The sequence below is a fragment of the Pelobates fuscus genome, chromosome 9 (assembly GCF_036172605.1).
Source record: "Pelobates fuscus isolate aPelFus1 chromosome 9, aPelFus1.pri, whole genome shotgun sequence".
Lineage (NCBI taxonomy): Eukaryota > Metazoa > Chordata > Amphibia > Anura > Pelobatidae > Pelobates > Pelobates fuscus.
This window is the reverse complement of record NC_086325.1, coordinates 99,727,912-99,788,859: the sequence shown is the minus strand read 5'-3', so window position 1 is coordinate 99,788,859 and position 60,948 is coordinate 99,727,912. Positions and strand designations below refer to the sequence as shown.

General features: G+C 42.9%; 3 protein-coding genes across 3 annotated transcripts in view; all 3 read right to left on the bottom strand.

Annotated features, from left to right (window-relative positions):
• Positions 1-4,620: 4,620 nt before the first annotated feature.
• On the bottom strand, positions 4,621-8,367 carry TMEM35A (transmembrane protein 35A). Its single transcript, XM_063431019.1, has 2 exons — positions 8,143-8,367; positions 4,621-5,489 (listed from the first exon to the last, which is right to left on the bottom strand). The coding sequence occupies exons 1-2, from the start codon at positions 8,260-8,262 to the stop codon at positions 5,121-5,123; spliced, it is 489 nt and encodes a 162-aa protein (XP_063287089.1). The 5' UTR covers positions 8,263-8,367; the 3' UTR covers positions 4,621-5,120.
• Positions 8,368-17,041: 8,674 nt separating this feature from the next.
• Positions 17,042-41,546, bottom strand: TRMT2B (tRNA methyltransferase 2 homolog B). The gene is made up of 13 exons (XM_063432207.1): positions 41,452-41,546; positions 37,681-37,842; positions 37,389-37,443; positions 37,159-37,278; positions 30,748-30,847; positions 22,910-22,980; positions 22,648-22,794; positions 21,215-21,309; positions 20,259-20,467; positions 19,445-19,546; positions 17,769-17,888; positions 17,464-17,563; positions 17,042-17,372 (listed from the first exon to the last, which is right to left on the bottom strand). The coding sequence occupies exons 2-13, from the start codon at positions 37,839-37,841 to the stop codon at positions 17,246-17,248; spliced, it is 1,407 nt and encodes a 468-aa protein (XP_063288277.1). The 5' UTR covers position 37,842; positions 41,452-41,546; the 3' UTR covers positions 17,042-17,245.
• An 18,497-nt stretch (positions 41,547-60,043) lies between these two features.
• Positions 60,044-60,948, bottom strand: part of GLA (galactosidase alpha) — a 16,768-nt gene continuing 15,863 nt past the window's right edge. The window contains exon 7 of the mRNA XM_063431018.1: positions 60,044-60,948. This exon is cut by the window's right edge and continues 144 nt beyond it. Within this exon, the coding sequence (XP_063287088.1) occupies positions 60,835-60,948 (114 nt within the window). The 3' untranslated portion in view covers positions 60,044-60,834.

Genomic DNA, 60,948 nt, shown 5'->3' with positions numbered 1-60,948 from the left:
GTGCCTCAAAAGGCTTTGCTGGAGAATCCTGGATGATATCTCCCAGAGATAGAAGGAACAGCAGCAGAGTGATGGTAAAAAAGTGTAGATTTATTGTAAATGGAAATTAAAATAGTAACTGTGCAGGTCCCATATGGTGACTCACAGATTCACAGTCATGCAGACGCGTTTCAACTCAGTCCGAGTTTTCATCAGTGCATAAAATCATCCAGTTGCAGAATTTAAACCGGAACAGCAACTGGATGATTTTATGCACCCTTGGGCACCCTTGGGCACTAAATACAGAGCCTGGTACGGCTCTGAAATCCGTGAGTGTATCCAATTACCTCCATATTTCTCTCTTTGTATGTACAGTCTATACTATGTAAGATTTCTCTATGACTGCACTGTTCCTGTGGAACTCCCTTTCCTCCTCCGTTAGATGCTCACCCAGTCTCCAGTCCTTAAAGAAAATCATTAAAATTCACTTTTTCACAAAAAGCATATCAATTAAACTGTTAATGGTTCCAAAGCCCCCCATACTAAGTCTTCATTGAATACTATTCTACCAATCTACTTCCCTAATACTTCCCTTACCTTTTGTGTAACTTTACCCCACTCCCTCTAGCATGTAAGCTTATTGAGCAGAGCCCAGACCCTCTGTTTCTGTGCGTCAAACTTGTCTGGTTATAATTACATGTAAAATATATATTTTTTATCTTTTCCCCCACGCTGCGCCGGTCTCAACACAGATAGCCCTGTCTGGCCCGCCTCCATGGCTGAGAGCATCAGTCTTGATGATCTCAGCCAATCCATGCTTTCCCATAGGAAACCATTGGCAGGCTATTGCGTATGCATGGTAAAACGCTTCGCTGGTCTATTCAGCATCCCCTCGTAGAGATGCATTAAAGCAATGCATTTCTATAGAGAAGTTCAGCACCTCCATGCGGAGCATGGAGCACCTCTAGTGGTCATCTGAGTGGCTGCACCTAGAGGTGTACTAGGCAGCAAAGTATAAAACAAACCTTTAAGCTATGATACTAAAACCACTACAGTAAACTGTGACTTTAGTGTCCCTTTAAAGTTTTCACGTTTTGTTTTATTTGGCTGGGCCAGATCAGAAATACCTGCCTTAAATATGCCTTTAACTGTAACTACCATGATTTTCATGAAGTCCACATGACGTCCTTATTTTTTATGTAATATTGCAAAGACAATGAAAACAGTAAGAGTGCAATTAACAATATCAACAGAAATGTACATCAATTAGGAAATTACACATAAGTCAAAAAATTATTATTATTACATTAGTAATACGACATTTCAATGTGTAGAGTACATTAGTCATGGATCTGAGACCTTTTATGGTATCACTACTCATAAAAAATCTAGAGCCTTTGAGCTTTTGAAAATCAGAAGCAGCTTTTATATCATGCCTTTGGAAGAGAGATCATGTGATGATAATCCAAACCCATATCCCAAAAAAATATCAGAGGCTCCAGTCTTGTTTAGATTATTATAGAAGGAATATTTTAATGTGAAGAGCAAGAGTAATGTGTCGGGGGCAGGCTGCTTTAATTAAGTACACAGTGGACTGTAAATCCTATAATGGGAATCACTGTCCATGACATACTTAAAGCAGGCATACCCTAAACCAAAGTCCTCTCTAATCTCTAACTATCTCTACATCTCCAAACTAAATCAAACTTAACCCTCACCCTCAACTGACCCTTTACAAACACTTCACCTAAAACTAACCCTGCACCAACCCAAAGTCAGAGGGATTCCCTTTGCTGAAATCAGTGCTGACACCAGCAGAGAGATTTCACAGCTTACACCGTACAGAGGTTTTTTTTGTACTTTATAATCACAGAATGAGAGGAGATCTCCCTTTCATTACTGTAATTGTGCTGTGATTTCACTAATAATATTAGAGCTCCACAGAGCTCATGGTGTAAGCACTGGGTAAACTCCCTGCACCTTATGGAAACGTCTGGGAAGTTGCAAAGTACTTCAAAAGGGGACATTGTGACTATCATGATATGATACGAAAGATTTTTATTAAAGGAATCTTTTTGACATGAGGTGAAGCCAGGGACGATACGTCAACAGGAATTGTCCCAGTGCCTTGTAAATAACGAACAAGTATCACATGTGCATATTTATTCAAATAGCCATTGAAAATAGACATGAATGTTCATATGATTTTCTTTTATTTATCCTGTTTTGTTATACTGAACCATATAGCTGTCAAATCCTGAATTCCCTTTATGGTTTTGGCTATGAGCGACATTTTGGTGGGAGCACAAAGAGTGAAGATTTTCAGTGATCTTTTTAGAATATACAGTCATAAACTATAAATTGATTTTGTTAATGAGAAATACACAAAACACCATGTTAATATTTATGATTCAACCATTTGCCAATATGTGATATTATTTTATGTAACGACTGCATTGATTTTCAGCAGAAGAAGCACCCTTTCAGTGACACACCATAGTTGGACTGGCAAGTAGGCGATAAAAGAGGCAGCGATGCCTGGAACTTCAACTCTGAGCAGGCCCTCCTCGAGCCACCAGGGAGATCAAAAGATTTGCCTGCAGCACCATGCACTCCCTCACTGAGTAAGGGTTGAGGTTTGGACCAATATCAAAAACAGAGCACTTTAGGCTGTCCCCCAGGCAATTCTCGATGACTCAGAATGCCAAAGCTGGCGCTATAGGTCATTGACCGAGGGGACTGCGAGGGCACTCGTACTGATATTGGTACAGACAATGGACCACCAGAAATCCATCTCACCATCCACTGTACCACAAGGGAACGTAAGCAAGGGGCAGGGCAAGACATACGCACACAAAATACTCAGACTCCCCAACATACACAAAATTCACCTCAACATACACATCACTCGACCAACACACACAAACACACTCAGCCCCCGTAATCAAATTTCAGCCTACTGCACACACATCACTCAGTTAACAGATACACACCACTCACACAAACTGCCACCCTGCCTAGGGCCCTAGGCCAGGGCCGGATTAAGAGCCCAGTGGGCCTGGTGCTGACAATTATAATGGGGCCTAATTACAGAATCTTATCGACGAAAAACACTAAAACAGTCATACCTCCCAAGCGTCATGTATCTGATGGAGTTGGTGTTGGAGGGAAACTCAAAGGATGCAGCTATAAGAAAACACATACTCTATGCTAATCTCTTTATCTAATTTATGCTTTCATCTATTAAGTAAATCCATACCAACAGCAGTGTCCAGTGAAGCAGGAAGCCAATGGGCAGGGTAAAAGAGTAGGCCACTGATGCGAATCACATGACCAGAACTGCCAGAAGGGGGCGAACATGCCCAAAAAGGGGGTATGTCTGTCCAAAGAATTGGAAGGCCAGCCTGGCATCAGTGTCCCTATGCATCACAGTGTCAGTGTCCCCATGTCACCCAGTCCCCTAGTCTCCCAGTGTCTGTGTCCCCATTTCTGCCAGTGTACCCATGTCACAGTGTGTCCCGTGTTACTAGGATACATGGGGACACAGAGACACGGGGACACTTGGAGACATGGGTGCACTGAGACACTTGGGGACACTGGGACACATGGGGGCACTTGTGGATACAGACATGGGGACACTGAGAGACATGGAGACATGGGGACACAGACATTTGGGGACACTGGGAGAAATGGGGTCACAGACACATGGGGACGCAGACACTGGGAGAAATGGGGACACAGAGATATGGGGACACAGACACTGGGAGACATGGGGACACTGAGACACTAGGGACACTGGCTGGGAGACATAGGGACACTGGGAGGCATGGGGACACAGACACTGGCTGGGAGACATGTGGACACAGACATATAGGGACACTGGGAGCCATGGGGACACTGGCTGGGAGGCATGGGGATACTGGGAGCCATGGGGACACTGAGACACTAGGGACACTGGCTGGGAGGCATGGGGACACTGGGAGATGTGTCCCAATGTGTCTACCTATGTCTCACAGCGTCCCCATGTGTCTGTGTCCCCATGTCTCACAGTGTCCCCATGTGTCTCAGTGTCCCCACGTCTCCCAGTGTCCCCTAGTGTCTCAGTGTCCCCATGTCTCCCTGATGCCTTTCCCCTCATCCCTCACTTCCCTGAGCTGTAGTCTGTCTGTGCAGGCTGGGAGCTGCTGTCTGAACTCTCTGACTGTGCTGTGTAGCTGCTCCCCTGTGTATCAGTGAGTAGAGAGAGGCAGGGAGGGATATGCTGTAACTTCCTATCCCTGCCTCTCTCTATACACAGTGACACCTACTGGCCGGTGCTGGTATTGCAGAGTAATCTCCGTTTATACTGAGAAACATATTTGCATTTGTATTGCCGCTAATACTGCAATACGAGCACGGTCAGGCAGCCTCAAATACAGGCTGTGCCTTAAAATACCAGTCAGGAGGAAAACCTAAGAGTAGTGTTTTTAAAAAAAAAAAAAAAAAAAACATTTTTTTTTTTAAATGGGCCTATTCCATGGGCCTGGGCCTGGGCCTGGGCCTGGAGCTGCAGCTCCATCAGCGCCTATGTTAATCCAGCCCTGCCCTAGGCAACCTTAATCCAGCTCTGCAACGCACACAAAACACACACTGCACCAGTAATTGTGACATGAGAGAGATCTCCATTTGTTTGGGGTTTACCCCGAATTAAAATAATTTTATTACTTAAGACTGATCCCCAAATGTTTGACCACCTCCCTTTCAAGCTCCTTTTTGACTGTCCTGAAATGTTTAAAAATGTAAAGCCTCTCATAAGAATGCAGATATGTCTGCCATGTCGACAACAGAAATTGATATGAGTTCCCTGAATGTCAAAAACTCCTATTACATATGGTAAGACTAGTAGGATTATTCACTAAAGTGAGAATTCAAAATGAATTTCAAATTTAAGGCCAGAGAAGATGAACTGAAAGCACGGGTGACTTAGACAATGTTTCTTGCTTGGTTATTTTGACCTTAACTTTGGATTCTCACTTTAGTGATTAACCTTGTATATTTATTGGATGTATTGTATTTCAGGGCAGATTGTGTTATCTTAAGGCTCATGGAGCAGCTGTAGGGGATTCCAAAAGCATCCAAAAGAGAAAAAGATAATTTGGAGTTTAGGACACCTTCATTTTGTTGGGTTCCCGTGAGTTTGCCCCAATGCCTCCTCGTATTACTTTCTTTTCATATGGTTCTTCTTCTGGTTGCCGGGATACAAGGAGGCGACAGGTAAGAAGAATCCCAAAGACAAGTGCATGGGCATAACGTTTTAAGGGATCTCCAACCAACTGGTGGAAAAACAGAACAATGAGAACAAGAATCAAGAGGATGAAGTTGGCAACATCCCTAGGCTTCCCAGGAACCAATGTTAGGACAATCCCACAGGCTAGCTCAAGTGAACCGATCGTCTTGCGAAGGAAAACAGAAGTAATGCCAAGCTTCTTCAGTGCTGGGAGTGCTTTCACATAACTTTTATATGCCCGCTTCTAAAACAAAAGATAAAAATATAGTTCAGCATGCAAGAAGGACGAGAGAGAGAGTGTGTGTGTATCCATAACCATATTTTCAAAACAAAACATGTAATATCAATTTATATGAAGCTGAAGTTTTTACTAAGGTAAAGTAGTAACACCTTTGGGTTCTATAGACATAGATTAATCACTCTTTATTTGGTTGTTTATGATGCTTTCAGAGGCGCTCTATGGCATTACTTAAAAGGAAATCATAGTGTTTTCCTTGCACTATAGCCCCCCCATGATGCAGAAGGGGTTACTCCTTCTGTAACTTATCCCAATCCAGCGCTGATGCCCCTTGGCGCTGGCTCATGTCTTCCTTCACTCATTTCCCACTGATGACAGCTGGCAGGGGAGACCTAATGCGCATGCACGGCAGCGATCACATTAGTGACCCCCATAGGAAATCATTGTATAATGCTTTCCTATGGGGTTTTGGGTGACGCTGGACTTTCTAATGCATAGCGTGAGAACTTCCACCATCAGTTAGGCATCTAATGGCCTGGAAGTCCCTCTAGTGGATATCTTGTAGACAGTTACTAGAGGTGGAGTTAAACCACCAAGCTAATTATTGCAGTTAATTAATAACTGCAATAATTAGCTTTCCTGGGTTGAGGAACCTGGGACATTGCACCCAGACCACTGCTATTTATATCTATATCTTTATCTATATACACACACACTGCCAATACCCTCCAGTAGCATGCAGATTTGATTGTCTAGTAGAGCAGCCAACAAGCCACTGCCAACTATGACATATATAATAGGCTGATTAAAGTAACACTATAGCATTAGGAATGCAAATACATATTCCTAAAATGCCCTATTTGCAGGTTTGTTTTGAAAAAATCTAAAATATATATATATATATAATTTTTTTTTTTACTTACCTTTACTTAAGATGTTCATCTTCTGTGACATCAACCAGCTCTTGAGCCAATGGCCAATTCAATACTCCTCATAGGGCAGTATTGTAAACTAATGTGCATGTGTGGCGAATGCTGAGCGCACATCCAAATGCTTTACATAGGAAACCATTGAATTCAATGCTTTCCAATGAGCTTTCGCATCACCTGACCAAGTTTAATCGGTCACTGCATCGGACATGCTTCAAGAAATCAGACAGTAGAGGTTTATTTAACTATGCAATGTAAAATAACTGCTATGTTTTACATTGGAGGATTAAAATGACAGGGCCACTGTAATTAGACCATTGGGATGAAGTGGTTGAGTGATTTTAGCGTTCCTTTAAGACCGTCTCAGCTACAGCTTGTGTCACCCGAAAAGAAAGGCCCTGCTGATAAACATGTATGACAATATATACCAATACAGGGTCTTTAACAATCAGATTGTAATGATGATATGGCTTGCTGGTGGGCCATAAAGGGTTAAAGCTAATAAGCAGCAGAGAGATGTAAATGTAGACAAGGAATGCCACTTTGAGGTTCCTTACCCAATTATATATAGAGAGCAGCTTTTTCTACATGCATTATTTCCTTTGTTTAATATTTTTTGTGCATGTACAGTAAAATAAAGACATTATCCTACAGTAGAATTTCCTCATTATCAGCTACTCTAGTAATTTTAACAGAATAATAACAGTACACAAATTAAGATATCTGCATTTTTTCTCGCAATATCAATTTAAAACATGAATCACAATTTCTATTCTCTCTGCCATCATTTGGCAATGAGGTTGGTGCAAACACCTCAATAAATGACATGTAGTACATATTAATATTTTTCTAAAAGAACAAGCCCAAATAAACATAAAAAAACATTTAGTGTATTCATGTATCCCTGTGCTGTATATTTCATTATAGAGTGTTGTATTTGTCTCTGTTCTGATTGCATACTATTGCATCAATATTTTGCAGTGCAAGGGGTACAGCTTTCTATCCCTCCCCCTATCTTAATAAGGAGACTAAATGGGACACATGCACAAAGAGATGGGGGTGGGGAGGGGGTGAAGATGATGGAAGCAGTGACAGTTAGGGATGAAGACAAGCACATCTACAAAGCAAATTGCAGAGGTTCCAAAATGTAAATACATAAATACATTGTACAGTGGAAAAGGGAAGTGCAAAAAATGATCCATCTAAGCAACAAGCAAACTGTTAATGCTGGTCTCCTGGGCAGTAAACAGTTAATAGAACGCCTGGGATTAGTCTTGCTGTCGCTAATAAAGCCACACTGAGAGATAGATTACCCTTATAATAAAGACATCCGCCCCATTGAAATGGTTTATGTAAAATGAGATCTCCTGTAAAGTGGGATGCTGCAGCGGGGATTCCTATGGCACACAGGGTACCGATTTTTTTCTGGAATGGGTGTAAAACAAATCAGATTGGAAATACAAGACAGGCCTATGTATAGTGCATGGAGGTAAGTGCGCGACCTGGGGGGGCATGGAGGGGTAGACTGATTGATTGAAAACTAGAAACACATAAATACATTATTGTATATATTATATATACACACACACACACACATATATAGCATGCAATTCATAACACATGTTGCTATGTTTCCCTCTCCCTTTGTTCTCCACCTGACCATCTCTTTTAAAGCATCCTTTACCCTCAGTTCCCCAGACTCTGTCCCCATCAGCCCTCCCCCCTCTCACCATCTCGCTGTATGCATCCTTGCTCAGTCTGGGAGTCAGTTTAATGGTTCCCATAAAGACGAAGAAAAGCCCCAGTGCCATAGAGAGGGCCACTATTGTCACAGTGCGTGGGGATGCCATGGGGGCAGCTGACCCTCTGACAGCCCCCTTTACAAGTAGAGAGCAGCTCTGTCCAGCTCCTTCTCTGTAATGACAGGATAGGCGCCTGCGTCTTGCAGATTAAGGCAGCGGTGCTCCCATGGTCCTAGTGCCTCCTCTCCTGCACCTATCCTGGTTTGTAATTCACCATTCAACCTTTTATGTATCATTAGAGAATAAATTGCACACACAACAGTAAAGAAAAATAATAATAAACTACACACTCATCAGTAAAGAAATAACAAGCTACACACTCATCGGTAAAAAAATAAATAAAAATAAACTACACATTCATCAGTAAAAAAAAAAAAAAACTATACAAAATCTTCAGTAACAAATATGATACATTTACACTTACCAAAAAATAAAATAAAAAAAGACTACTAGTCTAATAGCCTGCTGGGAGGGTGCCAGTAAACTTAGTATGTCGAGGGAGAAGGAAAGGCTCACTCCACATTTCTCCTGCTTTCTCAACACTGGACATTGGGATTAGGAGTCTTTTCCTCCCTTCTCAGGCAGCAGGTAAAAAACAAACAAAAAAATAGTTTGTGTGTAATGTGTACATTTATGTATCTTAATTTGTGTGTTTGTGTTAGTGTGAGTCAATGTGTGTCCATTGCATGGACAATGTAGAAGGTATTATAGCAATAACATAAAATAAATAAAGACTTACACAATAAAACACAAAGAGACTGTAAATGGATATAATGACATTGGCTTTATATTTAAAAAGTTTGAGAGGCATTGCATATAACTATTCCAATAAAAAAAATATCAAAATTGAATAAACCTTAAAATAACTTTAAAACCAAGCTTAAACAAATACAATCCGCCCTGAGAGCCAGATTGTTACCATTGCCTCAAAATTTGAGGCACCCTTATCCATTGGCTTAAAGCCTATGGCAGATTATTGGGAGTGTGGGATACTTGTCCTTTTAAGATGAGGAAAGAGGTTTAACCCACCAAAAATGCTGCCCTATATATGACTATAGTGCTGTGTGCGCTTAGAAAATGCTAGTCAATTACATTATTTGATTTCTGCCTATACCTGCCTCTGCCTAAACTACCTGTCCTATGTGACCTAAAATTGACCCCACTACTATGTCCAGCATTAGACTGTTACAGAATGTACCTAGTCAATTAACTAGGTACACGTGTGCTTCGCTGGGTTATTCAGGGGTCAAGGTGTGGCACGCATCGCTAGGGCATCAGTAACGGTTGTTGCGATGCCCTCATGAAGGTCTATGCAGGAGTCCGTGCGGACAGTGCTCTGATTAGAGCACTTGTCCATGAGGGCACTCTAGAGCAGGGAAAACCGCAATATATATAAGGCGCCTTGAGGTGATATTTGGCTCCAGAAGAAAGAAGAAAAGTTTAATTGTAGAGCTGTTTTTCTTTTTATTTCCCTTTCAGTGTATTTTATTGAGAGGTTATCGGCGGAGCATTTGATTGAGGGCGTTAAGAGGAGGGCATTCAGCAGTGGAGGTGCTGAATGGCTCATGCAGTGTCTGTTTACTGCCCCTTCCTCTCAAATGGATTCATGCCCACAAGATTCATTAGTAGATATTAAAGAGCCTGAGGAGGAGGAAGCTGCTAAAGGGGCTTTAAAAAAAAAAAAATATGGTGGCCTGGGGGGCCTTGTAGAGATACATTTGAGACCCAGCTTTTTACCCCTGCTTTTATTTTAGCTTTTTTTGGAGCCTTTAGAATCAGTGAATTAGCTTCTGCTAAAAAGTCTTGTCATTCTGGTATCCAATTTCAAGATGTACATTTACAGGATGGAATTTTAAATTTTTTATTAAGAAGATCAAAAACTGACCAGCAAGGGAAAGGTCAATGGGTTCAGTTAGGAGCTATAGAGCATTTGTTATGCTCAGTTAAGGTAGTCAGGGTTTATTTAAGTATTTGTCCCAGGGTTCAAGGTTGTCTTTTAATACACTGGTCAGGGGTCCCTCTTTATAAATTTCAATTTGGAAAAGTTCTTCAATTATCATGTAAATGGTTGGGTATTGATGATAAAAGGATTACATCTCATTCGTTTAGTATAGGTGCTGCAACAGAGGTTGTGTCACATGGTTTGTTGAATGAGTTGAAGAAAGTGGGTCGATGGTCCTCTAACAGATTTAAAATTTATGTTAGACGTTAATTCTTTCAATTATGTTGACTTGACTTTTTTTGTTTCAGATACGAGACCTGTTATTATATGGATAGTAGGCCATTTATTCATCCACTGGGCACATAGAAGAGCTGTGGAGGGGTCCTACGGCGAAAACTTGAGTTTTGATAATGAGACTGCTTTAATGTATTAGGTTGGTATAAGGGGTTTATTAAGGGATGATGTTTGTAAAGTTTTGCAAAGCTGTTTTGGCCAAATTCTTTTGCCACATTATTATTTTTCATTATGGTAGGAATGATGTAGGCAGAGTCAAGTCAGTTGTTTTGTTTCATCAACTTAAGGAGGACTTGTTAATTATTTGGTCTAAGATAGTCCAAAGGTTAATATGGTTGCAAAATGCTAAGCTAAAAGCTTTAGAGAGAGTTCGGTGCAAGCTTAAGAAAGCCATGGAGATGTTTATGCCATCAGTTGGTGGTTTTTCTTCTTGCCATGTCGACATTGAGGGGCAGTGCAAAGGTTTGTTTATTAGGGATAGTATTAATTTATCTGATGTTGGTTTGGATATTTTTAATAATGATTTAAAGTGCATGATTGATAACGCCGTGGTCTGGTAGGGTGGGCTGCAGCATTAGTTACATGCTGCAGCGTGTGGGGGTTGAGGTCACCTGCCTAATTTAAAGGGGGGTTGGACTAGCTAAGTTTCATTATCATTTTTTTTAATAGGCTAATAGGCTACTAGGGCGGAACTCTGGTGATTCATGTTTAAATCTCTGGGGGTTTAAAGACCATACAGATTACGTGTTTTAAAGTAATTAAGTTACGTTTGTAATAATTTGTAAACTAAATAAAAGATCACGGCCTTTTCAGCACACATCGGAGTCTGTGTTTTTATTGTTATGTTTTCTGTGCCTTATTATGTTATGTATTATTTTGCTTTTATTATGTGTTGGTCTGGGTATAATGCCAGCGCTTTGCAGTTCATATCACTATATCACGTCTCCCAGCGTTTCAAATGGACAAAAAGGGGACCCAACTTTTTGGGGCGTACATGGGTTTTGTGGCCTTGGGTGGGGCTGTTCTGAGACATTTTATGTGGCTTACTAATAATACCACTCGTCGGTCTAAGCAAAAGCTGTAGTGGCTAGTCAGTGAGGATAGCACCAGTACTATCCTGTGCATGTACTCTCCTAGTATACATAAATATATATATCTATCTATCAAGGAACGTGCACTCACAGGACTTTGTAAATAAATCTTGAAGTTTTATTGTGCAATTATACACCAGACAATGTGTGTTTTAGTCCCCTGTGGGACTTTTCTCATAAGAAATAACCAAATGTGATCCTCTCTCCTATTAATGAACAGACTACACAGTAAGTATTATCCATATAAATACAATGTCTCAAAAAGGAAACCAAAAATAGAGTAACTATAAATTGTAGGTGATTTGCTACAGGCAGCTGGAAAGTAACATCATTGTCAATCTAAAACAAGCCACATGCCAAATAGAACACGGATTCATTGTATTTTCCTTACTGCGGAGAGGAGACATTCAGGATACCTGGCTTAATGATCTGGATAGGTATTCTAATTGGTCATTTGCTAATAGATTTATCTGCATGCTGTTCCTGCCATCAGTTTCTGCATAAAAGTATAAATCAAAGAAAAGAGAACTTAAAAGGTCAGCTCTCAAAAAGCAATCCTATTTACATACTATACACATTCAAGCATGGTCTGCCTCTCTGTTTAGCGATCCTCCTTACTATCACAAGCATAGTATGCTTTCTAATTAGATGGCTTCAGGATACAGCCATTATGGTATGAAATATCTGCCACGCTACAGTAAACTCCAATATCTCAATTGCCTTCAAAGTATAAGACAACCTACCAATACCTCCGACTGACTCCTCTCCCCACTTCACACTAAATCACAACACAGACTGGCATCATACACCAAGTGAAACCAACGTGCAACAAGTGATAAAATAAAATAAAAACAGAAAACTGCCCGACGTGCGTTTCAGTGCTACATAGCACCCTTGCCACGGGTAAATGCGCCATTTATAAATTTGCACGTTTATAAGGGGATCACAATCCCTCCTACATTCCCCAGAGCCAACCCAACATTTAATCCGTCTGTTTAACAGTGTGGACCAATGGGTTCTGCTCAATCCAAAAATCACGCCATTAGAGCTGTTCGTATCTTAAATAGGGGAGGGGCGCCTATGCGTTCTAATCCTAGCACAGCTAAATGGTATGCCCGCTTGTGTGATGTCATCCATAACTACAATCCAGCGGGGCGGAGTCAATCAGCTAACAAATAGATAAAACAATGGGATTTCTGGCGCTTGTCTAGCGCTTTTTAAGGTGTGCTGCCTTGCTGTAATATTCCCTGTTTCTTATCAGCGCTGAACCTTATCCTGTAAAAAGATATTGTATAAAAAGTGACGCAGGGAAGAAGAATTACTTCTCCGGCATCCCCTTTCATACAGTACTCAATCAGTTATCAGCCTACTATATGCATTCACAAAATTATAATATTCGAGTTTCCACTGTCAGGCTCTCTTTATGATAAAGCCCCCTCTACAGTAGCTAAGTTAACCAGGGCAGATGACTATCCATCTCTATACAGTATCATTCTTAGAGAGTCCAATGTGATCAGGCTTTAGCGGACATGCTAATTTAATCTAGGTAATTTAATCCAATTCTGAGTTGTTAAAACACATATGTCAACTCTGTAAATCAAGCATGGCAAACTTGTGGCCCGTGGGCCGCATGCGGCCCACAAGGACCATCTTTGCGGCCCAGCGAGCCGCGAGTACATGCCTAATGTTCCAAGCAGAGTAGGCACCTGCTCTCCCCACATTGCAGGTGCCTACCCTGCTCATTTACCCAGGCGGGGGAGAGGTCTCTGGTGGCAGCGAGGGAGCTCAGTGTTCCTGCTCCTCACAGCTCCCTCGCGCATGCCGTCTGAAGTGAAGCCGGGCGCCGGAATATGACGTCATATTCTGGCACCCGGCATCACTAAACTGCGCGAGGGAGCAGTGAGGAGCAGAAAGAAGGACTCCAAAAGGTAAGGAGCAATAAAGAAAAGAATGTGTAAGTATGTTAGTGTCTGTCAGTGTGTGTGTATGTGTGTGTCTGTCTGTCATTGAGTGTGTGTGTGTGTGTGTGTGTCAGCAAGTATGTGTGTGTCTCTCTGTCAGCAAGTATGTGTGCTTCTGTCAGTGAGTGTGTGTGTCTGTCAGTGTGTGTGTGTCTGTCTGTCTGTCAGTGAGTGTGTGTCTGTCTGTCAGTGAGTATGTGTGTGTCAGTCAGTGAGTGTGTGTGTGTGTGTGTGTGTGTCTGTCAGTGTGTCTGTCTGTGAGTGTGTGTGTCTGTCTGTCAGTGAGTATATGTGTGTCTGTCTGTCTGTCAATTAGAATGTGTGTGTCAGTATGTGTGTTTCTGTCTGCCAGTGAATATGTGTGTGTCAGCGGAAGGATCAGATTTGGCACAGGGTGCTAGAGGGGCGTGCTGTGGTTTAGTAGATTGGGGGGGGGGGGAGGGGTTGGGATTTAGTAGAGGGGGGTGCTGTTTTTTTTTATACTGTACTTTTTAAAATAAACCTACGTTTCTATGAAAATGTAAGGTATTTTATTTTTGCGGCCCACATAAACTTAAACCTTGTTTATGTGGTGCGTGCCAGACTTTGAGTTTGACATGCTTGCTGTAAATATAGCAGATAAACACATTTAGGGCCTCTTTATCAATAAGATGACATTTAAGGAGGTGCCACTCCTTAAATTCTAAAGTTGGAATATTGGGCAAAATTGTATCCAACACAATCCACTCCTTTCACATACACAATAAATTACATTATTAGAGCCTCTCACCGTTGTGTATTTGTAGTGCTCTTAGTTTACATTTCATGAATGAGGTAAATCTTCCCATAGTTATCAGTTACAGCACCCACCCTAGAGGGCTTTATTGTCCCCCAATTTTCATAGTGGCATGGCCCTTGCTGCAGCTTTGCTAAGACATTATTCCACCTCATCCATTTCTAAATATATTAGACAGGAGTTTTCTACCCATCACATTTAATTTCTGTTCAAGACTGTAGTGTGAGCTGCAATAGCTGCATTACTTGCAGTATTTTCACTTACTGCCGCGCTATTTATTTTAATAGTCTTTCAGCTGTGCCTCCAGCAGATAATCTCCTCTCTCAACATTTCTTCTTACATTATGCACCCACTTCATTTAGACTTTTTGCTTTATTTTGGAAGATTCCTATACACGTCAAAATCCCTCAGTGAGTCTCGATTCTCACTAACCTAATGTAAATTCTTCCTTATGTATGTGGTAACATTAGCGGATATCAAATACACTTATTAGTATTCTCAAGTTTAGAGTGTTTTCAAATAGAGGGAAACACCTCTATATTCTGACTGAGTATATATGTAGAAGACTCCCAGGTTCCAAAGGTAAAGCAGTAATTATAACTCTGTACTACCCCAAACATCAGCCTAGACTCGATGAAGGGTACAAATGAACTGATTGATTATGGCCCAATGGCCAGCTTATTTACACAGACCCCCAGCATGAGTTCTCCAGCAGTAACATAGTAAACCACTCCCACAACACGACCAGGAGTCTGTGTGTGGGAGATAATATAGTGTACTTTGCCTAAACTAATTATCTCCCAGGCACTACAGTTACAAAGTATAAAAACATAAAATAGAAAAAATACATATAACACATATAAGAACTCCCACAAATATGATATCCCCAGATAGACTGGATCTGAGCGCCCAAGTTGTCCAAATAGCACTCAGATCCCACGAACACAGCCGAATCGTCACCAGGGTAAAGTGTTGACCGACTGCACACATGGTGTCTGCCCAAATTAGCGCCAAAGAAATAGTGGTAGCGTTCGGTCACTTTCAGGAGTTCCATACGAACAAACTGTCCAACGGTTCCCCTGCCTCATAGGTAGCAATTGTTCACCTAGTTTGTGCGAACAATTCTACCGAATAGTGCTCTGCTGAAAGCAGGTGTTTATATGAAATCACAGGTGTTCGCGAGGTCGAGTGTCTGACTTATAGTTCCAGACACTCGACGACCAAGATGGCCGCTGTTTTCTCCAGCACGTGTTGTTCGGTTATACGAATGGTGGCCACACTGGGAGAGCACTTAAGTTTGTGGTTAGTTTGTAGTTAATGAGCCAGTGGGGTGGTTGATGTTCGCTAGATTGTAGCTGCCGAACTGGGGAAATGTATTTGTGCTCGGGAAACTATATACCACAAACTAGGAAGGAAATGTCTTGCAAATGAAAATAGTGAGTTTGACACAATGTATATGGCTCATAGTCGGTGGGCAGGAGGCCAGCTTCCACACTCCACCAGAAGTTCGTGACAAATGTCCAGGGTAAGGAGCGTTGTCACAGAGAATATCTACTAAACGGTGACAAAACTGTTTAGCAGTGATGTAGGAGCCAGCGCACATGGACTCCAGGCATGATAACCACTCTAATCTGTTGAAGTGGTTATGGTGCCTACAATGTTTAATTAATGGGACAATCCAGGTACCAATACAGCTTTAATGCATTCAATAGTTTTTAGTCTTATTAATACTCCTTATCAACTGTGTGTACAAAGCTCAGCCACTAACTACAAACCATCCTGCATTGGAAGAAGAAGACAGCCTGGGAGACATATAGTAAGGATATCACTATCAGTTTGTCTGTAATATCTCTGTCTGCAGCCAGGTTGTGAATTAAAAGCAGATCACTCAGTGCTGATAAGAAAGGCTTCTAGTGTAGTATACTGCAAAACATGTATTTTTATTTTGTGCAAAAACTATATAGATTTGAGCAGACAAAAAGTATAGCATATTCATGCCTCCCAACAACCGGGAGGTTAGAACCAGGACTGCAGTTAAAATAGTGTGGCACTCTTGGGGAAAAAGTTATAGGAAACAATGCACCTCCAGGTACTTCATAGTAGAGGCCTGCAACCTCACAATATGTAGAATATATAGCAAAATCCACAGGTTCAACAGCTTTTATGATACAGGCTAAAGGCCGTTGCCCCGAAACATTTTATTTTGTTCTATTCACAGCCTAAATAACTCGCACTTTGCATCCTATCCGTTGAACCCATGGATTTTGGTTTATATTCTACCCATGTAAAAAACGACACCCATAATGGGCAGGACAACCCAGAAAAAGGCATGCTTACATACTTACAGCCTGGCCAGCCTTCAGGAGCATGTTCACTGTATGATCTTAGTGCCCATTGCACAGCACGATCGCATCTAATGATGTATTCGCACATATTGTGCTGCCTGGGATCATGGATGCATGCCTGCCAACACTCCTGCTCTCGGTTTGACTGATTACATGGTCCTGTTCCTCCATCCTGCTTTAGTTCTAGAGTTCTAACTAAAGCAGGACAGTGGAACAGGAACCTGAAATTGGGACTATCGCATTGAGAGCAGGAGTGTTGGAAGACATGCATATTACTGAGGTCAAGACCTATCCAATGCATTAATGTTGGAAGAGAAACGGAAAAAACTAAACATTGAGTGGGTGTAATAAACACAGACAGTGTATAATGGAGAACGAGGAAGGGGCATCAACATGGTAGAAAAATACATTTTAATACTTTATTAGGAGAAACATAACAAAAAGTTATACAATGTAATCATTCATTGTCTCTCGTCTTTAACAAGACCTCTAAGAAATCAGAACAATGCAAGCACACTTCCTTACTGGTTGGGGAACTCTAGTCACATGTTGTAAATGCTTTGATAGCTGTCAGAATGTCCAGTTTATAGTATATCACTGATTTTTGATCGTATACCACAATGTCATCGGGTAAGGAGCAGGGCAAGCTCACAGTGTGTAGTGTGAGGAAACAGGTCCACTGCCACAGCTTCTTGTGGGACAAATGACTCTCCCAGAATCTTCTGCTCTGAAGACTTTGCACAACACAATCTGTAACCAGAAGAAATAAAAAAGAGGTAATGAAGCAAATAAATGGATATGGTAAAAACTCAGTGGGGTGGGGGGTCAGTTATTGTCTTACTCTGTTAAATTTCTTCCAGCCTCTCCCTCAGGTTTGCAAGTAACAAATATCAAGGTGCGGACATTTTCACAGTTTCTGAGTGCTCGAACAACATGGGGGTCTAGAAAAATGGAGCGTGGTGGAGAGACATAGTCATTAATTGCAAACATTGGTTGGTGTAAGTACTCTTGGACTGCAAACATTTTGCTAGAAAGAAAAGGTGGAGTAAAGTGAGAATGAAGCAGGTATGATAACAAGGTAGTGGAATGGACAGTTAGATAGTAATGTTTTATCAGTCTTATTAATATTCTATAATTTGGTCTTACGAAGTCCAGCGCGAGGAGGATTAACCACAGCCACCACATGCTCTGTATTATTTCTTTCTGACAGAAGCTTCAGCAAAAGTTTTTCTGCCCTTCCCACAAGGAACTGGCAATTTTCTACCCCTGGAAAATCCGTAATTAACAACTGTATCAGTTTCTCAACATAATTTTTGCATTTCATGAAATAAATGATTCACAATGAAAGCATACTTCCTAGTTACTCTATACACCATATACTCATACCCTTCGAATGTCTGAGGTATGGGGAGCCGAGGTAGGGATGGGGCAAGTAAAAAAATATGGACATAATGAAAAAAAAGGTATGTCTACCTTAAAATTTGTTATGGTGCTATAAATTAGAAACGTTATCTCATTTTCTTTTTAAATAAGTGCAAGGCAGGATATAAAAAAATTAAATACGAGTTAAGTCATGCAATATATACTGTTACGTAACATTGTATCAATACAGGAAGATAAATGGTAAACTATTATAACTATAATAATATTACAGAGATGGAATATTTGTTCCAGTTTACAATTAAAATATAAGACAGTAAGTTTCATATGGAGAAGCATTAAGACATTATATAACAAAACATTTAAATCTAAGGAAATGAAAAGAATCTGCTATTGTTGTTACCCTAAAAATGAAGAGGGGGACTAATCTTTATCCCCCTTAAAATAAAGAAACTATATCCAGAAATGTCCAGAATATCCAGAAATGTATCCAGAAATGTAGAGAACAATGGATAAAGGGTTTGGTATTGAGCAGTGCCCAATTAGTTGTTCCGAGGTGTATGATTCAATAAACTGAAAACTGGCCTGCAGTTTGCTTTAAATTTATTGGGGAATATATCAAAGTAAGTTGAAACTGACATTTTTTATGCATATGATCCCTTTCTTAAAACTAATAATAAGAATGTCATGTTCTTATTTTCTCATAATACACACTATAGCAGGCTATGGGAATACCTTTAAGCAGTGTATGAGAGTTAAAGCAGCATGGAAATTACTACGGTGGGAAAAGAGGGTAGAAATTAAGGGAGGTCAAGAAACAACTGAGATACTGGCATAATTTTGTGATTTCATTGGTTTAGCAAAAATTAAACAAAACTGAGCATTCAAAAACATACAGATGATGCCCAAACCTCTCCAATACATTAAAGTAATTTCTGTGCCCGGAGTGCCCCTTTAATAGAATAACGTCTCGTCATACGTTACTTGAAGCAGATTGTTACAATCCTTCTACATAGAAGAAAAGAAAAAAAAAAGTAAAGGGTGCGCCTTAAAGATAAGTGAAAGTAATACTTATATAAATATACAAAAGTCCAAGCAGTTCTGCAATACTCCAAAATTTAAATGATCCACGTTGGCAGGAAAAGGTCCTTATGCGTCAACGACTAGGGTGTATGGTCACAGGTGGGCAAATTGCGGAGATCTGCTTAGGGTGCTCGGGGAAGCTTATTAAGTGTGATGGTCAAGGATCTTTATAGTGGGTCTTTCACTTATCTTTAAGGCGCACCCTTTACCTTTTTTATTTTCTGCTATACTTATCCTGAGGGGATTAGAGGGGACCCCCCATTCTATAGGTGTGCTGCCTATACTTTATATTATTCCATTCCTGTTTTCATATCAGCACTGACCCTTTTTTTGTGTTTTTCCGCAATCCTTCTACATACCATTGAAAGTCATGTTCCACTGAGCATCACATACAGCATCGTCCACCAGTTCTATTCCAACTACCTCTTGAAACTGCCCTGCCAGGGACAAGCCAATCACACCTGTTTGCAAAATAAACAAGCATTGGTTCAAATGATTAGTGTTAGAAGTGTTAGAATTAATATTATCCATCCATCAGGAATTAATGCTAGACCGTAAGATTGCAAGAGGAGGAACCTCATCCTACTGTACAGTATGTATATTTGCACCTACTAATTTAATATTTCTAGTCCATAAAGTCCAGTGATTTGCAACACTGTTATATTTTCCAATACAGCATAATTACTGGTCTTCTGTACAATATAATATAATATAATATAAAAAAGCCACAAAGGGGGTAGGTGTTTGAGGCATGAGGGGGACATAAGAGACACCAAATGGTGTCTAAAACAGAAGAGGGGTTAAGATACATAACAGTAGCGGGGTTAGCGATGCAAGGGCGCCATAAGAGACAATTCTGGGGGAGGGTGTCTACATATAGTTTCACTCTGGATACCAAGTAACTGAAGTACACCTCTGATATAAGGTGCAGCACAGAAAATCCTTCCTGTAACACCGTGTTTGTGCAGGCCCATGCAAATCTTCCCTTCCAACATAAATGTGTAAATATCTGCTTTCAAAGATGCATGATCCTCAATAAAGGTTTCAACACATGGGTGGTTGATGACAATTCATTTTAAATTATTGAACAGTCATATACATGCAGCGGACAGGTTCACATTACATATCTGAAGCAATTCAGCACAACATCTTAGTAAAGCATGCATTGCTCACCAGTTCCACAACAAACATCAAACAGTATACTTTTTGAGCGATTTTTAACCAGATTTCCCAAGGCAGTGTATAGAAGCTCTGCTCCTGGTGTGTTTATCTGGAGGAAAGTGGTGGGGGAGACACGAAGATCAAGGCCCAAAACTCTCTCGGTAAGATGTGGGGATCCATGCAGCAGAAGTGGTGGTGAGATCTGATTTGTTGCAGGATTTCTAGAGGAAGAAAATAACGAATGACACAAAAGAAGAGGAAACAAGGAAGAAAAATAACAAAAAGGAATTCATCAGAAAACACACACAATATATTGCAACATTAAAAAGAGAAAATGCACACTCACAAGAAGACAGTTAGGATTATATAATAATTAAGTGAGAATTCAACACAAATTTACAAACTTAATATTTACAATGAATTCACTCTGAATTCTCACTTTAGTAAATAACCTTGAATATATCCAAATGGAATAGGTGAGGAAAGCTGGATTGTTGGTGAAAGTCACTTTGAAATCATTATGAAGCACACCGACTTTTTACCAGTTCTGGCCTGCAGAAGGCCTATTATATACACTTTATGGGTACAGAATCAGAGAAACACAGAATGTGACAGCAGATAAGAGCCATTCGGCCCATCTAGTCTGCGCATTTTTTCAAATACCTCTATTAGTCTCATATAGTTAGGATAGTCTTCTGCTTATCCCATGCATGCTTAAAATACCTCACTGTGTTAACCTCTACCACTTCAGCTGGAAGGCTATTCCATACATCCACTACCCTCTCAGTAAAGTAATACTTCCTGATATTATTTCTAAACCTTTGCCCCTCTAATTTAAGACTATGTCCTCTTGTTGTGATAGTTTTCCTTTTTTTTTTAACATACTTTCCTCCTTTATTGAGTTAATTCCCTTATATATATTTTATAAAACAGAAAACGCTTGACGACTAAAAGCAAAAATCTCTTACTTTTGTTGACAGTATAAAGAAGTGAGGTTGCAGACAGATCCAGGCCCATGTGTAAAATACTCTTTAAGGGATAGAATATGAGAAAGAACTTCATCCTAATGGGAAAAGGAGGGAAGTTATAAAAAAAAAAAAAAAATGATAGGTTGCAGCAAAACAAGAGTTGTAAGCAGGAAAAAAGGCTAGATAGTGGGGGAAGCCAGTGCTCACTCAAGACATGCCGCAATACTAGCGAGCTCCTGCCAATAAATTTGGAGCTGGAGGCTAATTCTCCGTCAACCAAGACTGATAAAAAAGTCCTGCTACAGGACATTAAAGCAATGTTTCAGGCTGACATGGCCGATGTGCGGGAGGAGGTGGCAACGCTGACAGGCTGCATACCAGCTATGGAATAAGATTTGGGGGAAGGCAAGTGGTACAATCTGCTACAGATGCTAAGCCTAATACCCTACAGAAGAAATGTAGAAAACCCTACAGATGAGTGCATGAGACAGTTTCCCCTGAGAAGCTACCCCGCTATGTATGGCATCTACTGTCCACCTTGCTGTCTCCCAAACAAGCTGCAATTGATTGCTGTTTTTATCTGCCTAAGGCCGCTAAGGCTCCCCGGAGGTCTCCAGGGATCTATTTCTACAATTTCAGAGATACTCTGATTGGTTTGATTCCATACAGATGGGGCCCACATCACTTGTTGGCAGAGAGGGATGGCAGGACACTTCTTCTCTCAGTTTCCGATCCAACCGAGTCTCTACCATCGCAGGACAGCAAGGCCTAGGTCGGTTGCACAATCTTTCCCTTTGTTGTGGGACAGGCCTTAGCTAGGACGGCGGATCCTCCTTCCTGAAACCGTCCAAATTTCCTTTTTTTTACCCTATTACGTGTATTGCTTTTGTTTTATTTTTTTAAATGCATTCTCCATCTTTTGCCTCCTCTGCCTCCATAAGCTATATTACACAGTACCTGGTCCGCTAAATTATCTGCCACTAACTCCTTGGTTGCACCTGTTTCCCTGTAAATTTCATTACTCTGCCTGGGAGAGCCCATGGTACACTTAGGTCACCGCATGGGTCCTCACATTGTTGTCTGTTAAAAAAAAAAATAGCTATTGGGGTATTGAGACCTTCTTTGTCTTCAACCGGAGTGTAATTTTACCTAAGCTAGCAGTTATGCATCTATCATTTTAGTTCAGGTTTCATTGATTGTACACATAAAATATACCTGGGTGCTTTGTATTTCTGAATATGTGACCTGAGCAAAAATAAACAATTAAAAAAAGCACAAAAAGGAGAGACAAGGTTGAAAAGACAAAAAATAAAGATGGGTAAAAAGTATTTCCACAATTTCCTTCTGAACAATACATTTTATAAGACTTTGAACTACATGTTATCTTTGACTGTGACAGCATAAAATGTATCTTAATAAGAACGTTAGTTAACCTGTGGAAGATCCTTTGTGTAAAAGGTGAATATAGCCATAATGTCCCCATTGCTGTTTGTGCGGACAATGATTTCATGCCAGTGACCTCCATCACGAAAGTGAAGACAGGGAGGCAGTGGGGACTGTCGAATGTAATCTTCGTAACACTGTAGGATAGAATACATTCAGGGGAGGTGAGAAGTGAAGGTCCAGATTATTATCATATCTCTCAGAGATGTTGTGTAAATGTAATGTGAATTCAAGATCATATGAACATTGTACCTTTGCAACAAGCTTGTGTTTCACGGGAATGTTGAGAAGATGGTCTGTCCGCACACAAACAATGCTTCTGTCTGGAGATACAAATTAAGGAGAGTCCAAATTAAAAAGCAATGAAGTAAAGAACAATAAAACAACAAGTCAGCTTCCCATCCTACAATATATATACATGAAGCCTCTCGTTGTTTGAATGATGCTAAAAAAGTGCTGGATTTTATAGAGAGCGTAGAATCACAAAGCCATAAAAAGACCGTGCCATTTCAGAGTGCTGAGTTTACTTTGATGGGATAAAGGCTGTTTCATGTTAGATGGACTTGGTGGGCAATGCCTTGAACAACATGTGGACTGGAATTTACATTATTTACAGTCCAAAAAAAACGATGGTATAAGGCACTCCAAGTTATCCCAATTTGTGGTGCTTGAGTCACAAGAACAGGTTCCTGTTTAGCAGAAATCATTCTTTTTTGTATTTAGACTCAAATCCTCTCTTGGTTTGAGTAATTTTGGACATATTTGAACAAATTAATTGTAACGTGTTGTAATACACAATATGGAAAAAAAAATTGCATATATGGTTGTCATATGTATAAATACATTGAATTGTATATGCATTAGTGAATCTTACCTGATACTGAAAGGTTAACTCTCCTAATTGCTGTGATTGTTATTTACCAATTGTAATTGAAATGTGATGAGGACACAGGTATATGACTGGTTGTACATTCTATGTAATTGCCTACATAACACTTTGAATTATGTCTTGACAAAGTGTCGAAACGTTGCCTTTGTCATGTTTGATGGCACAATAAACCACCGTGGGGGGGGGAGCCAAGTCAGCAAGCGGAGCAGACGCACGAAAGCTGAGCTCCCGCTGGACTCACCGACTATCACGACAACTCGCCAAAAACGAAACATCAATACATCACCTGCATAAAGGAGGTCCCGGTGACACACCTGTCACTTTTCACGAGCGATTAGGTGATCGGGAACCCAAGATGGCTAGCTGGGGCCTACAAGCGACAGGGACAGGTGGCCGCTCTTCCAGTCAACGAACTAGAGAAACAGACCCGCGAGCACCCTGTCCCCCCCTCCTCCCCGGGCCGGTGGGGGTTATCCTGGCCCAACCACAAGAGGACACACACACGGGTACAGAACCCAAAGAAAGAGGCAAGCAAGTTGAGAGACGAGGAGCGGCCATGCAAAATGGTCCTCGCCACGTGCGCCCAAACCGCAGAAAGACCCGACCTCATGGCCAAGCTGGATGCCATAATAGCTACGTTCTGGGAGAAAAGCGGAGGCTCATAGTCAAGCCACACGCTCACCCAAGGTACTGCCGACACACTTTCAAAGTAGATGCAAACTCCCTCACCCAGACAGAGCCAGCAAAGGACGCCAAAACGGACGGGGCTCCTGGCGGGCCCGTAAACCCAAACGACTGACATTGCTCCTGCACACTCCAGCTCACAATCCAGGCAAGCAAAGGGAACCCTCCTGGCCCCACCCCCAGCCCAGTGACGGAAACCGGCACCATTGAAGGGACTCGGGCGGCACCCTCCAAGCCTCCTACACATACGACGCACGGACTCCACCGCTCCACCAGACATGCCGTTGGACTCGCCTCTGGTGCAACCACTGGACTCTAAAACACCCCAACAGGGCATCGGCTGATCCCGGCACAGAGCGACCGACCCCAACAACTACAACTCGCAAGGACTGCACCGCTTTGTTATATTTACTTTAGTCTCAACGCATTTTGTTTCACAAAGTTTTTCATAAATTGATTAGTTCGCATCCAAACCTCCTAAACCCAGCACACTATTAACCCTAGCAACCCAGCCTCTCAACTAGCGGTCTACTCTAAGCAATTAAGCACCGAAACTGCACAGCATGAAACCCGCTGCCCCTAGCATACCCTGTAAGTGTGCTCTCTCAGTAATTACTTCACGCTTTAGCCTATGATATAAAACATGGTATTAGTTAACAGGTACCAACTGTTAACATAAATTGTATAGCCTGGCTGTCTCATTGCATGGTTGTTATAACTAACTAAACTCTTAAGGCGAATAAGCATATGTGGTTACTTGTCAACCAGCTAAAAAACCCTGGTACCCCCACACACCCAGTCTGTTTAACATAAGCCGCTATCTTGTAATACAATACTGTTACACATTTATACTAGAATACTTAATTGAAACTCATCAGTTATACTAAGCCTGTTTTAAAAAAAAAAAAATGTGCACCTACTCATGCCACTGTTTAATCTGTCTAATTCTATGTACACTGATGTAGCGTTTGACCCTATTATGTACCCACCTGCACAGTAAAAATAAAGAATAAAAAAAACAACAAAAAAACACCAGGAGACAATATTGCTGAGTGCTGAGGATTATTTTGATTGCGGTCACATTATTCACAGTAAGGGAAAGCCTCAAACGCTCCCTAATCCTAAGTGCTTCATAATGCCATTATAATGCTACAAACCATTTTAAAGCTGACAATTTCAATGTCAGTATTTTTACAGTGAATCTTGGTTTGAGGTTTCATTTAGCGATCAAACTATGTTTGGTTTTGTTCTGCTTTGTTATTAATAAGTGTTTATTTGCTGCACTTAAATTGACACTTTAGCATTTCATTTGGAATCCCTTTGCCTGTCCATCTGCCAGGGCTTATAGTGACAAGTCATGTTGCTGCTGTTGGAGGCTCTGTGTCCGTATTCTGGTGATTTAAAGGGAATGGCCTCAATAAGTAAAATTGTATAAAATGTGTGTGGCCTTTGGCATGCCTTTCAACTTTCCCGCTTTCAGTCGGGTCTGTTCCAATTTTTTGGTCTTGTCCCACTGTCCTGCTTTAGTTCTACGGTGTCCTGCATTTTAGGACACCAGGGAACTGTCCCCAGACAGCACAGCGCAAGTGCGTCATTAGATGCGCTGATGCTGTGAAGCAGATACTAGGACTATGCAGGAAGCTCTTCTCTACATGGTCCTGAACGCTGGGGGCTGGCCAGACAGATTGTCAGGGGGAGAGCTTTTTCAGCTGGACCTGCCCGTTTTCTGGGTGGGCCTGCTCAGTGTAGGCATGTAGGCTCAGGGTTATTCACTAACGAGAGAAAATTGGGAATTCAAAATGAATTTAAAATTTGAGGGCAAATTGAAAGTTAAGCTAACAGAGAGAATGTTGGTCTTAAATTTGAAATAGGAATCTGGACCTCAAGTAGTTCCAAGTTTACAACTGGTCAAAGTGCACTGTGCACATTGTAGTCCACAACATCTGGAGTACCGAAGGTTGCCTAATCCTGTACTACAGAGTGCACAGCAGTAAAATCCAATATCAGTGAAAATCCAATATCAGTGAGGAGATCACACTGCGGCAAAGACAACATAGGTTGCTCAACCATGTATACAGTCTGTTACTCGGGTCAGACGTGGGACATAGAGGAAAGCTGCTGTGCCTGAGTCATCTGGGAGCAATTATTAATTGTATCCATTCATACAGTTCCATCAAATTCTACAAGTCTACATAGAGTGCACAGAGTGTATAAGTAGTTATGGAATGATAACATGTAAAATATAAGTAGGAGAGTACCTACTAGAGCAGCGATTCCCAATTGGTGTTCAACAAAATTGGGGGTCCCCAGCATTTTGCCACATTCAAGATGGCCACCGCTACCTGCTGTTTCCGGAAATCCGAAGACAGCAGCGATCTAAAGCCCGCCCTGCCGTCAGCCGCCTTGCCGTCAGAGCCTGCCCTAGCGCCTGCACTGCCATCAGTCAGCCACTTAGACTTAGCTCGTCTGTGAAAGAGCCCGTCCAGCCGTCAGCCGTCAGCCATTTTCTATCACTCGTGGTAGAGGAGTGATCGAGAGTGGAGCTGATAGTTATAGCTCCGTTATTGTCATAGATAGAAATTCTCTGTTAAGCATATTGAAAGCCTCTGCCAGGGGCGTTCAAAGCCTCTGCCAGGGGCGTTCAAAGCCTCTGCCAGGGGCGTTCAAAGCCTCTGCCAGGGGCGTTCAAAGCCTCTGCCAGGGGCGTTCAAAGCCTCTGCCAGGGGCGTTCAAAGCCTCTGCCAGGGGCGTTCAAAGCCTCTGCCAGGGGCGTTCAAAGCCTCTGCCAGGGGCGTTCAAAGCCTCTGCCAGGGGCGTTCAAAGCCTCTGCCAGGGGCGTTCAAAGCCTCTGCCAGGGGCGTTCAAAGCCTCTGCCAGGGGCGTTCAAAGCCTCTGCCAGGGGCGTTCAAAGCCTCTGCCAGGGGCGTTCAAAGCCTCTGCCAGGGGCGTTCAAAGCCTCTGCCAGGGGCGTTGAAAGGCTCTGCTAGGGGCACTGAAAGACTCTGTCAGGGGCATTGAAATTCTCTGTTAGGGACATTAAAGGCTCTGTTAGGGGCAATGAATGGGGCAAAAAACTGTTAACTGTATTTTTTAAAAGTGTTCAAATCTTTTTCCTCCAAGTCTAACCTAAAAACCCTGCTTTAGTTCAGTTCTTTCGAAAAGTGTTATCAAAATCGGCATCCTTTTCAGTCAGGTTGTGAGATCTGTATTTTTTCAAAGTGTTCAAATCTTTTTGCTCCACGTCTAACTCAAAAATCCTGCTTAAGTTCAGATATTATCAAAGTTATCGAAGTTATCAAAAAGTGTTATGGAAATTATCAAAAAGTGTTTTTTTAATGTTTTTTTTTTTTTTTAACCAATAAACAACCATGAATTTGGAAATCTGTTTAAAGCAGGGAACTCTTCAGAGAAAAAATATTACTACTTCTACCTGTTCGGCACTTATAGAAACTGAGTCCAACTAAAAATCCTGAAAACATGCTCGAAATAGTTTTATCTACTGTTCCTCAAATAGCAGAGACAAGTGACAAGTCCAAAAAAAAAAAGCAGACAATGCTACCCAATCTTCTTCTCAAAGAAAAGAAAATATGATGATCGCTACTTGTCATTTGGATTCACAAGTGCCAGAAATGAAGATTGTGCTGAAGCACAATGCTTACTTTGCAATAAAATATTGCCAAACAGTTCGTTAGCACCTGCTAAATTACGTCGTCATTTTGAGCAAAACCACGCAGAGTACAAAGATAAAGACATTTACTTTTTTAAGTGAAAGCAAAAGGAGTATCAGAAGAGCAAACAATTTATGAGCAAAAAATTCCAAAATGCTAATGAAAAGCCACAGAGGCTTCTTACAGAGTGAGTTACCGCATAGCACTTGCAGGAGAAGCACACACAATTGGGGAATCACTAATAAAAGCATGTGCAAAAGAAATAGTGTCATGGATTTTATTTTTTTTATTCTTTATTTCTGTTCCGCTCACAAGCATGAGAGAGCTATTGCATGAAAATGAGGTAACATTACATTGTAGAGCATGACATACGTTAATATATACTCCGGACATCTTATGTAATGGCCTGTGTAGGTGGCTCGTGAGTGGAGGTTTTTAATAGGTAAGTTGGGTGTGAGTGTCATGTATTTTGAGTGAGAAGTTGAGTAAAAATAATTGAAGCTGTGCCATTTTCCAACAACACAGTTTTGCGCCATATTCATGATCTTGCTGATGGCATCAATACTGAACTAATTTCTCCACTGCATCAATGTGATTGGTACTCACTGCAATTAGACGAGTCCACAGATGTTGCAGGACTTTCAGTTTTATTGGTTTTTGTTAGATATAATTTTGACAAACAGATTGAAGAAGACTTGCTTCTGTGTGAAACTTTGAAAACTCATACCACTGGTGAGAACATCTTTAACTGTATCCAGAAGTTCATGAACACACACAGTATAAATTGAGACAAATGTGTAGATGTGTGCAGTGATGGTGCCAAAGCAATGGTTGGGAAAGTGGCAGGCGCTGTGACACAAATAAGAAATGTAGCAAAAAACAGCACCAGTTATCACTGTGCTCTTTACAGACATACACTGGTATCTAAAAATATTTTAATCTCGCTTAAAACTGTGCTAGACGAATCGGTCCACATGATTAATTTTATAAAAAGTTGACCATTATAGTCACGACTATGTAAAATTATATGTGAAGATATGGGTAGTCACCACTCTGCTCTGCTATTGCATTCAGAAGTCCGTTGGCTATCACGAGGTAAAGTCCTTGTTAGAATGTTTGAATTGCGTCAAGAGTTGTTTGCATATTTCCAGGATCATAAATTTGGATTATCTGATCGATTAACAGACACTCTGGGGTTATCCAAAGTAGCATATCTTGCAGACATATTCACAAAATTAAATGACGTATGTTTATCACTCCAAGGAAAAAACACTAATATTTTTAATGCAAAAGATAAAATATTTTCACTGTCTCGTAAGCTGCAGTTTTGGACCTCATCTATTGAGCAAAATAATTTGAACGCTTTGCCAACACTTAAGGACTTTCTTGAAGAATCAGAAATTGAACTTGAAGATGAAATTCGCAATGAAATTGTAGATCATCTTTGCCATTTAATCACATCTATTAATCAGTATTTTCCATTCTTGAATGAAAACAATAATGACTGGGTTCAAAATCTATTCATAAAAGACAAGCCAGCCAATTTTTCTGATGTAGATTTTGAGAATCTGATCGTTATAACTTCTGACAGTCAACTAACCAAAAAATGTAAAGTTTCTCTTATTGCTTTTTTGGGGTGATTTACGCAAAGAATACCCAGAATTGTCCAAGCGGGCAATCAAAGTTCTGTTGCCATTTGCCAGCACATACTTATGGAAACTGGATTCTCGCTTTACTCGTCAACAAAAACAAAGTATCGAAGTCAACAATTAAACCAGATATAAAAAGAATTTGCCAGCAAAAGAGAACATTACACTCTGCTCACTGAAAGGTTTGCGCTACTCTACAGCGCACATTTTTTTTGTTGGGGTTCCAAAATTTTGCTATACCTTGTCAAAGGGTTCCACAGGAAAAAAATAATTGGGAAACCCTGTGCTAGAGCAATATGATTTTTTTTTTTATCTCTAACTTGACACCAGTTACTTTTGGCTCATGTGAACCCCTAGAAGGCCACTGTAGAAAGTGATGCCAACTTCAGAATAAAAATAATAATAAAATGAAAATGTGAATTATTGAACTCTCTAACATTCATGCAATTTTTCAATAAATGTTATGCATACCATTTACTATGAATCTGCTCTGCAATTTCTTTAATCCCAGCTATTTCATTTAACATTTGCCACCACTCTTCCTTCTATAACCCATAAAGGAACACTACAGTCCCCTAAATTACTCTAGCTAAATAAAGCAGTTTTAGTGTATATATCATTCCCCTGCAATTTCACTGCTCAATTCACTGTCATTTAGGAGTTAAATCACTTTGTTTCTGTTTATGCAGCCCTAGCCACACCTCCCCTGGCTATGATTGACAGAGCCTGCATGAAAAAAAAAACTGGTTTCACTTTCAAACAGATGTAATTTACCTTAAATAATTGTATCTCAATCTCTACATTGAACTTTAATCACATACAGGATGCTCTTGCAGGGTCTAGCAAGCTATTAACATAGCAGGGGATGAGAAAATCTTAATTAAACAGAACTTGCAATAAAGAAAGCCTAAATAGGGCTCTCTTTACAGGAAGTGTTTATGGAAGGCTGTGCAAGTCACATGCAGGGAGGTGTGACTAGGGTTCATAAACCAAGGGATTTAACTCCTAAATGGCAGAGGATTGAGCAGTGAGGCTGCAGGGGCATGTTCTATACACCAAAACTGCTTCATTAAGCTAAAGTTATTCAGTTGACTATAGTGTCCCTTTAATTTATGGTTTTAGCTACTGGGTTAATTTATTGAATAACGATAAAATGTGTAGTTTGTTCCAGTGGATGAGATTTCCACAACATCACCTTACCCCTTTCGTTTCCAACATAATTCCCCACAGTTTTCGGATCTCCATTTGGCCCCAGGTTCACGGAGAAAGTGGATTTATTGCGGTATCCATTAATGACAGGCTGTGTGGTGATAAACAGAATAAGGGGAATAGGAAATCTTAGCTAAAAACGTGACTGTGCTTTTTGAATTTGAATTTTATCAGACCGTAAGCTGTTACTTTATGTTATAATCTTTCAGCAGAACGTTTTCATGCGTTTATCATACAACACCCCAGTTCCAATATAAGGGGAGATGATAATGGTTGATTCTCTAAACAGCTCCATTTAGCTCTGCCTTGGAAATTCTTTCTGAGCTGTCTCAGGTTTGCAGAGTTAAGCCCAAGGCACTGAGCTCCATAACTCTATTAATGGAAATTGAGCCAGATCATTGGGACTAATTACAATGGAGATAAGGATTCTATATACTTTCTTCCTGTTCTGTCTTTCCTCTAGAAACTGTGCTATGAGCAGCATATATTTAGGCTAAGTAACACTTTGTTGCTGCTATTTTGAAGATTAGTCTTTTTGTTGCAATATTATAGCTACCTATGTATATATGTAAGTTAGCTTAGTTTCTCCTTCTATACGTGTGTTAACCCTCAGTTACGAGTTTTTATGTCTATACTTTTTGTGATGGGAGTTGTAAGCCTGTGATTCAATAAAGCTAAATACACTTCCATACAAATAAACTTTGTTCATGTTGAAAGTATATAAATAAAATATTTACAGATATACATTTGCTGCTAGTTCAATTTCTGTGGCACAATACTGGCATACTGTAAATTATTGTGTTTTAAGAGTAAATTAATTGTTTTGACCATGTACTAATATTTTTTTTATTTTTTATTATTCTTTATTTTTGATATGCAGGTGAGTACAACAGTGCCTGTATGGCCACAATGGCGTCAGCAGGCTCTATTTTCATAGTTATAACATAACAGTGTTGTGGCATGTGAGGTTTGCATACAATTTTTTTTAATATATTAACGAGTAACGATTCAAGAAATAAGCGTATGAGTACTAGTTTATATTGCTAGTTCAGGCTTAACTTTAGAACTTCCCGTACGCTGGTACAGTGTTAAGGCGGTTTGCCCTGTCTAGCTAACAATGTGATAAACATTTAGGCAACCATAACACGAACACATATATTAAGTTATCAGAATGAGAAACTCCTGTTTAACACAAATGCAATGTATAAGCTAGTGTATCTGCAAGAGCAATGCAAAGGACTATTAACAATTCTGTTCCCTCGCTATACTGGTCTCAGCAGCAGGATTCAGAGAAAGTAAAAATATAGACAACAGTAATTCGCATCACATTTAGTCCTGTAGTTAGTGTAGGCTGCAGATAAGAGAAAAGTATAAATTTCCAAGGCATTCTGTCACTTCAGAACCACAGGGGCAACAGTATGTTGGCATGCACTAATAATTACTCAGGGAATAGGCCGGTTCTGATGTTAAAGGTAAGTGCAGAGAAATAAACAATAATAATTTTAGCTTATTATCTGAGAGTAAGTTAGGTATAGATAGGTTACATGCCTGACACTAAGCACGATATTAATGCCTTGCCTCCGTCTTCTGAAAATATCAGTCTCTGCTTCATGGGCAGGGTTGTCGGCCGTAGGCCGTGTGGTGCTTGAGATTCCGTTGTTTCACCCGATGCCCGTTTTGGCAGCCTTGCTTGTGCCGTTGGGTAAGAGTCCCTTCTGGGTCTCCCCCGGTATGTCGTGAGTGGGTTTTCTGCCTGTTGCGTCTCCCGGGATCTAGCTTTGTTGCTTTTCGGTCATCGGCACGCCAGGCTTTGTGGGCCGCTGTGTGCAGGCTTATGCTTTGCTGCCCGTTGTTTTCTGTGGCTGCTGAGTGAGAAGTAAGTCAGATCTTCTTCTGCGGTGCGGGGTCGTGAGAATTGGTGTCCAGAAGGCCCAGCGCCTTTTCCCGCCTGTTTGAGCCTGGGCTCCAGTTTCGTGTGGAGACTGCTCTGTAGTTGTGAGGGGAAGTACATTGTAAGGTACGCTGGACGGTCGGGCGAATCCACGCCACCACCGCTATCATAGCCCTCTGGTAGGGTTGTCTACAAGCTTTAAGCATTGCCCAGAAGTGAAATTGCAGCAAGTCCACAAAGTCCTTCGTGTGCTTGGGTGGTGCAATGCTCGGGTGCTTGGCTTGGGGCCGCGCCACCATCTTGGCCGGGCCCTGCGGGTTTCGTTTGCTTGGCGAGTTCGCTGCTTGTTCAGGTGTGCTTGTGGGGGTAATCGTCCCTTGCGAGGACCGGGATGTCCCCCACCGGTCCAAAGGGGGGGGCAGCAGGGCTGCTTTGGGCTGTTGCGTAGGAGCTCGCACCGTGCATGGAGGTCGGCTGTCTTCCTTGGGCCTTATGCTCTGCACTAGGTTAGGCCGCATGGCCTGCTTTTCCACGGCGTATCGGTGCCAGGTTTGTATCATCGTGTGCTGGGTGCTGTTCTGCGTCTGCTCCCAATCACCGTTTGCCGCTTATGCTGTCCTGTCAGATGGTATTTTCGCTTTTGGGTCCGTTATTGCAGGAGCTCCCAAAAAGTGCGTCTGCCCATCTTTGCTGTCAGGCCCCGCCCCCCCCAATATATATATATATTTTTTTATAATTCTTTATTTGTAAAGTTTTTCAGTTGTACATTATAGGGTGAAAAAGACATTATAACATTGTTGTGTAACAATACACTGAAAATAGTAAGAAATAGTACATGACGTGAATACATTTTGATAGTTTAAGATAGCATTTTATACAGAGGTATGTAGCTGTATAGCGTATAGTATCAATATTCACTGTATATGCAAGTTTTCAACGTCATTAGGAGGGTTAAAGAGTAGATGAGTGGTGGCCAGATAGGCCAACTATGTAAGACAGTTGAAACATACTTGGCATCTGAATGGGTGTGGTGTATTTTTCAGTTTTTAACTTGGTCTGTGAAGCACTTTAAGTCGTGTGTATAATACCCTTGTTTCAGAGTAGTCTGTCTATATCTGTGTCACGTATTCATCCGCTTATAAAAATGTGGTTAATGGCATTTACTGTTTAAGGCCCAGTTCTCCTCTTGCGTCAGTGCCCTGTCGTGGTTTCTTGCCTATTTTTATCCGAGAATCTTGATTTTCTGGTATTTAACTTTGGCTTTTTTTGACTTCCCTGATATCTGGTATCCTTGACTTTTGGCTTTCTCTCATCTTTGTGTCTGATTCTGTGTCCCAGACCTCGGCAAGTATTTTGACTATTCTTAGAGACGTTAAGTACGGCCATTCTAAGGTCCGGTTTTACGTTATCCTTAGTCCTAGGTGTGACACAGTACTTTGTGCTGGATCAACTTGTAATCCTGACAGTCTGTTTGCGTGTTGGTGTTAAAGGTACTGGCTCTCCTCCGAGTGCTGTGTATGCATGATGTCTGTTCATTTGCTAAGGCATGTGTTTGTGAAGGGTTGTGTTTCAGTAGTGTGTACAAGGTGTCCAGAGATGGGGGTGAGTGCGTGCAGAGAGAGTGAGGGAGGAGAATGAGAAGAGAGTAAGCAAGGAGGAGAAATGAGAGAGGGAGGAAGAGAAAAAAAAAACCCCATAAAAGGTGGAGTAGGGGGGTTAATTGCAGCGGGGTGGGTGAAGAGTGGTTGGGTATCCTGAGTTTATTCCATCGCCACGCCTGCTGTCCCTGTGTGGGTAGAGTGAACTCAAAGAGCCACAGGTCCCAGAATTTTTAAAGTTTGTTATGGTTTTGTGTACCAGGGACGAGAGTTTCTCCATCTTTCTAGCAATGGGTATATTGGTACGTTAGTGTGTAATATCTTGAATGTTAATTGTGATACTTGGAGCCACAGGTGGGCTATTTGTGCGAATTTCCAAAAAAAAGTGGAGATAGGTGCCCTTTCCCCCGCAGTGTTTCCAGCGCAGGTCAGTTTCTGAGATGCACATTTGTCTTAGTCGAAAAGGGGTGAATTACCAGAGCATTAGCATTTAGTACGCCTGTTCTTTGTGGTTTACACATATAGAGACTGTGGCTGTGACTTCCCAGAAGGCTCCCCAATCTGAGGGGTGTTCTGGGAGTCCAAGATCCCTCTCCCAAACCGACATGTATGTTAGGGATGCCTCATAGAGGGATGTAATTATAATGTGGAAATTTGGCTCTTTTGAATCAGGCAATTCATGCATGCCCGTTAGAAGGGGGTGAGGTTTGTGGTGCCTGCCTTTTTGTTGATGAGTGTGTCCAGAAAACTGCGTATTTGGATTTATTAAAAGCGATCGAAGGTGGTTAACGGAATGCGTTGGGGGCAGTCTGGGAATGAGAGAAGTTTTTGGTTTTGGAAGAATTGGTGAAAGCGGAGGAGGTCATTGTCGTCAGATCTGGAGAAATGTTGGGGGGTCACGAATGGGATGAATTGTGCATTGCATAGGACCAACGTAAGTGGGGAGGGGTTGGATGTCAGAGAGCATTCAGTTGTGATATTATCCCAAATTTTCATTGAGTTTAATAGTGCTGGGGTGGTAGCGGGTAGTTGTGGTCTGGCTTGTTTGAGTAACCAAACTGAGAGTGAAGGGAAGTCTCTGCCAAAAATCGTGTGTTCCAGGTCTACCCGGCGCTTAAAGCCATATGGGGCGTGAAGGTGTTGTACCTGTGCAAGTTGTGCTGCGTGGTAATAGTGTATGAAGTGGGGAGGGCCCAATCCCCCTACTCTATTTGGTATAAAAAGTATCACTCACACTTCACACAATCACACTTAATTCTAGCCTTTTTGTTGGCCCAAATGAATCTATCAGTTTGAGTTTGCAAGTTTTTAAAGGGACACTATAGTCACCAGAACAACTACAGCTTATTGAATGTGTTCTGGTGAGTAGAACCATTACCTTCAGGCTTTTTGCTGTGTTTACATTACAGCCTAGTGATAACTTCACTGGCCACTCCTCAGATGGCTGTTAGAGATCCTTACTGGGTCATGGCTGCCTAAAATGCATCCAAACATTCAGTATCTCCTCCCTCTGCATGCAGATACTGAACTTTCCTCATAGAGATTCATTGATTCAATTCATCTCTATGAGGAGATGTTGATTAGCCAGGGCTGTGTTTGAATCATGCTGGCTCTGCCTGCCTCTTTGTCCGTCACAGCCAATCCTATGGGGAAGCATTGTGATTGGAAGAGGCTACCACTTCTGATGATGTCAGTAGACTGTTTGTTTTTCTGAGTCTAACAGCATGCAGAGTTACAGCTTCTGGCTTGAATACAGTAAAATTTTTACTATATTTATGGAGGCATGAGGGGCCCAGGGGGGCAAGATGGTGGTGTTAACACTATATGGTCAGGAATACAGGTTTGTGTTCCTGACCCTACAGTGATCCTTTAAAGTTGGAGGTGGAGATTTGGATGGGTAAGGCCTGGAACAAGTAGAGGAATCTGGGAAGTAGGTCCTTCACATTCAGGAGACCTGTCCAGGTTTTGAGACCCTTGGTACCGTATGTCTGTGTTCGTGATGTATTCATTATTTGAATCATTTCAATGCAAAGTAATCACACAAAAAATACCTTATGTGTTTTAGACTTCTTTTTCCTGATCTCTTTTAACATACTGGATGTATAGAGCATTTTAAAGATGATTAAACTTGCTTTCTACCACTTGCATTCTCACATTTCCTGCACTGTTTCTGAACTAGAAATGTAACCAGTGCCTGATTTCTTGACAGAGTGCAAGAAAATATAGTGATAGAAATATAATTTAACAGCTTTCATTGTGTATGGTAGGGCTATGCCAGGTTTTTATTGCCTTTATAACCTTTGGCGCATGCGGTAATGTTTGTGTGAAGCTGTCAAACAGCTTAAGAACCAGTTTGTGTGCTTCCAGTCTGAGCTAATATGGTATTATAGATAATTACACCAAGTTTGGGCATTATTCATTGGCTTGAGAGTGTCAGCTGACAGCTCACAATCCACGAATTGGTAAGATAATGCAGATGTATGAACAGCCTGGCAGAAATAGATAAGTGTCAAACTACTCTTAAACAACTTAACAGTTTTCTGTTGGATCGTGCCAGGGAACTAATGGCACCATAACCATGACAGCATGCTGTGGTGGTTATGGTGTTTACAGTGTCCCTCTAACAAGCAGAAGGTTTCAAATTATTTATTAATTCATGTACAAAAAAAAAAGATATAAAATTTAGCATGCAAAATATAGTTTTTGGGATCATTGGTAAATTTTGCACAACATATATAACACAGTCAGTGTGTTAAAATGGTGTATTGTTATTCTGGGAGGAGATTGGACCCTACTTGACCCTTGAGAACATTTATTTACTGTACCAGTAACCGAAGTCCCATTTTATACTCTATTTTTTACCTTTTCAGTACAATACCACTTCTCTGTGATCTTAATCTACAGATAACTTACTGAAGGTAGAACGTCCTGCAGTGGGCAAAATAGACCATTATAATCTGGGAGCTGGCCTCCTCGCTCTTTCACTCTCAGGCACAGATCACGTAGTACCGTCTGCAGAGCTTCCAACTTGTGCTAGAAGGAAAGGGTGTTCAATTATTCATTGGCTAAATGAGCACTGGATGAAACACTCTCAATTAACATCCCCATCTCCCCCCACCACCAAAAATGGAGATTTCTGTTACCTTGAGTTGTTCTTTGTATTCCATTCTCCACAATGGTGTACACACGTCAGAGAGTCTGCAATAAAAACATCCAATGAAGAGCTTTTAGCAAAACTGCTGCAAACAGAGAGATTCCGTATTAATTTGCTAAAAGATGTAATGTTATACGTCAGAGAGATAAGAGCTGGAAATATGGTGGTTGAGGTGGGTGGGTGCACATCTGTTTGCTTTGATGCCGACTGCAGAATCCCTAAACCAAAACGAAGAATAAAACACATTGGCTTTTAGAACGTTTCTCACTATTTCTTGGTACCTTTCTTCCCAGGAGGCAGCAGGGCTATGGTTGATAAGTTTCTTCTTGTTCTTTTTGTGGACTCCACGCAATACCGTCTGAGTTATCGTTCGAGTCACACACCATGAAAGGCCCGACCTGCAGCATGGCACACACCTCCATGACATCAAAAGGGGTGTCATCCTGTGAAAATACAAATATATTTTTCTCCAGTGAAGTGAAGCCTACTAGGTTTTCAAACTGAGCAATAGCTGGGTGAGGGACCATATTTTTGAAATCTTTTTTTCTTAACAACGATACATTTGCTATTAGGAAGGGCTGTTGCTCATTGTATATTTGCATTCCTCTGATTATCCCTCCAGGGATTCAAAAAGAAGGAGGTGTGTTAGGATGTCTGTGATCACAGTACTGCTAGAGTGAGGTATCATAGAAACATAGAATGTGACGGCCATTCGGCCCATCTAGTCTGCCCAATTTTCTAAATACTTTCATTAGTCCCTGGCCTTATCTTATAGTTAGGATAGCCTTATGCCTATCCCACGCATGCTTAAACTCCTTTACTGTGTTAACATCTACCACTTCAGCTGGAAGGCTATTCCATGCATCCACTACCTTCTCAGTAAAGTAATATTTCCTAATATTATTTTTAAACCTTTGTCCCTCTAATTTAAGACTATGTCCTCTTGTTGTGGTAGTTTTTCTTCTTTTAAATATAGTCGCCTCCTTTACTGTGTTGATTCCCTTTATGTATTTAAATGTTTCTATCATATCCCCCCTGTCTCGTCTTTCCTCCAAGCTATACATGTTAAGATCCTTTAACCTTTCATGGTAAGTTTTATCCTGCAATCCATGAACCAGTTTAGTAGCCCATCTCTGAACTCTCTCTAAGGTATCAATATCCTTCTGAAGATACGGTCTCCAGTACTGCGTACAATACTATCAGGTAGGATTTGTGCAGGGCCTTTGCTAGATCAGCACTGTGTGGGTTTGCGCATGGACTGGTCGATAAAAACTCAATGTTCTCCAGGCCTGGACTGACCCACTCTGACCAGGCCATCAGACTATGATGAGTATGCATGATATCAATGGAGCAGGGTGCTCATATCCACCATGTTTTCAGGGACATTTATAATTTTGTCAGATTTATGAAAAAGCATGAAAAGAGTTACCCTGCAGTATGAATATTGCATATTGTGCAGGGCTCTTTATTACCTAATTGCATAATATTATACACTTTCTCAATTCGACATACTACAGGGCAACCCTTTTCATGTGCTGCCCATCAATATGTGTATATGATATGTGTCCCTGAAAACATGCCCTGAAGGCATTTGCAAGTGACTGCGGGGTGAGTTGATGTTCATTACATACATAACACGTCAGTTGTCATTGTAGGCAATGGAGTCTGCATCTCTTAGACATGCACAGATGTCTGTGAATGTCCTTCAACTCACATAGGTCATACAGATGGATGTGGCAGAGATATTAGGTGTAGTAAAAATGAAAATCCAGCGCACTCCCTTATCTACTAAACAGCTACTTTGGTGCTGACTGGATTTGCTAGTTTTATTAAAAACACCTAATTTAGGCAAAAAAATAATGGGTGTTTAGTTACATTATATGATCATACATTGCATAAGCCTGCCACAACGTCAATGTACCCCATCTTTGGCAGGTCCTACTCTAACAGCCAAATATCTGCTAAATTAGTTACCGTATTTTTCGCTCCATAAGACGCACCTCACCATAAGACGCACCTAGTTTTTAGAGGAAGAAACCCAGAAAAAAAATATTCTGAACAAACTAGTGTTTCTTACTATGGGACAGTTTGTACAGAATATTTTTTTCTCCCCTGTCCCATAGTGTCCCCCCCTCCCATAGTCTTCTCCTCTCTCCCATAGTCTTCACTCACCCCCTCCCCATAGTCTTCACCCACCCCCTCCCCATAGTCTTCACCCACCCCCTCCCCATAGACTTCATCCACCCCCTCCCCATAGACTTCATCCACCCCCTCCCCATAGACTTCATCCACCCCCTCCCCATAGACTTCATCCACCCCCTCCCCATAGTCTTCATCCACCCCCTCCCCATAGTCTTCATCCACCCCCTCCCCATAGACTTCATCCAACCCCTCCCCATAGACTTCATCCAACCCCTCCCCATAGACTTCATCCAGCCCCTCCCCCATAGACTTCATCCACCCCCTCCCCATAGTCTTCATCCACCCCCTCCCCATAGTCTTCATCCACCCCCTCCCCCATAGTCTTCATCCACCCCCTCCCCATAGACTTCATCTCATCTCCCCCCCCCATAGACTTCATCTCCCCCCCCCCATAGACTTCATCCCCCCCTCCCCATAGACTTCATCCCCCCCCTGCTCCCCCACTCAGCTTGTGCACACTTCCTTTCAGTCCTGCCGGAAACCGGAACATGAAATTCAAGTTCCACTACCGCGGTGCGCCCTGTGCTGCCGGCCAACGCTGCAAGACAGGTAAGTAAAGCTTCATATTCGCTCCATAAGACGCACAGACATTTCCCCTCACTTTTGAGGAGAAAAAAGTGCGTCTTATGGAGCGAAAACTACGGTACTTACTTGGGGAAATGCTTTTATCTCGAGTTCTCTGCGGTACAAGGCTAAAAAGGGTTACTGAGATGAGGCAGCTGTGAAAGGGAGGGGTGCAAAACCAAGGAGCTGGCTAGACTCCTAAATATATATGTGAGAAAACAAGGAGTTAATAAAACTAGCAAATTTGGTCAGCACCAAAGTAGCTGTTTAGTAGATAAGGGATTGCGCTGGATTTTCATTTTTACTGTACTTATTGGCCTCCAGCAGCGTCCATCTGTCACACCCACATATTGCAGGTTCTGGGCAAAAAGTAACATCTGCACTGAGATCTGAGAGCTTAGTTAACAAAAAATAAAAAGCCATTTAGTTGTACTTGCCCCAGGCCAAACGTTACCTGATTTGCTAGAATTTCTGTTGGCACAATATATATAAGATAACATTAATCTATAATTTAATATAAAGTATCCTCTGCCATGACACTTTACTGTATAGCTTGGTGTATGTTTTGTTTCAGGATCTCAGGTATACACTTCACTACAGTGGGCTGTAGTGGTTATGGTGCTTGGAATGTTCCTTTAATTCTTTTTAGCTAGACCTAAAACACGTTATAGTTAAAAGAAACCTATAGTGTCAGAAATACAAGCATATATTCCTGACACTATAGTCCTGAAGTGGCTGTTTAGCGGTCCAGCCCCCCTCGGATTTGAATAAAAAGGTGATTTTACTCACCTATTGTTCCCAAGCTGTGCAGTTCTTGCCGTGGCTTCCCTTGCCTCCATGGCTGAGATCATGAATCTTGATGATCTCAGCCAGTCCAATAGGAAAGCATTGGAAGGCTTTTGTGCACGCACAGATTAATGCTGTGATGCACCATTCAGCATCTCTTCATAGAGATGCATTGAATCAATGCACCTCTAAAGGGAACGTCCATGCAGAGCGTGGTGAGGTGGTGAAGCTGTCTGTGTGAGTGCCACTAGAGGTGTTACTAGTCAGCAAAGTAAGCACTGCCTTTTCAGAGCTTACAGTATTAACACTGCAAGGACATGCTAAAGACACCAGAACAACTCCATTAAGCTGTAGTGGTCCTGGTGATTACTGTGTCTCTTTATTCTTATTAACTATATAAACCCATACTACAGAAAAAGTAATGCCTTGTGTCTTCATATTGTCTTGCTGCAGAAGATACTGACAAAAGCAATTATTGTATACCCTGAGCCTGAGATTACCTTATCGTCCTTTAGCTGCAGGCACTCAGGCTCTGGTAGATACAACTTCCTAGCCATGTGAAGTCCCTGTGGTCACGTGATTGTGAAGGTCACATGATACACATTGGTACAGGAAATAGACAGCGGTAGACTCAAATCAAGCTACCCAAATTTAATAGGAATGTACTGTGCCCCGGCTGTCACTGCATATTGTAGGGTCACTGACAGCACAGGACAGGGTGGTTTTTCTGCCTGCATAACAATTACTGGCTCCAGGAGGTGGGAGTGCACCAATGAAAGATCAGAATATAACTTTTTTTTACCCCAGATAGCCTAGACTGCAAGGGAAAGTAACTTTTGATTTTCTTATAAATAAAATCTTATCAAATACATTTTAGCATGTCATTGTTTCTATTTAAAGAAAAATCCTAAACAGTTTTGTGCATTTTTAGGAATACCCCGAATTACAGAGTGTAGTAGTGGTTATGGTACCTGTTAATTTATTGGTTTATGCCTTTAGGACTGGGCAATCCCTGGGATGTCAGTGACTCGGCAGCTTGGCAGTATTGTGGATAAGATAATATAGTTTATAGTGACAGCTGGCCAGGAAGGCACATCACTTAACACTCTCAGCGACCATTTTTTGTTTAACTACTTGCATGCTGATTGATGTTGTTGCCAGGGGACAAATAATCTTAATGTTTAAAATACAGGTCCAGATTTAACAATCTGGGCCTGCATTTTAGGCATTCAGATCTGGATTCCAGCTGCAATATTTCTTTGCAGGGTTAAGGCTGCCTATAGTGGGTGTCTTCCACACCGCCATTAGAGGCATTCTCATAGCATTTATTCCATGAGACGGAGCTGAACGTCCTCACGCTGTGCATGAGGATGTCCAGCATATTGAAAAACATCATAGGAAAGCATTGAGTCAATGCTTTCCTATGTGAAGGCCTAATACGCTTTAGATTACCCCCCATTTGCCGATGTCGGCAGATGAGGAGTGCGACCCAGCACTGAGGCACATGGGCGCTGAAATCAAGTAAGTGTTTAGAGGGGTTTTAACCCTTTCATGGACGAGAGATGGCGAGGCAGAGTGACACTTTAGTGTTAGGAAAAAGCTGTATTCCTAAACTTACAGTTTTCCTTTAAATCGATATCGAACAAGTATGTAGATGCTCGTCACTCCTTCCAGCTATAAAAGAGAGCCCGCACCGCAGGAAGGAGAGGGAGTTAGAGTGTCTTCATGGATCAGTTTTGCACAGGGGCCCATGGATTGTGTGTATGCCCCTGCTTAAGGGGTAATTAATGATGGAGATGTTCATACTGTAAGTTTTGCCAATATATTTCCTGTGAAGTTGTGATGTAATTCCAGTAAAATACAAGTTTAGCAGGCTAAGATTGCCACAAGGCATATGTATGTATATGTGTTTGTAGTATCAGTTAGTTAATTACACGTAGCTAAGATACTGTTATCACTGTACTGACCAGGTGCAGGAATGTAAGAACTGGAATTACGCGTCCCTCTCCTTTGTATCAGATGAGCCACGTGGTTAGACCGGATGGATGAGTTTAGACTCTATTTATTAAATAGGTTAAGGGTATGTGTGGGTGTAGTTAATTGTGGGAGGAGCTACAGTGCTATATAAGGAATGTACTCTATGTATTCAGTACTCAGACTTTGCTGTATTTTGGTGACGCTAGTCCCTCTGAGTCCCGATCGGTGATCCAATAAAGAATCTCTTCCTTCCTGAAGAAACCTGTGTCCATCTCTCTGTGCTTGGCTTCCGTCAGTTTCTCCGGTATCATTTGGTGCATTGGCCGGGAAGCTCATCGTTCAACGGTAGCTGAGAGGCAGAGGCGTGAGACGGTCTATCTTTGCCCACGTTCTCTACGGCTGCACCCCTGAACTTCTGCGTGGACCTCCCTTCGTCTCGGCGCCACTGGTCTGTTGTCCAGGAGATCATCGGCCTCTACGTGAGAAGTGCTGGGGTGTCCCCGTCGATGAGTGTGAACTCAGGTTCAGGAACGAGGAGGTAAGACAACTGCTGTTTTAGACGGCAGGACCCACTAGGGGTATACCGATTGTGCGGTAGGCCCAAAGGGGTTTTGAATCTGTGTATCTGCCCCCTCTGTCGGAGGGAAGGAGCGAAGGCGCACCGCTCGATCGAACGCTCTTTAGTCAGACCGTTTGATTTGGTTAGTCAGGCGGGGTCCTGGTGTAAATAGCCCTAGCCGGACACCGGTGTCTTGTCTAGACTAGCGTTCTAGGGTGTATATTACGTTCGCTAGGTCGGAGGGACCGGGAGACTAAGCGGCGCCTGTGTAAATTCGGTTCGCTAGTTCTCATCCTATCTGGGCTAAGTGGGAAGGCGTGTAAATTTGGAACCCACTAGACTTTTGATAGTGCGACTAAGAGGCGCCTGTGTAAATTCGGTTCTCTAGCTCGCTATATATGTGGTGATTGGGCAGTGTGGCTAACCAAAACGGGTGTATATAGTTTTAGGTAGTCCATTCAAGGTACTGGCCAATAGTTTAGTTGGGAATTGTAAATGTGTTAACGATTGTTTTAGTAAAGTGTATATCTTGTTAGATAGCGCGAGCTCAGCCGTCTAGCGAGAGTGTTAATAGTGTGTTGCTGTATTATAGTGCACGGTACCATAACCCTGTATATTTACTGACATTATATAATAAGTACTAATCATTGTCGTCCATTGCATGTTTAACACCATAACCACTAATAATTGTATTGTGACCTTAACTTGTGCTTTGACCTATGCTAACCGTACTGTAACCGCTATTTGTAAAAGACGATGTTACTGGGGTGTGTTATAGACGGGTAATTCGTATATAGAGAATTATAGCGTGGGTGACTGTATAGTTACGCCAAAGGGCATAATATTGATTATATAGTGACTGGTGTAACAGCTGTGTGTGTACGGGAATTCCCTGAGTGTTTATTGTTATTGTGTACGTTTCACTTGGTAACCGTACCACGTGGTGCTGTTGCCAGAGGAAACGGGTGTGACTGTTGAATAGTACGCGTGTATAGTATTCGTTGTCGACGACGTTCCATTGTTAAGTATGGGTGCGTCGCAGTCAACGATTCCGGATCCCTTAGGATGTATGGTTAAGAATTTTAAAAAGGGATTCAAAGTTTGTGATTTTGGGGTAAAGATGTCTCCTGTACGTTTGGTCACTTTGTGTACTAGGGAGTGGCCTACTTTGGTTGCGGCATGGCCGCCACGTGGCAGTTTGGATCCAACTCTGGTACAGCGCTTACACGTGGCTGTATCGGGTAGGCCTGAACTTTACGGCCAGTTTCCTTATATTGACTGTTGGAGACAGGCCGTAAATGACTCGCCAAAATGGCTCCAGACATGCCACGAGGAGCAGTGTCGCCTCATGGTAGCTAGGACTTGCTCGTCCACTAGGACTGGTGTTAGGCCCATTTTGGACACGCCCCCTGAGTCCGAGATCCCTTTGCCGCCCCCTTACTTTCCGTTAAGAAGAAGTGACGCAAACGCAGGAAGTCCTGCACCCCTCCCCTCATTACCCTCATCCACTTCCGCTTCCTCCTCCAGTACAGGATCCACCCCCCCTCGTACTAAATCTCCCCTTCCGGAACCAGAATCCACCCCCATTAGAAACGAATATCCTGATTTGGCGCCACTTCAGACTTCCGGTCAAGCTTCATCTAGCTCGGCTCGAAGTGTTTTATTTACGACCTTTTCCCAAAACCGACCTCCCACATCCCCATACCCTATCTCTCCCCGACCGGAACCCATGACTGACGCCTCTCTACGTAGCCCCATCCAAACCCGACAGTTGACTGGTGCCCAACAATTAAAGCACTATCAGATGCCTCTTCGTCTGAATCCCGGGTCAGCTTATATCGATGCCGCAGGTCAAATGGCACACGCTGACCCAGTCTTCGTATATGTCCCATTTACCACAACCGATCTTTTAAACTGGAAGACCCATAATTCCTCGTATACTGAGAAACCACAAGCTATGACTGATCTGTTCACCTCAATAGTACAGACGCATAATCCGACATGGGCTGATTGCCAGCAGTTACTAATGACTTTATTTAACAATGAGGAAAGGACAAGAATAAATCAAGCAGCCATTAAAGCATTAGAGGATAGAGCCCGTGCTTTGAACCAAGCCAATCCAGCAGCATGGGCCGCGACACACTATCCCAACACCGATCCCGATTGGAACGTAAATGGTGCTGATATGGTTCAACTCAGAGCCTATAGAGACGCTATAATTGCTGGCATGAAAGCCGGAGGAAAGAAAGCCATTAACATGTCGAAGACAGTTGAGGTGATCCAGAAAAGCGATGAAGCGCCCAGTGTCTTTTATGACCGATTATTGGAGGCATACCGCTTGTATACCCCCTTTAATCCGGAAGACGCAGACAATTCCCGAATGGTTAACTCCGCCTTTGTCAGCCAAGCATACGGAGATATTAAGCGCAAGCTACAAAAGTTAGAAGGGTTTGCAGGTATGTCCATCACCCAACTAATGGAGGTAGCAAATAAGGTCTATATGAACAGGGATACAGAAAGTAAGAAAGAGGAAGAGCGCAAGATGCGTAAAAAGGCTGATATGCTAGCGGTAGCGATCGCAGGCGTAGATAAACGGGGCCCAGATAGAGGCAATAATAGATGGAGTAGGGAGCCTTTGAGTAGGGATCAATGCGCGTATTGCAAGGAAGAAGGGCATTGGAGGAACGAATGTCCGCAAAGAGAGCAGTACGAGAGAGACCAACCCAGGGCAGGCTACGGAAACTTTAGAGGTAGAGCGAGAGGTAGAGGAGGCCCCGGAGGGAGTAATGGTTATAGAGGGAGTAATGGGAACAGAGGAAGTGTTAGGGAAGACAGGTATATTCCAGCAGCGCAAAGGTCCCGCGATAGAGAAGGTAGGGACTTTGTAGGATTGGCTGACACTGTCATGGAGGACTATTGATACCGACCGGGCTCCATCCCCCTTGGTCGAGCGGAGCCTATGGTCGATGTATCAATAGGGGGGAAAAGGAGTGCGTTCATGATCGACACTGGTGCTGAACATTCAGTGGTGACTAATCTAGTTGCTCCTCCATCTGGAAGGACTATTACTGTGATAGGAGCAACTGGAAGAAGTGCTGAAAAACCGGTTCTTAAAAGTCGACTCTGTACATTGGGAGGCCACGTAGTAAAACACCAATTCCTTTATATGCCTGAATGTCCAGTCCAATTGCTGGGACGTGATATGCTATCAAAATTACAAGCGCAGATTACGTTCCTACCAAATGGAACAACATCCTTAAAGTTTAATGGACCTTCAGGTATTATGACTTTATCCGTACCAAAGGAAGAAGAGTGGCGACTTTATACAGTGTTGACTAGCCAAAACCCTAGGAGTGATGAGACATTGTTTAACATACCAGGAGTTTGGGCAGAGAACAACCCACCAGGACTGGCCCGCAATATTCCACCAATAAAAATTGAACTGAAACATGGGGTTTATCCAGTGAGCCTAAGACAATATCACATTCCGCAGAAGGCTAAGAAGAACATCCAATCCTATCTGGATAAGTTCATACGGTATGGTATCCTAAAATTCTGTACTTCCCCCTGGAACACCCCATTGCTGCCTGTTCAAAAGCCCGGTACAGATGAGTATCGACCTGTACAGGACTTAAGAGCAGTCAATGATGCGGTTGTTAGCATACATCCAGTTGTACCCAATCCATATAACCTGCTTGCTTTAATTCCGGGCGGGGCTACTTACTTCACAGTCTTAGATCTCAAAGATGCCTTCTTTTGCCTCCGAATTGCCGCAGAAAGCCAATGTATTTTCGCTTTCCAATGGGAGAACGCTGTAACGGGCTCAAAACGCCAAATGACTTGGACAAGACTGCCCCAAGGGTTTAAAAATTCACCTACCCTATTTGGTTCAGCTCTAAGTCAAGATCTACTGGATTTCGAGTCTATCCCAGGAGAATGTGTATTGTTACAATATGTAGATGACTTGTTGATAGCAGCAGTTACAAAAGAAAAATGTCAGCAAGCAACGCACGATCTACTACATATTCTCTGGAAGGCAGGATACAAGGTGTCCAGGAAGAAGGCTCAGTTGTGTTTGCCAACTGTCAAGTATCTGGGATTCCATATCTCTGAAGGTCAAAGGATTATGGGGCCAGAGAGAAAAGAAGCTGTCTGCCAAATACCAATACCCAAGAATAGAAGACAAGTGCGAGAATTCTTGGGGGCAGCAGGCTTCTGTAGGATATGGATTCCCAGCTATGCGATACTGGCAAAACCTCTGTACGCAGCCATCAAAGGTACAGAGCACGACCCCTTCTTATGGACCCAAGAACAGCAAACGGCATTTGAAGATGTGAAGAAGGCTTTGATGAGTGCCCCAGCATTAGGTCTACCTGATCACACACGACCATTCTACTTATATGTACACGAGCAAAGAAGAATGGCTGTGGGAGTATTGACACAGTACTTGGGATCATGGCAAAGACCTGTTGCCTACATGTCTAAGCAACTGGATGCAGTGGCCAGCGGACTTCCACCTTGTCTAAGAGCCGTAGCTGCAGCCGCCCTGCTAGTAGCTGAAGCCGATAAACTCACTCTGGGTCAAGAACTTTATGTACGAGTCCCACATGCAGTACAGACGTTGTTGGATTACAAAGGAAATCATTGGTTTAGTAACAGCCGTATGACCAAGTATCAAGCAATGTTGTGTGAAAACCCAAGAGTGCATTTAGAGACTGTAAACACCTTAAATCCAGCTACCCTTTTGCCGCAACCTACTGAAAGTCAACATGATTGTTTGGAAGTAATGGATGAAGTATTTTCAAGTAGACCAGATCTTCGTGATTTTCCCATCCAGAACCCCGATGTTCAATATTACACCGACGGCAGTAGTTATGTGAAAGAAGGGATCCGCTATGCAGGATATGCAGTGACAACAATAGACAAGGTGATAGAAGCTCGGCCACTGGCGAAAGGAACATCAGCACAAAAGGCAGAATTAATAGCACTAACACGAGCGTTACAATTGGCTGAAGGTTTAAGAGTAAATATCTATACGGACTCTAAGTATGCGTTTTTAACCACTCATGCCCACGGAGCTTTGTATAAAGAAAGAGGACTACTGAATTCAGAAGGCAAAGAAATCAAGTACGCAGCTGAAATCCTACAACTATTGGAAGCAGTGTGGGAGCCGAAAGAAGTCGGTATCATACATTGTCGAGCGCATCTGAGAGGAGATGGTGATGTAACCAAGGGAAATCGGATGGCAGATAGTGCAGCTAAGCGTGCTGCTGAATCAGGAAGACAGGAGTATGTGGGGCATATAGCTGCTCTTATACCAACTCCACTGTCCCAATGGACTCCAGTTTATACAGCTCAAGAAGAGGAGTGGTTAAAGACTGAACCGGGAAAGTATTTGGAGAACAAGTGGTATCAGCTAGAAGATGGAAGAATAGTCATACCAGCATCACTAGCGGTAGAAATTGTCCAAAATTATCACAACGGGACACATTCTGGGAGAGACAGTACTGAAGAATCTCTCAGGAAACATTTCTACATACCAAGATTGTCCAACTTGACTCAGGCCATTGTACGCAGATGTGTAACGTGTGCTAAGAATAATGCAAGACAAGGACCAGTAAAGCCACCAGGAGTCCAGTTTATGGGGGGACTCCCCATGTCCGATCTACAAATAGACTTTACAGTAATGCCTAAATCGGGTGGACATCGTTACCTGTTGGTAATTGTGTGCACCTATTCAGGCTGGGTAGAAGCATGTCCTACTCGTACAGAGAAAGCAGGAGAAGTTGTAAGATTCCTGCTACGAGAAATAATACCCCGATATGGACTACCCTGTTCTATAGGATCGGACAATGGTCCAGCTTTTGTTCATCAGTGCCTACAACAACTGACTCATATGCTTGGTATAAAGTGGAGGCTTCATACTGCATATAGACCCCAGAGTTCTGGTAAGGTAGAGAGAATGAATAGAACTATAAAGAACCAGTTGGCTAAAATGTGTCAGGAAACCCAACTTAAGTGGAACGTTCTCTTACCCATAGCTTTATTGCGAATCCGCAGTACCCCTACCAGAAGGATGGGCCTCTCTCCTTTTGAAATCATGTATGGGCGACCACCTCCCGTACTTGGTAACTTAAGGGGGGACTTGAGTCAGTTGGGAGAAGGAATTACCCGGCAGCAGGTTGTAGAGTTGGGTAAGACTATGGAGGAGGTACAGAAATGGGTACAAGATAGATTACCTGTGAATATTTATCCCCCTGTTCATAGTTATCATCCAGGAGACCAAGTGTGGATTAAAGAGTGGAATAATGTACCGTTAGGGCCCAAGTGGAGAGGTCCTTATGTTGTTCTTTTGTCTACCCCTACAGCGATAAAAGTAGCCGAAGTAACTCCGTGGATACATCACTCCAGGGTTAAACCAGCAGCAGTCGATTCTTGGCAAATTACAGCAGATCCAGAGAATCCCTGCAAGATCCGGTTGAAACGCACTACTCAGTCGGAGTAACGAGGAATTATTGTGGATTACAAATTTTATTGTTACAGGTGTGAGTGAGAAGGCCATAATAAAGCCTGTCCGCTTACCAACACATAGTGTATAAGCCAGGAAAGTCTCGAAGGGACACCTGTGAAGACGAGCAGAACTCCATTCCCTGCAGCCCTCACATCCTGGAAGCTGAGGTTCCATCGAACGGACGAAGACTGAGGATGACGGCGAAAGATGTGCTTTTGATTGTGTTTATTTATATGTGTTTTTATATTCAGGAAGGTAGAGGTACCGACACTCCTAGCTGTGAGGTATGCATTAAGACTACGAGAACAGGTAACCATATTTCCCAAACCCTAATTTGGCATTCACAATACGAATGTAAAGGAGAGGTATCAAGATGTAGATACCTAAATATAGACTATAGTGTGTGCCATTTAGGAGTAGGAGAACCTAAGTGCTTCAGTCCAGAGTATCAACCTCGTACAATTTGGTTGACTCTCAGGAATGGAGATCCTCAGGGGACCCTAATTAATAAGACGGTGTTAGAATCCGTACATTCTTCGGGTGTTCTGCTATTTGATGCATGTAAGGCGATATCAAGTGGTAGAAAACCGTGGAATGTATGTGGGGATCTTAGATGGGAGAGGACGTATGGGTCTAATGATAAATATATTTGTCCCAGTAGTAAAAATAAATATGTGAGTCCTAGATGCCCAAATAAAGACTATAACTTTTGTCCATATTGGTCTTGTGTGGGGTGGGCGACTTGGGGACAGACAGTAGATAAAGACATGATAGTGACTAAGTTGCCGACTAGCCCTTATTGTAAGTCTATGGAATGCAACCCAGTCCATATACTTATTAATAACCCCGACAAGTTCCTAGATAAGTATGGAAATTTATTTGGGTTTCAGATATACGGGACGGGTTTAGATCCTGGGACATTATTGTTTATAGGAATAGAGACTGATACGGTATCCTCCCAGACTCATCAAGTATACCATTCCTTTTATGAAGAGATGAGTATAGATAATAAGATCCCCCATAACGCTAAAAACCTGTTCATTGACCTAGCTGAAAGTATTGCCGGTAGTCTTAATGTTACCAACTGCTATGTGTGTGGAGGTACTAACATGGGAGACCAATGGCCTTGGGAAGCAAAGGAGGTAATGTCCGGTTCTGAGGCAGTTGACCAACTAATATCTACACAAGCCGATTATCATTTGAGTGTTAGAGGTAAATCTGAGTGGAGATTAAAGACCTCCATCATAGGTTATGTTTGCATAGCAAGGAAAGGAATAATGTATAATACTTCTGTAGGAGAATTAACTTGTCTAGGGCAAAAAGCTTATGATGATGATACTAAAAATACAACTTGGTGGTCGGCTTCAAATGTCTCAGAACCATTTAACCCGTTTGCTAGATATGCCAGTTTAAAGGATGTGTGGTTTGATTTATCCATCACATCTACCTGGAGAGCCCCAGCAAATTTGTACTGGATCTGTGGTAAGAAAGCCTATTCGGAGTTGCCACAGGACTGGGAAGGGGCATGTGTGTTGGGTATGCTCAAACCATCCTTCTTCTTGTTACCGATTGAAACAGGTGAGACTTTAGGTGTTAAAGTGTATGATGTGAATCATAGGAAGAAAAGGGGACCCTTAGAGATAGGCACCTGGGAAGATAATGAATGGCCTCCCCAGCGTATCATAGATTATTATGGGCCAGCCACGTGGGCAGAAGATGGTACCTTTGGTTATAGAACCCCAATTTATATGCTCAACCGTATTATAAGATTACAGGCGGTGGTTGAGATTATTACTAATGAGACCTCACAAGCACTCAATCTTCTAGCGAAGCATAATACCAGGATGAGGACAGCAGTGTACCAAAATAGATTAGCCTTGGATTACCTTTTGGCAGTAGAGGGAGGTGTATGTGGGAAGTTTAACCTGAGCAATTGCTGTCTTCAAATAGATGACGAAGGGCAAGCAATAGCTGAGCTTACTAGCCATATGGTTAAACTAGTGCATGTGCCTACTCAGGTATGGAAAGGGTACAATCCAAGTAGTTGGTTTGGTAGCTGGTATGAGTGGTTTGGAGGGCTTAAGGCAGTGGTAGGTGGAGTCCTACTGATTTTACTGTTGTGTCTACTCCTACCGTGTCTTATACCCTTAGTAGTTAGGTCTGTGCAAAGCCTGATAGGAAGTATAGCAGAGAGGAAGGCTGCTGCACAGATAATGGCGATATATAAGTATAAGGCTCTAGATCAAGGAGAACCAATGCAGGAAGATGAGTGTTAAAAGATTCACATCATAAGATAAGTCTGGTCTGGTTCATGGTAACCTGAGGTATATGCAAACCAAGGTTAAGTGATGCCTCAAGTAATTGTGAAATATCAGAGGCATCAAAGGGGGGAATGTGATGTAATTCCAGTAAAATACAAGTTTAGCAGGCTAAGATTGCCACAAGGCATATGTATGTATATGTGTTTGTAGTATCAGTTAGTTAATTACACGTAGCTAAGATACTGTTATCACTGTACTGACCAGGTGCAGGAATGTAAGAACTGGAATTACGCGTCCCTCTCCTTTGTATCAGATGAGCCACGTGGTTAGACCGGATGGATGAGTTTAGACTCTATTTATTAAATAGGTTAAGGGTATGTGTGGGTGTAGTTAATTGTGGGAGGAGCTACAGTGCTATATAAGGAATGTACTCTATGTATTCAGTACTCAGACTTTGCTGTATTTTGGTGACGCTAGTCCCTCTGAGTCCCGATCGGTGATCCAATAAAGAATCTCTTCCTTCCTGAAGAAACCTGTGTCCATCTCTCTGTGCTTGGCTTCCGTCAGTTTCTCCGGTATCAAAGTTATCCCCAATGAAGATAGGAATTTGTCCTCCTACTACTACTTTATATATATATATATATTATTATTATTATTATAGCCATTTATATAGCGCCAACAGATTCCGTAGCGCTTTACAATATTATGAGAGGGGATTTAACTATAAATAGGACAATTACAAATAAACTTACAGGAACAGTAGGTTGAAGAGGACCCTGCTCAATCGAGCTTACATTCTATAGGAGGTGGGGTGTAAAACACATTAGGACAGGAATTTGCAATCAAATAAGGTGGGCTGCCCTTTAGGAGAGGGCAAGAGACAGGTGTGTGAGGTAGGGGTTAGTCTTGGAGGCCATAAACTTTCCTAAAGAGATGGGTTTTAAGGCACTTCTTAAAAGATGCAAGACTAGGGGAGAGTCTGATGGCGGTATTCCATAGGAAGGGAGCCGTCCTCGAGAAGTCCTGCAAGCGCGAGTTGGCCGTACGAGTGCGGACAACAGACAGGAGGTGGTCACGGGCAGAGCAGAGAATAATAATTCTTATTTTATTTGTGCATAGATCTGCATAGATCTGACAATCAGGTTTGCCTTGCCACAACAGCTAGGGAAAATATATCAAGACATGGAAAGACAGTTGTATGGCACGTGATAATACTGCACATTTTTATGAAATAAAACATTGTAGGACAAGAGAAATAAGCTAAGCCTACAGTTGCTAAAGTGAGTGATGTATCAGCAGAGTACGCAGACATGTCCCAACATTAGACATAACTAACCCTAACATAAACGTAGCGTGAGTGTAGGAATGAGATGAATATACAGAGGGATATATGTGCAAGTTGTCACTCACCTTTTGGCTATAGGCTGAAATTAATATATTCCCAGTGTGTATCCAGATGTTCTGATTGAGCAATATCATGAGAAAAAAATAAAATTACAAACAAAAACCACTGAGACACAAATCCCTACAACATGGCTGTCCTGTGTGGTGGGAAACAAAGAGCTTGCTAGACATGTTAGGCAATGAGATGTATAATACAAAATATACTTAAAGCGGCACTGTCATGCCGAATTCCGTTTTTTTTTTAACCCCCCTCCCGCCTCAACTACATCCAATCGACCCCCTAGTCACCCCCAAATGCCCCTATGCCCCCCACATTACCTATTTTTTATTCTTTATTTTCTGCCCGATCTTTATTCAGGGCGCCGCCATCTTTGTGTGGGTAGGTGAAGTCCCTATGGGACACGTCATCTACCCACACTACACAGACTGTGAGATTCCCGCACATGCCCAGTGAAACACCTGGACATGCGAACGGGAATTTCACCTATTCATTCATTCATCAGACAGACGAATGAATGAATAGAAAAAATCAGACGAACAAACTAACACTGTGTATCAGTGTTAGTTTGTTCGTTCAGTTTATTACAAGGAGGGAGCTACCGGCGTGCAGCTCCCTCCTTGTAATATGTAACTATAGAAGCGGCAGGGAGCAGAGCTCCCCACCACTTCATAAGCCCCCCAGGTCCCCCCCTCACTCTATGGGGGTCAATATGACCCCCATAATAGCACAAGGGAGATTAAAATCTCCCCAATGCCCCTACTCGCTATATCGCGAGTAGGGGCATGTCCACTAAACAGTGAGCAGCCTGTGGCTGCTCACTGTAAAAAAAAAAAAAAAAAAGGGTAATAAGGGGGGGACGGGGGGCCTACTGTCCTCCCCCGCCGGCCCCCACCCCTGGACGGCGGGTGGGGGCCATAATGGGAATGAGGGGGGACCTACTGTCCTCCCCTCAGGCCCCCACCCCTGGGCGGCGGGTGGGGGCCATAATAGTAATAAGGGGGGGGGACCTACTGTCCTCCACCCCCCGGCCCCCACCCCTGGGCGGCGGGTGGGGGCCATAATAGTAATAGGGGGGGGGGGACCTACTGTCCTCCACCCCCCGGCCCCCACCCCTGGGCGGCGGGTGGGGGCCATAATAGTAATAAGGGGGGGGACCTACTGTCCTCCAGCCCCCGGCCCCCACCCCTGGGCGGCGGGTGGGGGCCATAATAGTAATAAGGGGGGGGACCTACTGTCCTCCAGCCCCCGGCCCCCACCCCTGGGCGGCGGGTGGGGGCCCTAATGGAAAAAAGGGGGGGGGGGACCTACTGTCCTCCCCCCGGCCCCCACCCCTGGGCGGCGGGTGGGGGCCATAATAGTAATAAGGGGGGGGGGGGGGGTCTACTGTCCTTCCCCCCCCCCGGCCCCCACCCCTGGGCGGCGGGTGGGGGCCATAACGATAATGGGGGGGGACCTACTGTCCTCCCCCCGCCCCCACCCCTGGGCGGCGGGTGGGGGCACTAAGTAAATTCCCCCCCCCCCCCCCATCAAGGTGACTAGGGGTGCCCAAGCCCCTAGTCACCCACCCCCCACCCAAATAAAAAATGCCCCTTCCTACCCCCCTCACCCTAAAAAATAGTGAGGGGGGAATAAAATTGCTAACCTGTAAAGTAAAATTAAACTTACCATTCGACGTCTTCTTTTTTCTAAAATCTTCATTTTTCAGCCCCAAAAAAGGCCAAATAAAAAACCATCATAGCCGTCGAACTAAAAATAAAATAAAAAACCCGTGCGCAAAAAAAAAACCCGACGAAAAAGAAAAAACCCGAGCGCACACAAAAATAATCCATCTTCACCCATGGAGGGCTCCGCGCAGACTGAGCTCCGCAGGGCGGGGCAAGGCTTATAAAGCCTTGCCCCGCCCTGCAATTAGCCTAAGAACACTCTGATTGGTGGGTTTAAGCCAATCAGAGTGCTCTTTGTCATTTTACAAGCGTGGGAAAGTTCTTTGGAATTTTCCCACGCTTGTAAAATGACACAGAGCACTGTGATTGGATGGATTTCAAGCCATCCAATCACAGTGCTCTGTGTCATTTTACAAGCGTGGGAAAGTTCTTTGGAATTTTCCCACGCTTGTAAAATGACACAGAGCACTGTGATTGGATGGCTTTAAATCCATCCAATCACAGTGCTCTGTGTCATTTTACAAGCGTGGGAAAATTCCAAAGAACTTTCCCACGCTTGTAAAATGACACAGAGCACTGTGATTGGATGGATTTAAAGCCATCCAATCACAGTGCTCTGTGTCATTTTACAAGCGTGGGAAAATTCCAAAGAACTTTCCCACGCTTGTAAAATGACACAGAGCACTGTGATTGGATGGATTTCAAGCCATCCAATCACAGTGCTCTGTGTCATTTTACAAGCGTGGGAAAGTTCTTTGGAATTTTCCCACGCTTGTAAAATGACACAGAGCACTGTGATTGGATGGCTTTAAATCCATCCAATCACAGTGCTCTGTGTCATTTTACAAGCGTGGGAAAGTTCTTTGGAATTTTCCCACGCTTGTAAAATGACACAGAGCACTGTGATTGGATGGATTTCAAGCCATCCAATCACAGTGCTCTGTGTCATTTTACAAGCGTGGGAAAGTTCTTTGGAATTTTCCCACGCTTGTAAAATGACACAGAGCACTGTGATTGGATGGCTTTAAATCCATCCAATCACAGTGCTCTGTGTCATTTTACAAGCGTGGGAAAGTTCCAAAGAACTTTCCCACGCTTGTAAAATGACACAGAGCACTGTGATTGGATGGCTTTCAAGCCATCCAATCACAGTGCTCTGTGTCATTTTACAAGCGTGGGAAAATTCCAAAGAACTTTCCCACGCTTGTAAAATGACAAAGAGCACTCTGATTGGCTTAAACCCACCAATCAGAGTGTTCTTAGGCTAATTGCAGGGCGGGGCAAGGCTTTATAAGCCTTGCCCCGCCCTGCGGAGCTCAGTCTGCGCGGAGCCCTCCATGGGTGAAGATGGATTATTTTTTTGTGCGCTCGGGTTTTTTCTTTTCGTCGGGTTTTTTTTTTTGCGCTCGGGTTTTTTATTTTATTTTTAGTTCGACGGCTATGATGGTTTTTTATTTGGCCTTTTTTGGGGCTGAAAAATGAAGATTTTAGAAAAAAGAAGACGTCGAATGGTAAGTTTAATTTTACTTTACAGGTTAGCAATTTTATTCCCCCCTCACTATTTTTTAGGGTGAGGGGGGTAGGTAGGGGCATTTTTTATTTGGGTGGGGGGTGGGTGACTAGGGGCTTGGGCACCCCTAGTCACCTTGATGGGGGGGGGGGGGAATTTACTTAGTGCCCCCACCCGCCGCCCAGGGGTGGGGGCGGGGGAGAGGACAGTAGGTCCCCCCCCCATTATCGTTATGGCCCCCACCCGCCGCCCAGGGGTGGGGGCCGGGGGGGGGAGGACAGTAGATCCCCCCCCCTTATTACTATTATGGCCCCCACCCGCCGCCCAGGGGTGGGGGCCGGGGGGGAGGACAGTAGGTCCCCCCCCCCTTTTTTCCATTAGGGCCCCCACCCGCCGCCCAGGGGTGGGGGCCGGGGGCTGGAGGACAGTAGGTCCCCCCCCCTTATTACTATTATGGCCCCCACCCGCCGCCCAGGGGTGGGGGCCGGGGGGGGAGGACAGTAGGTGTCCCCCCCCCCTATTACTATTATGGCCCCCACCCGCCGCCCAGGGGTGGGGGCCGGGGGGTGGAGGACAGTAGGTCCCCCCCCCCCCCTTATTACTATTATGGCCCCCACCCGCCGCCCAGGGGTGGGGGCCGGGGGGGAGGACAGTAGGTCCCCCCCCCCCTTTATTACTATTATGGCCCCCACCCGCCGGCCAGGGGTGGGGGCCGGGGGGGGGGGGGACAGTAGGTCCCCCCCCTACTACTATTATGGCCCCCACCCGCCGCTCAGGGGTGGGGGCCGGGGGGGGGGGGACAATAGGTCTCCCTCCCTTATTTTACTTTACGGCCCCCACCCGTCATTTAGGGGTGGGGGGCAATATTTTTTTTATTTTTTTTCTACAGTGAGCAGCCACAGGCTGCTCACTGCTTACTAGACATGCCCCTACTCGCGGTATAGCGAGTAGGGGCATATTATTTACTAATACCAAGTCATTTTTACTTGGTGTTAGTAAATTTGGCTGAAAGACCAATTTAGGTCTTTCAGCCTTTTAGTAGATAGCTCCCTGATACCGTGGGAATTAGGGAGTTATCTACTAAGCGGCTGCAAGATGCAGCCACAGCAATGAATAGGATCGGAGTTTCATTCATTTGAATGAAATTCCGATCCGAACAAAGTACCGAATTGCATCCTAACACCAATGGAGAAACGGTGCTCATTCTGTTAGGATGCAATTCGGCAGTTTTGCCGGCGTTCTGTCTAAGTGACAGGACTTTCGGCAATACTGACAGGAAGTATTGTGGGAACTGGGAGGAAAGCTAGGGATCATGGGAAAATTGCTCTGACCAGCGGAAATGAAGCACACTTTGCTCCTCCGCTGGTCAGAGCTGGTCAAGCGGAGGAATCCCATAAGACAAAGAGTCCCTACTTTGTCTTATGGTTTTAAAGAAAACTAAAGAAGACAGGAAGAAAAGAATAACAGATCCTGAGAGAGGGGGAGAAGAGGAAGAGATTGAGGAAAGGTAAGTTCGGCATGACAGTGCCGCTTTAAACATGCTATAGAGCAGATAACTGCAAGAAATATATTCGACTGGATAAGTATAGTGAGGTGCTGCTGTGGCTGAGTGAATAGTTCACAGTAGTAGAAGGAAACAACTGAAGGATAGCAGGCATTATGTACTGTGAATACAGGGTTTTAACATCCCAGCTGTGAAAGACACACGATATGCCTCCTAACCAATGCCCCTACTTGCAGCCCAAGTCCTCAGAAAGTCCGTTACGATCCTCCCTATACAGACAGCCCAGGCTTCAGCTGGGGCTCGCAGTTGCAGAACTTTGGTCTTGCGCTCCCGGCAGTATAAGGTAAAGACCTTCCGTTCAGGCTGGTCGTGCTGGAGGCAAGGGAGCTTATCCCGTTAGCCACCCGCCGCTGCGGTTTCTTGCACCGTCTCCTGTGCAGCGCCTCTTGGGAAACACGTAGGAAATGCTTATGCCTGTGGTAGCGAGCAGCAGGATGGCTGCGCAGAGCCACAGGTTGGTAAGCAGGAGCAGTGATAGGTACCCTTTTATAGAGCTTCACCCAGCGTAAGGTACAGGTGCAGTCGAATGCCATAAGTAGCGGTTCCACACATGTTGGCCCCCGCGGTGCGGTGTTGCACTGCTGTGTAGCAGGGGAGGTGCGTGTGTCAGATGTGTTAAACACTCCCAGAACCTCCGGCATATCTCATCAAATCTTGTGTTGAAGTGTTCTCTCCACCGCTCGACCTGGTTGTGGTTTGTGCATGGTGGCCATCTTGGTCATGCCACGTGGCTTCAAAGGCTGCAGGTTTATCTTGCACCGCAGGATTAAAGTTTGCCCAAATAGGGACCGGGATATCCCCCGCTAGTGCAAAGGGAGGATTAACGGGGCTCCCTGGAAGCTGCCACAAGGCTTGCACACTGCGTCGGGAGATCGACGGCCTCTCGCCTCTGACTGTGCGCCAGCTCAGTAGGCCTCAAAGATAAAAGCACGTGAATACTGGTAAGCAGAGTATTCTCCGCCAGATTAATCAAGTTACCCTCTTCTAAATAAAAGCTGGCGTGCATTTCGGGACCTCTGGTGTCAGGAATGTCAGCTTTAGTCACTGGTTTATAGCGCGATGTGCCAGGAGCAAGTGGAAAGCACATCTGGCCACCTTGGATGTCAGGCCTCGCCCCCTGTCCTACTACATCTTTTATTAGTTCTTACCTACACAAATGTACATTTAACAAAAAAATTTTGGCCACATTAGAGAAATTAGTTTTAGAGAGAGAGAGGGGGAGGGGGGCAGATATGTGGTACGGTTACAACCAAACACAGCTAGTCCTTCACATTCCTACTATCCCACACGGGTACATGAAATGTACCTGTTGGTTTTACTTGTTACCATGGGATTTCCCCACTAGCCATGGACGAGTGTAAATTCAGTGCTGGTGAGTAAACTATGGCGAATAACTTTTAAGGCCCAAAAGGACTTAAAATTTCACGCTCTGCTTTAATCACTCTTTAGAACAGAGCACTTTGATGAATCCCTTTTCTCACTCACGTTTCACCTTATCGGTCTCATTTATTTAACCCCTTAAGGACACATGACATGTGTGACATGTCATGATTCCCTTTTATTCCAGAAGTTTGGTCCTTACGGTCTTACAAATGTCATGTAGAGCACCAATACAAATTGTGACCTCATTATTATATGTTCTGTATAAACTTATAAAATCTAGTTTTGAATATATCTGTGATGTGAGCGCCCCTTTAGAAGGATTACACAGAGATATGACATTGCTCATATCTCAATACCATTTATCAGGAAACTCAGCACAGGATAATGGAAGAGATGGAGAGAAAAGAAAAGTAAAATGCTCAGTTGGCTCCCTGCAAAGCACTAGCAAACGGGGGAACCAAGACATCGTTGCAATTATGTGCAGTGTAAGGTAAATGTGTAAGCTCTTAAACCAGCAGTGGAAAGCGTTGGGGTTCCATGGACACTGTTAAAACAGACAGTACTTCTATAGAACACAGTCTTCTGGTTTTTATTTCATGAATAGAGCCATATTAACGGATATAACAATGTAATTGTAAAATTGTTAAAGGATTTCATTTGTCGTCATATCAATATCAATTTAAAAATACATGATTTTCAAGAAAAATAGAAATCTAGATTGAGAAATTAAAAGTATGTGTCTTTATAGAAAATGATTATCTGTACTCTGTCACGACCCTTGATTTATGTTTTGCTATATGCCTCTATATAATGGAAAAAGGAAGTGGCTGTATCTTCTTTGTTGTAGTAAACACTTCACTTGTGTAGGCAACAGCATTCTATTTTCACAAGTTGTAAATGCGCTATATAAGTGAGCTTAACCCATGTGCAACTTTTGTTTAAACACTATACCTTCTTTGATAGGGACAATACAAGTATTCCCAATGTGTGTTGTCATTGCCAACACATCAGTTCTATATTTATGCCATAATTTCAAAGTGGAGGAAAGCTCAGTCTATTCTAAGTAATATGGTTCCTGTAGGATTGACCCAAAGAGGCAATTTGGCAGTCATATTCAAATAACCATATTCTTGCCGCGTGGGAAGCAGCTGTGTAATGTAACA

Coding starts and splice junctions, on each gene's coding strand:
- TMEM35A (XM_063431019.1), bottom strand. CDS start 8,262: ATGGCATCCCCACGCACTGTGACAATAGTGGCCCTCTCTATGGCACTG. Junction 5,490..8,142: donor AGGATGCATACAGCGAGATG/GTGAGAGGGGGG, acceptor CTTTTGTTTTAG/AAGCGGGCATATAAAAGTTA.
- TRMT2B (XM_063432207.1), bottom strand. CDS start 37,841: ATGACACCCCTTTTGATGTCATGGAGGTGTGTGCCATGCTGCAGGTCG. Junction 37,444..37,680: donor GCTGCCTCCTGGGAAGAAAG/GTACCAAGAAAT, acceptor TTTTTATTGCAG/ACTCTCTGACGTGTGTACAC. Junction 30,848..37,158: donor TGCAGGACGTTCTACCTTCA/GTAAGTTATCTG, acceptor ATCACCACACAG/CCTGTCATTAATGGATACCG.